Raw genomic sequence first — 72089 nt, 5'->3', positions numbered from 1 at the left:
ATAAGTTGATTTGAAAGACATGCGTCATCTCCCGTCTCCTGCGTCACTATGACACAGCGCTTCCCCCTCCTCCACACATCAAAATCTACTATCTACCATAACGTATGTGGAATTGATGCAAAGCTCTGCTTCTCCGCTTTCAGAAACCGTTGAAATTACGTTGCTAGCACAAATAGTTCCCGAGTTACGGTACTTTGAAGTTACTCCTCTCTATGACGCGTGACTTGCCCCTCCTCCACACATGACAATCGTGGTATCCACGTAAAGTGCCGCTTCTCTGCTTTCAGAAGCCGTTGGAATTAAGTTGCTAGCGCTAACTGTTCAGGAATTCCGGTGATTTGAAAAACAAGTTTGTTTTCCTTTCGAATTTGGAGGGTTAAAGTGTATTACAAAATCATTTTTTCCCCTGATTACTGTTTATTAACCAGTGATTGGTGGTTATTTCGTACTTCATATTCGTATAGTGATTTTAAAAAAGGGGTGATTGATGTTGTCCTATGTTACCGGTCATTGTTTTCCAACGTAAAAATTATGTTTACAAATGTCTTATTTTAATTAAAACACAGAATATAAAATGTCTGATTTCATGAAGGACTACAGAATTCAGTGAAAATTAACGTTGATATGCTGAAATCTGAGGATTTGGACAAATATCAATTACAAAATGGTGCCAAATGATTACTCAATTATTAAAATAGTTGTCAATTAATTTGATAATCGAATACTTGTCGATTAATTTTGCTCTACTAGCGGGAGTTTGTCGGAGCCATCAGCAGGAGTGGCTAACAAGAGTGGCTAGCGGGACAAGCTAGTAAAATAAAAAAGCTAGTAAAACCTTGCGAGAGCAAAGCAGAAGATGACAAGCGATGGAAGCCTGAATCACGGGACTCAGCGGCGACTACCTGCAGACCCCAGCTGTGGAAGGTAACTTACTGGGCGCGCTGCAAGCAGGGCTATGTTCGCGAAGTTGCCATGTGGGCATCTGTAGGAGGAGGATGGTGGCAAAACATGTCAGCCTCTTGAAAGGTGAGGCTCAAGCCATGTATTATAATTACCAATTTCAGGACTATGATTATATATATATTGATGTAATAGAATTGTTTGCTTATTATTGAAATCAATAGTGGTTTGTTAAAATTAATAAATTATTAGTTCACCACCAGTTGGTGCTAAAGATTACACACTGTCACTAAATGTATTGTATGTTCTCAATGACTATAGTTTTAATTATGTGGGTGGATATATCTGGTATTTTATTTGATAACATTGGTAAATAATAATGTAAAGTCATTTATTTTCTAATGACAACTTGTGATTCTCACAAACACCAGAATGTACAGAATGTACATCAATTTTGTTTCACGCTGTAAGACTGCAACATACAAGGAGCTGGGAAAGCCAGCAAACGCAGAAACAAAAGGTAGCTTGCGAAGGGTTTTTGGAACTACACCACATTTCTCTTTGAGTGACAGCCAGCAGTATTTTCAAGGCTTTGCTTCAGAGTGAAGCCTGGGCGACAAACTGCACATCACAAGGCGGCCAACATGGCATCCATCGCACAGCCTTGCCACTGATCTCCCCACCGTCGGCCGCCAATCAGACTCATCACATAGCTGCCTTCTGCTTGGTGACAGCAGCCAGGGCCAAAAAAGTTAACTATTCCCGCTCCGGCCGGGATTAAAATAGTACAATGGCTTTTCCGGAGTTACTCATTGTTTGCGGTCAGACTGTTAGCAATGAAGAGGACTCTCTTCAGGATCCGTTAAGCCTTCCCACTGTCAGCAGGCTACAGATGCAATAAGATCTTATGTTAGTTTCCATCCACTGGACTGCAGTAAATTACAGTGTGCATGTGTTTAGAGAACATTTCTTACTTAATTGGGAATATTGAATAGCAGATAATTAGATATTTGATGTGACGTGTGGCAACTAATGGGCTTGATGCAATGGACTCACATTGTTCCCATAGCGAGAGGGATTTTTGATATGTTGTCAGGTCCCAGTGTAAAAATAACTGAAGTGACAGCAGTGACTTGGTTGTCAGTGTTGTCGAGGCTGTTGCGGATTTTCACAGCCGCATCCATGTGAGTGTGTATCTTCCTGCATACGTGTGTATTAGCTTTGTAAGTGTGATTGTGCATTTGTGTATGTGTGTTTGTGCACCGCAATGTTGTGGGTGACAGTGCTGATCGCTGTGTGATGACAGCCTATCATTGTCGCTGTGCAAGAGTGAGAGTGGCAGGGGGGCCTTTTTGGCATGTGTTTTCTCCACGCCTTCATCTGTGTCGATGGAACTCGAGCTTGGATTAACAAAGGATAGGCAGGGTAGTAGGATGGTGTGTGTGTGCATACACACAGTTCAGTTACGGTGGACCACCGCTCTCCTACAAGAATTGCTGCAAATAATTGTTGCTCCCTGAAAGTGATTATAGTTACTGTACCTGTATTAATAGTTTTAACTTTAAACCTTAAATCAGTGGTTCTTAACCTTGTTGGGGGGACTGAACCCCACCAGTTTCCTGTGCACATTCAGTGAATCCTTCTTCATTGAAAAAATTTAAATGATTCTTTTTTTTTCAAATTCAAGACATACGGTTTACTGGTGAACAAAATGAACAGGCAGAGTAGCCTTTTCACCGAATATGGTTGTCTTGACTTTGAGGTCAAAAAGCATTGTGTTCTTGTATTCCCCATTTCCATGCAGCTTAAGGAAGTGTTCCTTTAGTTTTGCTAGGTATCAGTTTGTGATGGACTAGAATTGCAGAACTTGGCATTGCAGATCATGCAGTCAGGACACTGACTCTCATCACTCAACTCAACTCTATGTATTTATAGAGCACAAATAGGCAGGCTTCACAATCCTGGTCCTTGAGGGCTGGAGGCCTGCAGGTTTGAGATGTGGCTGTACTCCAACACCCCTGATTCCTATAATCAGCTGATCAGCAAGCTCTGCAAGCCGCGGGACGTGTCCCACCGGAACAGGCACAGAGGGCGGCTGCAACTCGTGCGGCGCCAGAACAGCAATAATAATAATAAATAATAATAATGCATTACAATGAAATGGATACATTATTCCTGCACTCACACGTTCACACTGTGGTGGTGGTAAGCTACTTAAGTAGCCACAGCTGCCCTGGGGCAGGCTGACGGAAGCGTGGTTGTCAGTGTGCGCCTACGACCACCTCCAATCATTCACACCTTCCATACACCAGTGTGAGTAGCATTGAAGGCAATGTGTATTAAGTGCCTTAAGTTAACGAGAGCCTGCAACTGCCGAAGAGCAGAAACGGGAGCCTGCGGAAGCTGAAGAGCAGAAACAGGAGTCTGCAGTTGCCATAGAGTAGGAATGGGAGCTTGCAGATGCCTAAGAGAAGGAAGGGGAGCCTGTAGCTGCCGAGTAGCAGGAATGAGAGCCTGCAACTGCCGAAGAGCAGGAACGGAAGCCTGCATAGGCTGTGGAGCAGGAACAGGAACCTTAGCCAGGTGCTGCCTAGGCGCGGGAACAGGAATCTGAGCCAGGCGCTGCCGAGGCATGGGAACAAGAGCAAGAGCCTGGTGTTGTTGAGGCGTGTGAACGGGAGTCTGGGCTTCATCAGCCTGCCGCCATAGAGGTTGAGGAGCACAACAGACACGATGGACTGAGAATACAGGAACTAAAGAATCGGTATTAGAAAAAACGTGATGAGATGATGATGATAGAGGAGAACGAGAAGAGGAAGATGGTTTAGGGATGAAGTGGCGTGGGGACAGACTTGGCAGGACGTGTCTTTGAAAATGAGTAACGAGGGGAACCAGAACCTTTTCTTGGGCGCCTACGTTGGCCACCCCAGCGGTTCTGGGCAGGTGGCCAACCAGGTGCCCAAGTAAAGGTCTGAGGTAAACGGTTTGCAGGAATCTTCAAAAGAAAAACGTGACAAAAACTGACTCAGTATAGGAAAACGATCTAATCTGTATTGGAATCAGAGTCAGAGAGGAGATTAGCTAAAAGGTCAGAATCTGAATCTAAGAACATGTGGAGAAGTAAATAATGTGGCATACTAGGAGGAATATGAGACATGGGTGCGGGGACCAAAGACAAGACAGAAAAAAACATAACCTACATGAAGAGGGTAGGAATGGTCAGCAGGCTGAAGGCGATAGGCACCAGACCTTCGGCGGACAGGGCAACACCGTGTTCTTTGTACTGGGTCCTGTTGTGGTCGGTTCATTCTGTCAGGTTGTGTTGGGGGTTGAGGACCCAAATGTAGGGAAGCAGGGAGGAGAGGCAGAAACGTGCTCAAACAAACTGTTTAATTCTAAAAATAACAAAAAGCCAAACAGGTACTTGGCTGTACGAAAACACAAAACCTAAAAGTCCAAAACAAAATACTAAAAAGTAACAAAGGAACACACAAGGAACGAAATGTGGCAAGGACGTGACATATGGAGCTTTTCCACCAGAGTCGGCCTTGGCTGGCCCCGGATGTTCGCATTTTCATTTGATTTTTTGAGGGGTCAAGCGGATATAATGGAACCCCCTTTTAGAACCATCTCGTAGGTGGTTCTGCAGCTCTGGTTGTCTGGGGCTGAGCGGAGCCGTGTCGTCACTGTCATCTGATTGGCCGACATACATCATACGTACAACAAGCAAGTCCATGGCACACGCCCATTTCCTGGTTTTACGCGAGCGAGGCAGATGCGCCCGCCGACGATCTCCAAAGTCATACAATAAACATAAAAGTGTTTTACAACAACGCTGAACTATATTTACAATTTAATGGCCTGGTTTCACAGAAAAGGCTTAGGACTAGTCTCAGACTAAAATGCTGTTTGTGCTGTCTTAATTTTAAGTCACTTGCACAGTGTATTTTAAAATGTCATAGAATAAGCCAGTTCTGGTTTAAGCTAAGCCAATTGCAAGAGTGCGGATTAGAGCTACTCTTAGACTAAATTGAAGATCAAATTAATCCTGCATGGATCCAAGCATGAATATCCTCCAGGAGAGCCTCTGAAATTTACTCACGGTGTGGCGCCAAATATTGGGTGAATGAAGAGTACGTGAGCCATGGCTCCTGTGCCGTGCATTGGTGAACAGAGAGGTAGTTGAAATGCGCAAATGGTGCGGTGCTGCTTGGCGGGTTTGGATTTCACTGTTAAAGTCGTTATTTACATCCAAATACTTTGTACAGTAATTTAAAAAAACATATTTGCACGACCCGTAAGAGCTGGAACCAATATTTTGTGTTTACGCACAGACATTCATTTCTGACGGATGGCATGGCGAAGCTAATTCAAATTTAAACATGGAAATGTGATATGCCTGATGGCAAGCTGACCTGCTTGACGGACGTCTGTTGCTGGAGGTAACAACAACACAACTTTGAAAAACTTTAAAATGGTGTGATTACTGTGGGAAATTAACCAAAAAGAAGGTGCTACGGACGAGGCACGGGTGCCGTAAAGTTTAAATGACATAGGTTGCGTGCGACGTCACTCAAGGACTCCCTGTAGTACAGTACTGTACCGTAACGTATGATGTGGTGCACACAAATAAAAATATTAAATTACGAGCGAAATATTGCATTTATGGACAGCAGTCAGCCGTTGTTCGTATCTGCGAATGTTCGTAAATCGGATATTCGTTACTAAGGGGCTACCTTTAAATGCAAACAATATGGCAATAGCAACCAAGTTTGCCTTGCCAGAATTAACACATGCAATCTTGATTTTATTTATGATTATACATAAATATAGTATCAGTCTACACTACGGACCCTGTAATTTATCTTGTATCCCCACTATGACAGATAAGAGTCAATTAGTTGAAGAAAGCATGTGGACAAAATTTCACAGTTGCAGTGAAACTGTAGTGACAGTATTGATTCCTGACAAAACAGGATTTTGTGTCAGAAACAAAACGCTGCACATAAAAAAAATATCAACAATTTTCCAGTATCAAGGCAACCCAAAATTAAAAAAGTACAAACTAAAACATTGGTTGCTCAAAATGACCAGATTGTATATAGTATAAACCCAAAAGTATGTGATATTTACACAGCTGTAACCTTGGGTGCATGTTATTACCCAAAAAAGGAGAAAACATAATTGGGCTTGCACAGGTTCTAGCATATGTAATCTTTTCTGTCTGACTAAATATCTACTAATTTAGAGCATCATAAGCCCACAGCTTTATTTTCTAAATTCCATTATCTTATCTCAGCAATGTACAGAAAAAAGTCTTGTCCTTTTGGAATGCTATTTATACACATAATTTACGGTCAAAATGATAAAAAGCATTTGACTTGTGAAATACTTTCATTCAGTTTAACCAGGCTTGTTTTCCCAAAACATAATTCTCACATGAATTTATTTGATCAAATAAGAAAGCAAATAGTTCAGGTTAGATAACTACAGCACTTGATTATGGTCATGTGAGAAAAAGACTGGCGTACGTTAACCTTTGGACTGTGACAATCTCATAAAGAGATACAAGGTAAATGGACATTTTGATTTTCATTTATTTTATTCATTTTTCAGACAATATTTTCTGCATTAACATCCAACATTATTTTTAGAGGTAAAAATGAAATAAATAAACAAATAAAATAATGTTTTACTATATGTTTTAAAAGATAATCCGTTGGTATGAGTTGTGTTAAGAGTGGATTTGTCCCATTAATAAGGTCCAAAAAGGGGAAGGGCTGGCAATCTTTACTATTAAATCTGCTCAATATGCACGGCCAAAAATCTTCATTAACACTTTTAGTGACATCACTGCTGAAACGAGGTCAGAGAAAACAAACGTATTACTGCAAAAGACACCATGTGACGCAACCTGGCCATTTGGGGGCCCTAAGAAAAATGTCATGGGGCCCATTTGTGCTGTAACCCATACATCCATATTTCATATATGTTAGCCAGAATTTGCTGCACTGAAGAAGGTAATTCAAACTTGTCATCCCAACTAACTGTCAGTACTTATAGTATAACCTCATTTGAAAATATGAAAAGAAAGAATTTGAGCTATAATTGTTTTAAGCTTAAGTAATTAAATATTGAGACTAACAAAATAAGTTGTTTTAAAGTCAAGCAAACTATAATTAAAAAATTAAGGTTCTAAATGAAGGTTTTTTTTTTTTTTTTTTTTCATCAAACAATGTGGCTGGTGACACTAAAATTTCCAGGAAAATAATTTCTACCAGCCTTTTTTTTAATGATTAATTAATGACTGTAGTGTGAAATATTAGCATTCGCACAGCCAATCGGTGTATTAAACATACGCAATATTATGGCACGGTCAATTGGGCTGATCGGATTAGTGGACCTCTTGCCCTTAGTTGGGGACGCCTGGTGTAGAACATGTAGAACATTGTTTGAATGTGAATGCATTCACCTGCACCATTCATCATTCGATAGGGCCACTGGCCACACCAACATTTTGAAAAATCATTGTTTCGCTTTACTAAACAGCTGTCTGCCCCCCACATCCCCAACTATATGGGATATGTATAAAAAATAAATAAATTATAGCTTCGCATATCTACATACAGTGATGAATTGGTTCAGTGATAAATTAAATTTTGCACACCCTGGTTTAAATAGAGATGCTAACCACTTATTTTTGGATGAACCAAACTCAACTTATCTAATTTATTTCTATTAAGGTTTCACTTTTTTGTTAGCTTTACTATGGATTTCTCACAGGGTTGTTTTTAACTGTGATTGAATTTATAAGTAATTTATTTTTTTATTTTCACAAGAGCTTTATTTTTGAAAACCTCAAGAAAATAAATTCACAAATGAGTGTAAATGAGTATACACAGCTCCCATGGGCTAACCTGCTGTGCACACAGACACAAGCTGAGCAATTTGGTAACTCTTTTAGATTAGCAGCAGTGTGTAGAGTTACTGTTTATAACGTGCTTGCTGTTGATACATCGTGTCGGTTAATGTTAGCTGCTTATTTAAAATTTGTGGTGACCCACCGTAGATGCGATGTTGGCAATAGACATATTTGTTAAACTCACCCAATTATGACTTTAAAGTTCAGTGCGCTGTTGGCTACAGCTTGAAGTGAGCGTCAAGCTCGTCAGACACACCACTGATCGACGCTGGGTGCACCCAGTGTGACGCGCACGTTTGTGCTTTTCTTTTTCATTGGTTTCATCAAGTAGTTCTTCCAGTCGGCGGACGAGGCTCTCAGGCGCCATAAAAAAAATGTAACTAAAAGGCAAACGATTCCAGGATAATCAGAATTTTAGTCCCAATTCCAATCGATTCTTAACAACAACATATAAAATGGGGTTGCCAGATAGGGGGCCCCCGAGTGGCATAGAGGCCCTAAGCAGGGCCGGCCCTGCAAGTAACTCAAAAGTTGAAACCATTTAGGACCATCAAATATCCTTTAGTCATAAAGGGATTAAACAGGCAAGAAAGACAAGTTCTAATAAACCCACCAGAGGCGGTGAAGTCTATATCTCTCATAAAGTCAGCAGAGTTCGACAACACTGTTATAGAAATGTGTACATTATGCAGTGAAGAAAAATCGACGTTTCTACGTGTGGATGTGAAAAAGTAATATTACATGTATCAATAAACTAACACTACATTTCCTAATTAAAAGGTGGAGTCTGCAGTTTTTTTGCTAAAACAAAAAACACAGCATAAAACACTAACTAATCCAAGATAAACGCCAGCAAATGTTGTGTTTACAGACTGTAACGAACAAACCTCCAAGCTCCTCATTTTAGGTTTGTGTGAAAACGAATTTAGTCTTGACATAAGTCAATTTATGTTTCGTTCAGGCTGGATACGGTAAAAAGTGCAAAAGTTGGTAGCATTAAAAAAAGAACTGTTTTACCTTGCTGAGGTTGAAAAACAAAAAATATTGAAAGAAGATTAATTAAAGAAGCATATTTGAAATAATTAAAGTAGTGCTCTGAATACTTGATAATCATCTAAACACTTATTTATTCTTTATTTGAGTGTGCAAAGCAGTCATTTACATTTAAAAAGGTGGTAAATCTAGTTTAAGTCAACTTTTGCATGTTATAGTCAGTTTTATTTAAATCATATTTAACATGACACATCACACACAAACGTCATGTGACCAAACTTGGAACACAGGTTAGAAGACTTCCTGTGTGTGCTGTGATAACTATAATAATTTAGGGCTGATGACATGATGATCTGAACTAGTGCTGTCTAAGTTAAAGCATTAACTCATTGATTAGTCACACAATTAATTTTGAACACACGTGATCCTTTAGTTTGACAGCGGATGGTTACATTAAAGGTAGCACAGGTTGTGTTTGAGCAATAAACGTAACTGCATGCATTAAAGCATTTAATAAATGTTTGCGTATGACATTCAAAATATTTGTACATGTCAAACTATTGGGGTAATTTTTTTAAATTATGTAAGTAATGAGTGTGTGCAGTGGATCAAAATATATGGAAGACATCCTCATAACATTAAATGTTGAAAGAATTAACACATAACAGGAAAAAATGTTGATTAAAAAAGCCTTTTTATTAAGTGATTATTAAACACGATTAATCAAAATTCTAAGATATGATTAATCTGATTAAAAATGTAATCGTTTGACAGCTCTAGTCTGAACACAAACTTGCTAAAATTGTGTTTTCTTTCAGGTTGATGTCTTTGGACAAAAGTTAAATACATGTACAGTATATCATTTGTAATACTAAAAGCTTAAACATTGGATATGTCATCTTTGGTAACTCTTGAAAACATCTTGTGCAAAACAAAATATATTTAATATTTTTGCATTTGCTTTTCTGCCGTAGGGTTCATTCAGACAGTCATCAGAAGGAATTGCTTCAACCTGCAACCTGTTTTATCAAATGCAGAATATGGTTGTGCATGAGCCCTGTTATCAAACAAAAACTGTGGCTAGTGAAAAGGTTGACAGGCTAGTAATTCTAGGTACCCACCACCAGTGGCTGGTGTGGGGGAAAAAAAAGTCCTGGAGCACAAAGCACAGTATGACTAAAACTGCCTGATTTTTTTTTTAATACTTTTTTTTTTAGACTGTAGCTGCTTTGCTTGAATAATTGACTGAATTCATCCACAAAGCCTCAATTGTTTCAACGGACCTCAAAATAATTACTTGATCAGCATAAACATATGTCATTAAATGTTTTTTCAGGAGATGAACAAGCAGCATGCCATTCAAAAAGCGCCATTCTTTCTGTTTGTTTTTTGAATCAACATTTAATAGCAAACAATTCAGAGGAAATGAGCATCATATCTCCATCAAGCGACCAGTCTCATAATAATAGTGGACAAGTGACCTACAGGCCTGTAGGACCTCCATATCTTTATCCATGCCTGCCCTGAATGTGGTCTGCCACCAAAAAAGGCCCGAGGGCCCGTACTCCACCTTAGAGCGATGTCTAATCTGGTTACCTCGGCAACAGTAGGGATTAGGAGAATGATGAGGGAGGGGCTTTTGTAACGAGACTGGTCATATGCATAATTCATGTAAACGAGCAAAGGAAGGAGGGGCGCAGGAGTAGCTGAGGGTTGATGAGCTTTTCTCCAATAGATGAGCGAGACACACAAACATGAGCGTGATTCACAACTATCACTAAAACCTAAACATAACCACTTCTCATTACAATGTTAATGACGTACCTAGACACACCCACATCCATTCACCATTTCCAATCAAACCTTGACTTTATGGTCATGCAAATTCAGAATTGTGTTTCTTCCTCAAGAGTGCGTTCAAAGAAAACATTACAGGCGCATACTCATATTTATTGTGAAATGCTTTATAGAATCAGTGGAGCAAGAATAATGTGAAGCGGTGGCAGCCGTGTGTTAATACTACACTGCGGCGTTGGAGAACAATAATCCAATAAAATGGCAGCGGGTCAGTTCGATAGTATTAGTCACTCACTCATGAGCAGACGTCTTGAATCACAATATTATGGCTGCATTTTCACTGTGACTCAACAGCGTGAATAAAGTGACTGTTAAAAAAAAAAAAGAGAAAAAAAAAAAGAGAAAAAAATGTCTGTCTGTATTAGTGTATTTGAATTCACTTGCTTATGTAGCTTCTCAGTGGACATGACAAACGTGTCGCCCCTTCAGTGTCTGCTACACCAAGACGCTCCTAGCGCCCCGGCTAAACATACACATACACACATATCCTGCCACCTCTTCACCCTCACCCTCCTCCTCGTGCCCCCACCCCACGCATAATCAGCACCCACCCACCCTGCTCTCCCTGCCAGAGCACCCATGTCCAAAGCAAGCACAACAGATCAACAACTCGGCATGCAGATCATGTCAGGGATAAATTATGCGCAGCGTGTCAGCCTCATACGTGGGCTCTCGGCTGGCTGTCCGTGACATGTGTCAGGGTGCCCCTGTGTCTCCGTCGCGCGACGCTAATGACGTGATGCTGGGTTAGCCTCCCATGCACCCCGCCCCATCTTCCCGCCTGCCCCAGCAACCCCGTCGCCCACTCCTCTAATATCCTCTACCCATCACCAGGCGACAAGACGGCGTGTCACCTCCAGAGGGGTCTGAAGGGGAAAAAAAATGTTTTATAGGAATCAAGATGGTCAATAATAATAGCTAGTCTGGTGTGTAAGACCACTGACTTTTTGGCTACAAATATATAGCAACTAGGTTCAAATATCTTTCAAGGCTCGAAATAAGCGGTTTCGCATCGCATTTCCAGGTCAAGATTTGGATTTTGCGCCTCATTAAACCACATTGAATAGCAAAACGGAGAATCACAGAACTGCAGAGATCCATCCATCCATCCATTTTCTGTACCGCTTGTCCTCACAAGGGTCGCGGGGGTTGCTGGAGCCTATCCCAGCTGGCTTCGGGCAGTAGGCGGGGTACACCCTGAACTGGTTGCCAGCCAATCGCAGGGCACACAGAGACGAACAACCATACTCACAATCACACCTATGGACAATTTGGAGTGTCCAATTCACCTGCCATGCATGTTTTTGGAATGTGGGAGGAAACCGGAGTACCCGGAGAAAACCCACGCAAGCACGGGGAGAACATGCAAACTCCACCCAGGAAGGCCAAAGCCCGGACTTGATCTCACAACCAGAACTGCAGAGAATTTCTCAAAAAGCTTTGCTAAACTGGACACATGCATATTAAGGTAGCCGCAATGCGCTTACATCACCTACAACTACAGTTGACCATCGAGGCAAACTCAGTGCTACTTACGCCACACCTAGCTAGCTAGCAAGCTACACCTGCTACTAGTGTGGCTAAACATCATGTAGATTCGCTCCTGAGTCAGTAATCTTCCCCTCCAAGGCGGTGAATAAAATACTTTTGTTCTGACAAGTATCATTCTCACAAAGGAGTGACAAGGACAAATGTCGAAGCCATGCTAATTGCTAACATGTTTAATGCTGAAATTGAGTGCTTGGGGTGATTGACTCCACTCCAGACATCTGGCTGGAACTGCGTTAAAGTGGAGAACATCCAACTTTGAACAGCAAAATAGGCAAATTAAGTGTTTGCACTTTGGAGAGAAAGCTTACTTGCTAAACAGAACCGGAAACATAAATATATTATGCTACGCTACGCCGTATGTCAGCCAGGAGAAATGGCCTAATCTTAAAAATCTATTAATAAGTGGTTTGGAAAATGAAGAATGGATGAATAATATACAGAGTCTCGAGTTTTTATTTTGTCTTTTGAGGTCTGAACGATTAATGTTCTCAAATTACACTACAGTACGTCTTCATTTTTATTTGATCAATTTAGCTTTGCTTCTAGACAAGAATATATAGTTTGCTGTTATGTACAATGTTAATTTGAGAAATACCAATATTTGTTATATTGTCATATTCTTATTGTTAAACCCTTGCCTCAGGTCCCTGTGATTAATGTGCAGAAAAATAAAAATACAAATGTAAAATTATTAAGATGCTCCTCAAATGAAGTCATTGAGTCACAAAACTGTTCTTCAAACGAAAAAAATAACTATTTTAAGCCTTGTCTTTTAATATCTATGTCTGCAAATATTAGCTCTGTGTAGCATATAAAACATCCTATTTGAGATCTTTTTTTAACGCAATTTACTTGGTTCCCCTTTTTCTATCACTATCCCCTGCCCTTAAAAATCTCACTTTTTTCCCTCCTCAAGATGGTGCGTTATTTATTTATTTACTTCATGTAGTCTTTGTATGCAAATCCTGTCTGACTTGTCTGAATTATGTGTGTCTGTCCGGGAGCCTCTGTGATTCGGAGTGACTGAGGATTGCACACACGGTGATTGCATCCACTGGGCCTACTCTGAGCCTTGCATAAGTAATTGAGATGTCAGTATGTGTTCTCATATTCCCGCAACAAAACTGTAGGAAAACATGCACTGTTGAAGGTCATTTGAATAATTCCTTAATGGAAGGCAGGCTTTGTTTTTCTGAATGCATGAAAAAGCAAATGTCAATGATCAAAATCAAGCTGTGTCATATCTCATAGAGGCAGCACTGATTCCTGGAGCACTTCACCCTCCATCTCCTTCTCTTTTGCTGAGAAAAGATAGATAAGGGAGAAGTGTCTTTGTGCATATCAAACACAACACAAGCCACTATTTCTCTAGGGCCTTTTTGAAACACAAATTGGTTTGGAGACATTTTCCATGTTGACCTCTTTGATTTGAAATAGGAAATGACAGGGAAATGGTAGTTCTCATATTCAAATATAATCCTGAGAGGTCAGTGATGGAAAAGCACATTCAGTATACATGCTGAATAATACAAAAGCTTATGAATCTTTGAAATAAAGATGATTGCAAGCTATAGACATCTCCTCAGATCAAGTACTTCCACTTGTATACACAATGTTTGTTACGTTAATTTTACACAGCATGTTGTGTACATAGTACATTTTGTAGAGTAAATTTTACTCTATACACAGTCTATGTGGTCCCACTCTAAACAGAGTAAAATGTACACTTGGAAGAGAGTAAACCATTTTTTAAGTCACTCAAGGCAGGAACAAACCCACAACCCTTTGGATAGAAACGAACAGTAGGAGTGGCATAGCTCAGGTGAGTTGTTTTTTTTTTTTTTTTACAAACGAGTAAAATTCCATCAAAATCTTTCTTAGCAAAACTTGCTTAGAATTTCTGAAACATTTTAAATTTTTTCATGGGATAGGCAATTTCTCTCGTACACACTAAAAATACTTTAAATAAAATTTACTCTGAATATTTTACTCTCTTCCAAGTGTAAATTTTACTCTGTTAAGAGTGGGGACATATAGACTCTGTTTAGAGTAAAATTTACTCTACAGAATTGATTGTTTTTATTTGTTAATTTTTCCATTCGGGCAATCATAAAGACAATGCACAACATTCACTTTTCACATACAATTATACCCGGGGAAAAAAAGGGCTGACGGGAGGAAGCCGAAGCTTTTTACTATACTTTTTACTTACTATAATTCCGATAATACACACTACAATTTACACCATGTTTGTCCAACCTTGGATGGCAATATGCACCTCAATTCTCACCCACGACCTGATCAGAACTAATGCCGCTTAAATGATCTCTGACATCCATAAGCCTGAAAAACATTACTCAGTCAAAACAGCCCTCCCACTCAAACATCACACCATCCAGAAAAACTGCAGCCTGTCCATCAAATAAATAAAAAATGTCATCACACAGGCTGCTGTTATTGTTACATCAGCCTTAGCATCACATAATTACGTGATAGTTATTATTAAAATAAACTGTTCAATATTAATCAAATTGCTTGGGTCTTGCAGTTGTTTTAATTGCCCTACAACAACTTATGTAGGCAATCGTTAAGCACAGTGGATGAATGGCAGCAGAACAGCAGCGGCCTGGAGAAAGACAGAAGAATAGATTGTAGCCAGGTAGGAGGACTGTTACTTTAGAATGATATAAAGTCCTGCAAATAAATACTCGAGTAAGAGTGTGGAAGTACCGTAAGTTAACTTATGATTGATTGCTTTATAAACATGAACGTCAAATAAAATAGATCAAACATGAATGCGCAAATTTGAAATATTGTGGATTTTGTGTAGAATGGGGTACTCAACTAAACTTTATTTATAAAGCACTTTAAAACAACCATCGTTGCATACCAAGTGCTGTAAATGGAATAAAAAATCAGTTATTCAGTAAAGACAGGTACAACAAAATAACACAAAATAAATAAAGTAATAAGTATCAAAAGTAGATAAGGAAATAAGTAAATCAAATGAATATTAAATTATTAATAAATGAATAATTATAAATATAAATAATTAATTAATAATAAACTTGAACCTAAGGTTGCGTTAATTATAGTGACGCAGCATATTAGGTTGAAGATTGTTATTGGGCAGGCAGAAGAGCTAAAGCTGGTCACCATTTTGGACCGTTTTGTTGGATACTGAAGTTGAAGTAAATTGTATGTAACATTTTGAGAAAACTGTGCCAAACTTATCATGCGAGTGACTTGCTGTGGCGACCCCTGACAGGCAATAGCAATAGCAATAGCAATAGCAATAGCAATAGCAATAGCAATAGCAATAGCAATAGCAATAGCAATAGCAATAGCATTGCTTTAAAAAGAAAAGCTTTACTGATAACCTAATAGCCCATTTCTAGGTAGCTTTAACACATTAGTGTGGGTACTTTTTTTTTAACCACTGGATAGATCAAAATCTTGACCCATATGCTGTGTCAAATCTTCAAATCATTGCACTGGGTTAGTTATTTCAGCCAGTTTGGGTTACTTTTAATCCAGCGGTTTTAAGAGTGTACAATGGTGTCATAATTAAATAAAGCTAAAAAGTATTTAACGGTTTTTGACACACTTTCTCCTTCAATGAATATTGTATTACTGCTTGTTCTGGTATGTGTGTCTTGGCTATTTGAGGGCAAAATCAGATAGATATATGGATACAGTGTACTGCAGACTGAGCTTCTTTCTCAACCTCTCAGTACGGCATTAGCATTTATTGTTTATTGTAGAGTAAATATATGCCTGTGAGTAGGGATGTCCCGATCCAATCACGTGATCGGAAATCAGGTCCGATCACGTGGTTACTGACTCAATCGGAATCGGACGTTTTCGGATAAATGTATGAGGTTATTTTTTTGTATAACTTTTTTATTAGATCTGGAGTTGCGCGGTGGCACAGAGTGAGTCTTCATTTTCCCCACATTAGCGTGGCATGGCGTCACTTTGCTACAGTGACATTATTTGCATAATGCCATCGAGCGGCGGGGCTAAACAAGGAAATTTCGCCAAGGTATTTGAAAGTAGATGATAATAAGCTATTATCATCTTAAATGTGTAAAGCGGAGATGGTGCGACTTGCACTGTGTGCAATGTGAGCATTTCGTGTGGCGGAAAGGAAATACGGCAGATGCGTTGCACGCTTCTCCGCTGCTGTGCTGCACTTCACTGCCGGGCAGTCCCGCCGCCATCAGGCGCTGGCGACTCTGGACGTGCTTCGGGTCATCCCCGCGGATCCGGCTGCGGACGTGTTTCGTTTCCTCCCCTTTGATGCAGCTGGGGTGCCTGCGGGGACTTTGCAGTAGCGTCGAAGGGACCCCGGCGCCTAGCTTAGCCTAGCGTGAATCTGGAGGGTCCAACGTCCTTCGCAGGGTCGACAAAGCCTGGTGTGAATCCAGACCAGTCAGGATATGGTAAGATTAAATAGATTTTGTTTGCTTGCTCTTCAAATGCAGCCTTGTGTTTGTTGTGAAGTTGGCTTGTTTCACGCTTTAAAACTGCTAGTCGGTTCTCAAAAATAAAGCTCTTGAAAAGCTCTTGAAAAATGAATATGCCGGTTAATAATAGACCTTTGAGTAACTCATAGTGTGCCAAAAAAGGGGGTTTAAATGTTTTACATAGTTTAATTAACCACTGCTCCACTTACCATATAAAAGGTTTGTGGTAGTTTTCTAAAATTAATTAATTAATTAATTTTCAAAATGCCGAGGTATTGGCTCGGAACTCGGAATCGGACGATCTCAAAATGAGGTGACTCTGACTCGGGTCCAAAAAAGTGTGATCAGGACATCCCTACCTGTGAGTATTAGTTAATAATAATAATAATCTGTCTATATGTATTGCTGCACCGTTTGTGTTAAATATCCATTGTTGCCAGCAGTGATTCTTAATAATAATAATAAACAAATAAAAAAATTGCCATTCAATTCATGCTAAATTAAGGAAAATAGATATATTGGCTTTAACTTTAGAAGCATTCAGCTGTGGCGGTTCCATTTTGTGGTATTAGAATAAGCATTATTAAAACAAATGTACAGTTTTCAATGCAATTTAAATTCTATAATTAATAACGCCTCTTACAGTATTGAATGTTAACTCTCAAATAAGGATCTGTTGTGGTGAAACTTGAAGAGTATTATGATTTCAGTGTTTTAATGGTAGACGTTTTTGGAAGCTTTTATTACAAAAATGAAAACATTAATTGAAACACTGTTAAAACAAGTGCGGTAGATCTAAAGACACTATTTTTTATTATTATTTTTGCCTCCAAAACAGCGACGCGCCCCTCTCTAGTGTCTCCTGCACATTTTACAGAGCGAGGCCTGGCAACATAATTTAATCAAGTCCACAAGCTGACTTAAATCAACACAAATATAGACTGAGGCAGGTAGAACATGTGAATACTGATAACTTCTCCCAGAATGCAATTTCCACAATGAAGCATATCACGAGCCAAACAGATTTCCCAGACTTGAGTTTCCGATCCAGAACAAAGTCTCTTAGCCGTTGTTGCGTTCTTTGTTGATTCTCTGTCAGACATTGTTTGTTTGGTTTGAAGCATTTTGGAAGGGTATTAAACTGTATCGGGGTTCTGTGCAAAGTTGGAGGTTTTACAGACTGCACACATGCAGCGAGATGCTCAGTGGGAGCTTTTTTCATTGTTTCATCAGGACAATGATCATCACGCCGTTATCATATGCACGCCAGAAGCAAGAGCATATGAAACCAAAGGAAAATACTTTGAAAAACAGAAGGGCGTATGTCTGTTTCTTAGAGCAAAAGTACGCTGACGATAATGCGCACCTTGAAGCTTCAGAGCCTCGGAGAAAAGAGCCGGCACGGATTAACATGCCCTCTGTGGTTCACCTTCACATTTGAGTGACACTTCTTGTGCATTATCTTGACCAGATTACATGGCTCTTTGGGTCCAATAACATTCTGAATAGTAGCGTTGAATCCTACCTGGATTCTTTCTAGGAAGAGTCACACCTAAGGGGACTACATCTCCCTCCACGTGTTCTCACCACACTCGCTAGTTTTGTTATTGTGTTTGTGCCCTCTGTCCCCACCCAGCGCTGTCTGCGGTACATAATGCTCACGGCCCTGTGAGGAAGCCGGCATTTACTTCAACAAAACCTTGAGGAAAGCCCCAGCAATCCTCAGGGCTCACGTTCAGCAGCGCCTAAAACACAAAAGCTATGCAAATCTTCCCAGGCTGCGTTATCTACTCGCCGTTTCCGCTAGCACCGCGGGAACCTGCATTGTGCCACGTACGGCGATTATCGCGTGTAATTTACATAGAATACGCATAGGAAACACTGCGCTGATCTCAAACAAAGCAAAGAAGAGCAGCTATCTGACGCTACAGCAAAATGATAGCTTTAGCTGTGGTGCATTAAACCTGCAAAGGTTTTGCAGTCAACACTATCTCCTACAAATGTTGCTTGTTTATCTGTCTTATTTGTTTTAGAACCCAACTGAAGCGGCGCTTTTTTTAGGAAGCGGAATCCTTCAGCCAGGCTAATCTGCCCTCTGCCTGTGTTTCCTTTGTCACGGAATCCATGTATCAACACAGTAAGGTGAAGCCCCATCGTGGAGGTGTGCACAAAGACCCTCCCGCTAAAACAGCTGGAGTAGTTAGTGTATGTATGTGTGTGACTGCGCCAACGTGAGACAAGTTGTGAATGTGAGAAATGGAAGTCATAACACAGCAGGTTACTTTCAATCATATAAAGGCTGCCAACTGTAAGCACTCTATCAGAAACCAGAGACATGAGGGTGAGATGAGAGATCAAATTCCTGATCCAGACGCTTTACCTTACGAGCATGCTGCTAGAAGAAAACCTCAAAACTTACACTAGGTCACTGGGAGGTCAGTGTTCCGAATAATTCCTGTTCCGCTCTCTCTAAAGCTGAATGCTGAAGTCACTGCTATATATAAAAAACAGCAACAACCACGTACATCAAAAGGTGAATGCAAGATAGATGCTTATATAAGAGGGATATTGCATTGTTGATAGGGGTGACAGGCGATTACATTTTTTCATCGTAATTAATCGCATGACTTAAATAGTTAAATCACGATTAATCAGAAATGTTACATCTGTTCTAAATGTACATTAAAATGTACAATAGTTTTCATACTCTTGTTAATATGAAAGTGGGGAACTAATAGAAATATGGCTTTTATCTTTTAGTCATTGAAAGTCATTTCATAATAATTCATAAAATTGAGTTAAAACTAAAAAGATGTACACTGTACTGTAAAAAAACAAGTGTGATATTGATTTGTGTTGAGGTCGTTTTTCTGCCATTAGATGGCATAATTGCATTTGTAAGACATTGGCGACAGCTCAGTGCATTTTCTTTTCATATTAAGAGCTATCTAATCTTTAACATGAAGTAACTTGTGCACATTTTAAAAATGGTAAAATACAACTTGACTCCAGTCTCCACAAATATTTGCATTATTATTACATTTATTACTGCTAAATTTTGACATGGACGTGTCTGCTGTGTTGCGACTGGAATTCCCCCAGTACAGGCTTTCCAAGTAAGGGGCGGTCATCAATTGCGCATACATTTTTTTTGTTTAAAGGAACTTTAAATGAACTAAAAATTAACGCATTCATTTTGACACCCTTAATTGCAGATGTTATACTGTAGATGTTTGTTTCATGATAAAGGTGGCATGAGAAACGTGTGTACAGCTGCGCATATTTTAGACTTTGTCTCAAAACTCACTTATTTAAAACTGACTCATTCACTTGTTTATTCTGCAACTGTTTTTGTATTTTACTCACTTTGACCAACACATCAGATGTTGAGTTTAAGATGTATTTCAATATCATGTGAATTTTGATCTTATTTTGAACAGGACTGCTTGTCCTTATTGAGGGTCATCCTAACTGACAATGGGTTTGAGATGTGGCACACCTTGGACTTGTCATCAGTCAATCGCAGGGCACAAACAACCATTCACACTCATATTCACATCTATGGACAGTTTCGAGTTTTTCTCGCATTCCGATTTACGTTATTGTAAATAAACTGCCAAATGCACAATTTTACCCTATTTGATCAGAATAGATTCATAAGAATGCCTACTTATTTAAACAGAATTCGGATTGATACACCAAAAAAACAAAAACAAAACAAGTTGCATAAAAACAAACAAATGTAACACCCACAGTAAGTCTTTGGTAGTAACCCTATTCATTATCTCTTAAACGTATAAGTAGTTATGTATCTGATTCTTAATTTTATGACTGCCACAAAACCATATTAAAGTGAGCAAAAAACAAACAAAAACAGTGTTTTCTGTCTCATAAAAAATATATATATTTGTTGTTTAATAGTTGGTTCCGCGTCACCAGTCAATATGTTGACAATGTCAAGCAAAGCTCATCTGATGGGATCTTAGGCTAAAGTACACTGCTGTCATTAATAAATAAAACAGTGGCTCTTCTGAGCAGGCCCTCCGAAAGGCCAGTCACAAGCCGAGCATGAGTTTCTGCACACAATTGGCACTCTGACTAGCTTATCATTTCTTTCATCTTCATCATTATTACAATCATTGGTGGTATGATGCAGCTCTGTCATCAGTTATTTTTCTCTTAAACGCTGTAAAGAGAAAAATAGATGTGTTGCACAAAAAATAGCAAGAGCATTTGGAAAGAATTGAACATGTGAAAAAGCGGATGGAAAAATTTATTACGCTGGGCTCGGACTGCATTTTGCTGTGATTGCTTTAATGTGCAGCAAAGAGGATGCTACTGAGCATTTTAAAATACATATGGAACTTGACGCACCATTACGGCAAATAAATACACAACCACAAATGTATGACTGTTAACAACTGCTTTGGGGTTTATTTTACAATTGAGAAAGAAAAGAAACAATCTAACCGGCGCTAAAAACATTTCTTTGTTGTTTTTTTACAATATTGTTGATAAAACATTGAAATGTATAGTCATTGTGCATCGCTTATTTGTTTTCCACACCATTTCATGCATCAAACCGGATGCAAGTATAATTAAAATCATTTCTGTAAACCAAGCCAAAGAAGCTGAATTTGTATTTTCTTTAAAAAAAGGACTTTGTAACTCTACAGCATATATCTATGTACACAATCTTTTTTTTCTTTTTTCTTTTTTTAAATCATTTTAGTATATAAAATGACAATATAAAAGTTAGAGAATGCACACACCTTAAGATACAAAGACTGCAGAGTCATTTCAAATGATGAGATATGTCTTATGGGAGTACTGACATTTCACTGGTAATCATTTACAACTGTTCTCTTGACAGCTGAAAGCAACACCGGTAAAAAGAGGAAAAGTGAAAAAAGAAACAATCATAGTAAGTAAATTTAACAATAGGTGATACTTCACAACAAGGAAAGGTTTTTTTGTTTTGTTTTTTTGAGCAAACTTGCATAAAATGGCCACTTTTGACTCACTCACTGGAAGCAGCATTTCAGTTGTTCCAAATGTTCATATAATCTTTTTAATACAATAAAGCAGGCCATTCTTCTTCAAAACGTTTCAATAAAGAAACCCATAATTATTGTTCTTTTTACAAACGCAAAATTCAAAAGTCTAAGGTGCTACTTCAGTCTTTCGGGGTATCTTTAATCATTTTTGGTGTATACATTTAATTTTCTTCTTCACATCAAGTATAGTACATAATTCCATTCTTCCAATGCATTTTTACTTTTATCATTGACACAGTAGTTGTGTTTTTGCCATGAGAATATTAAAATCATAGTTTAACCTTGATTCACTAAAATACATGCACAGATAAGACAAACAGCATATAAATATCTTACGAAATAAGTATTTAAAAAAAAAAAAGAAAAAAAGAAGAAGAAAAGTTTGGCAAAACAAATATCAACATGGTCCAGTCAGGCATTCATTACAACAGAAAATATTTTTTTTCCTTTCTTTTTCTGTTGGCTCAGTTCGGCCCAGTGCAGTAACTGTGAACAATTTTGTTTTAGTGCAATGAAATTCTAGTCAGTCAATGTCTCTTCTCAATGACACCCTCCTTAAACGGACTCCATTTTGTCTAGTTTCTCCAAAGCTGTAACAAACACCAGGTGGTCCTCAGGAGACTTGCCATGGGTTTTACTGAGGTGCAACTTGACTGCGTGTTTGCTGACGAATGTCCGATTGCAAAGTCTACACTGGTACACGGAGCCAATGTCGTCCTCTGACGTAGTCAGGGCTGACAAGGAACTGCCGAATGTTATTTTGTCCGTGATCACCTTTGAGGCAGCCTGCTGCTCCCGTAGGTGTTCAGCTGACAGTTTGGACAGGTCCTTCAAGCTGAATCCCAAGTGAGACTCCAGGTGGCTGATATAGGAGGAGGGAGTCCTGAACTGGGAAGCGCAGTCACCACAGAGGAACACGGGCTGGCACGAGTCCAAGTTTTTTAGAAACTTGGTGCTACCAGTCCGTCTCAGCTGGTACTTGACATTAGCTAGCCAGTGGGATATGGTGGTCATGGAGAGGCCTGTGAATTTACAGATGTGAACCCTTTCCTGAGGGCCCAGGTCAGTCATAGCGTAGCGGCCTTCCGGGGTCTCCCGTAAACTGGAGGCAAACTGTGCCTGCAAGATAAGGAGGTGTTGGGGATTCCAGTTGGATTGCCTGCCTTTTCTCTTTTGCACTGGGGAGAGATCCTCGAGCGCATCCTCAAATGCGCTGCCATCAGCATCTGATTTCTCTGAGATCGAGGAGGGCGTTGACGATTTGGGAGTCAGTCTCCCAGTGAGGTTTTTTACCATATCAGAGATGTCCATTAGAGCATTCTCTCTCAAAGGAGAGGAAACTGTCTCAGGCATGCTAATAATAGGATTGTTACCATTTACAATATTGTTGACCACACTACTGCTGCTGTTATTGTTACTATTACTGTTATTGGTAGTGCTAGACTTGTTTTTACTCAGGTCTATGGGCTGGTCATTGTTTTCATACAAAGGAAAGCGGTTGATGGGCTCAGCGGTTTTGCCCTGAGGTGTTGGGTTGAAGGCTGGCTTATCCATCATGCTGTTACTGATTTTGTAAAGCATGGACAGCGGGTCTGCTGCTGGGCTGACTGCTTTGGAGGCCTTACCCAGGTGTGTGTTCATGATTGACTGGAGTGCACTGAGAGGACTGATAAAAGGACTTTCTGGTGAGTGATCAGTAATGATGCCGAGACTGTTGCCGTTAGTCACTGGCGATTGGCACACCTCGGGTCCATTCTTTGAACTGTTGTTGTAGGCATCCACAAGACTTTCTTTAGGCTCTTTCTTGCAGATAAGCTCAGATTCTACACTTCTCATACCAGATGCTTTATCTGCAATCAGGTCATTTGGAGAAGGTAGCTCTCTCTGCTCCCTCAGTGCGGGAGAAGGGGACTTCACCGACGAAGGCGGTCGGATTCGCTCCACGCTTACCATCTTCTCCTCCTTTTCTTTCTTTACAGCAGCAGCTTTCCCTGTCACTTTCTCTACCAGCTCCTCCATGGCAGTGACATTGCTCCTGAGCGGAGTAGGAGAAGAAGGGCTCCGAGGCGAGTGGATGACTGAATTGCAGTCACTCACAAGCCCTCGAAGCCCACTGTTAAACATTGGCTGCATCTGGACACTCTGGACGGTCGGGGGCAGAACAGTAGTCGAGCTCTTTATAGCACCATGCAGCTGATAAGCCGCATGAATGCTTGGATATCCACCCCAAGTGGGAGTGCCTGTCTGAGCCTTGCTAATGGCGCTTGACACTGTGTTTTCAAGGGATTTAAGGATATCTAGACCTTCTTTAGGAGTTTCCTCCAGATCTTCTTCTCTAAGATATTTATACGATGTGGTGTCAGTCTCAACTTTCTCACCGGAGTCATCTCTCTCTTCCTTAATTTTTTTCTCCACTGGATCCCCACTCTCAACTTTCTCATCCTCACTCACTTCCCTCTTTTCCTCTGAGCCTGAGGAGAGGGCAGGGGACACTGGCTGAGACTTAATACTACCAGGTACAGGGAGTCTGGTGGTAGTAGGCGGCAGTGGGATAGACTGAATCTTCTCTTCCACCACATGATCAAACACCAGTTGTTTCCCTTTCTTGGATGCAGAATTTGTGACCTTCAAAAAGTGGCCTGTGACCATCATGTGGGCAGTAAGCTGTTGCAGCGTATCATGAGAGCTTCCACACTCCATGCATTTCAGGATCTGAGCTTTTCTTGCTTCAAACTGCCATGTGTAGCTGGCACCATTCTGGTAGCCATACCGGTTGTTTGCTGTTACATAGGGATTAGCTGCTGATTTTGCATCTTTGCTAATATCACCAAGTGATAAATTGCCTCCCCCGCCACCAGTATGGACAGACTCTGGAGAGCAAGGGGAAATGATAGTATCTTGCATTGCTCGTTTTTTAGTGGATGAGGGTACCAATTTAGTGGCCAAGGCTGGCACTGGTTCTTTGAGAGGCACTTTCTGGTAATGCTTGGTCTTGATCATATGAACACTGAGATCCTGCAGAGATTCAAACGAGTGGCCACAGTACATGCACTTCAGCACCTTCTGAGCGTCCTCTTTGCCTTCCATCTCCATCAGGGAGCGTTTGCGGGGTTTGGACCAGCGCTTTCCCCGATCCTCCTCTTTGTCCTTATTGTCATCTCGATAGTGGCCGGTCTCATTCATATGGACTGTCAAACCAACCAGCGTGTCATAGGCAGCGCTGCAATCTTTACAGCGGAATTTGCTTGCACCAGTGAAGACAGAGCCATACAGCTTATTGTTTTGACGGTAGAGCTGCACTGTGCTGAAAAGGCTAGGTTCTGGTAAAAGATGGTAGGGGGTCTGCTGAAAAGTCTTTGCAAGTGCTGCCTGGTGCCAGTCATAGGCCACACCACTGCCGTTATTAGTCCCGCCACTATTGCTCCCGCTGCTGCTGGTTGCATTCTGGATGCTACCAGAGCTAGCTGCTGTGCCATTCGTGTTAACAGTTGTGGTTCCTGTGTGGCTGACAGCGGTGCTGGAGCCCCTGCCGTTGTGATGACTGGTGACTATGTTGACCCCGTTGCTCTTGTTTGTGGTTGTCGTTGTTGCTGTAGAAACCGGAGCAGAGGAGGCAGCTTCTGAAGTGATGAGGGTACTGTTTACACTGCTAGCTGCAGCAGACTTGGATTTCATGATATCCATTGTAATGCTGGACCAAGAGGCATCTGAAATGAGGTTTGCATAGACGGCTTTCATCTGAGCCAAGCTGTCTTGGAAAGATAGGCCATTGTTGGGTGAGAAGGGCAAGGGTGTACCTTCCTTCTCGTGACCGTCTCGAGAGGAGGTACTTTTGAAGTCTGTAAGTCTGTCACTGGCGTCGCTAAGCGGGGACCCGTAGCCAGCATCAGGGTTGGTGCCATTGCTGAGGGGAGAGTCTCTGTAACTAAGTGCTTGGCCTCCCTCTACATCCTCCTCTTCCTCGTTGCACAGAAATTCAGTGTCCTGGCCGTCTAATGAGAGGCCGTCATCCTGGAGGTGCTCTTCCTCCTCTTGAGTTGGCGCCTTAAGTTCATCTTCAGGCATGTACGCTGTAGCACAGACAGAAGACACAGATTGGAGAAAGGAAATTAGATAAGCAAAGTGAAATGGAATATTCATAGTACATTGAGACTGCATCAAACGTCTGCGAATGTTTGTAATGGCATGGCTGCGTGGTAAAGGGTTTGATCCCGGGCCGTTGTGACCATGTTGAAGTGACCTTGAGCAAGATACTGAACCCTCAGTTCCTCCTGTTGCTGCACTGTCAAGGTGAATGTGAAGTCAGTGCGAAGCTCTTTGAGTGCCTTAATAGGTGCAAAAGCGCTATACAAGTGAAAGACCATTTATGAAGGTAACCAAAGTTTATTTCTCGTCAGGGTTAATTCAAGGCCGCAAAGACGTTCACTAACAGTGTTTCTTGTTGCAAGGACATGTGAACATGAATGAACCCTAATGAAAAATCAATATCCGCTACACCCGCTAACGCTCGTAAACATTTGGGGTACGGGCTTTACCTATAACTGTGACAAAAATACACAAATCTAACACTCAAGAGAAATTGTAGCCCTTTCATTATGAGCAACTGCAATTGTACGTCCATGTCTCCATGTATGGCATGCATGACTTTGTATTTTACACACATGTGGTTCTGAAAGCGTGTGGTGAAAAAAGCCTCATAGGGGAAATATAAATCACCGCGCTTCTGACAGTTGTCCTTTTCCTACCAAACTCCCTATTCCTTCACACATGCCTCATGTTTCCCGGGAAATGACTGGCTGTTTGACCTTGTTAGTCAGCTGCATGCTTGGATGTCCAACTCCCTTTTTTACTCTTTGTTTTTCTATTCTCTAAACTTTATTGCCTCTCAATCATCCAGTCCGTGAAGTTCAACTCCTCAAATGTTAAGATTATGCAACTGATCTGGTGAGAGGAGAAAAAAACACTAATTGGAAGGTATTGCAGCTTTTCCTAACCCAGTCAACCAAGCTAAAGGTCACTCCCATTTGAGATAATAAGCGCAGAAACTGACAAAACAATGTTATTTGGAATCAGACTGCTGCTAGTGATTGTTAAGAAGAGTATGGGGCAGACAGGCAATACATTGTAAAAATGAGCAAATATTGAAGTACATGAGCTAGCGGGCAGGGGCAAAAAGCACACTGCAAGCAACGTCAAGAATGATATTAAATGGTTTGCGGAAAACGTGAATAAAAAAGTAGACATGGGGCACGGAGAAGTAGTAAGCATGAGGTGTTGGGTTTTCTATTCGAGAAGGGGGGAGTAAGTAGAAATGGGAGAAAGAAAAAAGAGAGAGGGTGAGAGCGGCAGGGAGACAGGAAAGACAGCCCCCTAGCTTCTTCCTTTATCTCCTTCCTGCATGGTGAGATGTGTGTCCTAGATGCCAGTATCAATCTTTCCTGATGAAACAGATGTGCTGTCAGCTTCAAACGGCACGCTAACCTGTCATATCATAATCTAAGTGGACATAATACCTGATATATATACACTGGCACCATTTACTGCTGCCTGAAAGGAGATGGGTGGATGAGGTGGGGGTAGTGAGCAGCTGCACCATGCTCTGTGACTATGTGATGATGTGCATTTGAGCGCATCAGTTTGGGAATGCACGTTAGCCCGCACGCTCACCTTCACAATGCAGCGCATACTGAGCTGCTCTTACAGTGCAAACCAGACTCCAACCATAATATTGTCTATAAATCGAGAATGTTCTGTGCACTGCTGATACACCCTTCTCCAAATGAGCAACTTACCTCCCCCCTCTCCTCACCCCAATGTCTGACAGGATTTCAGTGAAATGAGAGCACTACAGGAGAACCTGGCTGCGCTTCAATCCCACTGACAGACTGAGACTGAGACAGTTTCTAAAACTCCTGAAAATCCCTAACACAGCAGATTAGCATTATGTGATGTACTCTCTACAACACATCTGCAGAGTGTCTCCTGTTCGGGTGCCTTCCCTCACCGACCTGCTTCCAGAGCATGAGGATGTCAATGCATATCAGCCATTTAATATACAATGCCTCCTGCAGAATAGCTAGCCATTCATCACCAGTCCCATTGTACAGTAGGAATAACCTAGCTGAGTCATTCATGCCAGCTGCAGTCCCAAAATAGCTAAAAACCCAATAGTTGGAAATATAAAAATCATATTGTGGGAAAGAGAAAGAGAAAAATATGTGGATGAGTGACAAAACGCAGACTGCAATAAGGAGGGGCTTCAAGCGATGAGCAGGTCGCCAGGAAACCCTTTGACGATCCCTGTCAATCAATTTCTGTCCTGCCATGTTGTCATGGAAACAACAAAGAGGGAGCTATCAAAAGCACAGAGACAAAAGAGTGGCAGAGAGAGACATCTGTAAAAATCATAGGCAGTATCCAGATTGTTTTGCAAACCATAAATGTACATTAGTGATGAAACACTGTTAAAGTTAGCCTGAAATAAATGATCTCTGCCTTGTCTTTGAAATGCTCGTCTGACAGGACGCTAAAATCTGAATTGGCAATGAGGAGGTAAAAATATTAAGAGCTACACGTCAAACATGTCGCTTCAATAACTGCTACTTGAAGATGTGTGATTGTAACTTGCAATCATATTAACCCCCTTCTTTTGCCCACAACTCCTCCACCGATGCACATAAGCAATGTTACAGCAGTAGGAAGGGGCTGGCTACGGGTGGGCTGGGGCTGGCATCCCTGGCGGTTTGGATTGCAGCGAGGGTGATGGCTGTGAGCAGGGCCATCTGCATGGGCACCAAAGCGCTTGTCACTTTTGCTTGGGAACGTGCCGCCATCAAGGAGACAGGCGGCAGCGTGGCCAGGAGAGTGCCACGACTCACTGTCACAAACTGCAGCGATCAAGCCCCGCCACCAGCCACTCTCGCAACAACAGCAACATATTAGCATCTCACTGTATCACTCATCTACTGTCTTTGCATATGGTTCATAGGCGCTTACTAAAGCGAGGTATCAAGTATGCTGAGTAGTAGTGGTGTAACGGATCACAAAAGTCACAGTTCGGATCACGGATTTGAGTCACGGATCGGATAATTTTTCGGATCAGCAAAAAAAAAGAAGAAAAAAAAGATAAATAGTACTTTGTCTTTTTGTAAAACAATTTTCCCCATTACATAAAAAAAACAATTCAAAATGTCTAATATAGCCGTTTAGTATTTAGGAAAACAACTTTAAGTGCAATATGGGGGAAAAACATTCTTATTTTATACATGATCCATGTGTAAAATAAGGTTTTAATGGCTTAAAGTTGTGTTCCTAAAATCTATGGTTGACATTTTGAGTAGAATGTTTTTCTTTTTTTAATGGGCAAAAGTGTTTTATAAAATAAATGAAGACATGGTTATATATATATATATATATATATATATATATATATATTGAAAAGACCTCAAAGAGCAATTTAAGGCACATTCCTTTCCTTTAAACATGGAGAGTAAATTACAAATTAGCCTTGGTCCAGAGTATTGAAAATGAATTAAAGTAAGCCAGGTACCAGCTGTCAAACTCACAACTACCAGCCAATCACTCATTGGTAATGCTAACAGCTAGTTATACAATGACGGCATAATTAATTAGCAGTTTCTTAGCACCCTAGATTAGAAACTGAATATGAGTTCAGGATAGCGTTGTGTTGCTGTTGGTTGCAACTTTAATGTCAATCAAAACTGCATTAAATAACTCCTAAACGGCTAAAAGGCAAGTCAAGCTAGCCATCAAAGTAAAAGTCTACTAAGGCTACTTGCATTGTCGTCAATGTATTATTTGGTAAACTTTATTTTAAAGTTAGCTTTAGCATAGGCTGTGTTGCGTTGAGTATGTTTCAGCTACCTTGATATGTCTGAATGGTGTCGACTGTGAATGTGCATTTACCAGTTTTTGCCTTGTTAGAAATGGATGATAACATAAAAATTGGAAGGACAGACTCATAAGTTAAGCAGAGTAAAAGCACCAGAAGCAATTATGGCTTTGAAAGCAGAACTTATGAATCATGACTGGCAAGAAGTTTATAAAGAGGACACGAATGACTCATACAATGCATTTTTAGAAACGTTTGTTACCATGTATGACACTGACCAATCAAGGAATTGGGAGAGGGGGGGAGAAACCATGGTGAACAAGCTTGGAAAAAGAAAAATAGGCTATACTGTATAAGGAATTTATGAAATATCGAACTATGGAAAAATAATATAGGTATAAGAAATATAAATACAGATTGACATCTATTCTGAAAAAGCAAAAGATTATGACCAGTTATTGCAAAGAAGAAAAAAAAGCCATCAGGGCTACTTTGAGAGCTCTAAATGAGCCGATTAAAAATGGTCAAAATCAAGACTTGCCAACATATATTGTTAAACATGATAACTCTGTTTGATATGGAGAAGATTGTTAACTAATTCAATGTTTTTGTTTGTTGTTTGTTAATGTAGGCCCAAATTTGGCAAGAGGGATTGACCTGCCAAGAGATGAAGTAAAAAAGTTTGATTGTACTTTGAATAATTGCAATTGCAGGAAAAAAAAAATCTATTGTTTCTAATAATCTTGATATGTCACTCATAAAAGAGGTAACTCATTGTTTTATTGGACTACTTAAGTATGCAACAAATCTTTTTCAACAGGTATTTTTTCTGATGAAATGAAAATAGCAAAAGTGCTCCAGTTTATAAAAATTATGAAAAGAATATTGTGTCAAATTATAGACCGGTTTACTTGCTAACCCAATTTTCTAGAAACTTCTTTTTTTTGTAGAAAGACGCTTGATGCTTTTGTTGAAAAATATGGTTTATTAAATGAGCACAAGTATGGCTTCAGAAACAAGAGATCAACAGCATTGTCAGTGATTGAATTTGTAGAAAAATATTGCTACAGCAATAGATAAAAATAAAAATAAACACTGTGGCTGTATTTATTGACTTTATGTAACGCATTTGATACCATTGATCACTCATTACTCCTGGAGAAATGTGAACAATAAGGCATGAGAGGTGTTGCATTTAAATGGTTAACTATATATTTAAATAATAGGTTTCAATATGTAAAAATTAATAATACTGAATCACAAGTGAGAAGTGTAACCTGTGGTATTACACAATGTTCGTATTGGGACCTTTATAATTTATTTAAATGATGATACAAATTTAGTATGTTCAGGAGCAAACATTCAACTAATAAAACTGTGTTGGAAGCCATAAGTAGAAAATACTAAACATACCAGTAAATTAGCTAAATCAGTGTTCTTTATAAAGTAAAGTATTTCCTAAATAAGAACGGTCTTGTTATATTTTGCTTTTCTCTTGTGTTACCTCACATGTCATATTTTGCTGAAATTTGGAGAAATGTATATAAAACAAATATAGTCCAAATTAATAAAAACAGAAAAAGGTGATTAGAATAATGAAAATAGTTGGCTATAAAGAATCAACTAATCAGTTATTTATGGTATTTTAAAATGTATGGATATTGTGAATTTGAAAACACTGGAAATACTTTTTCGTGCAGCAAACAATAGCCTACTTGTTTTTATTGAGAATTTCTTTAAATTAAGAGAAGGAAATTATCATTTAAGAGGTTTATTCATGTTTGAAACATGTAAAGTAAGGACCAACATAAAATACAGATGTGTTTCAGTTTTGGGTGTAAAATTGGGCAATGGACTTGATGATGCGTTGAAGCTGTGTACTTCTCTGTTGCGGTTTAAGAAAAAAATAAAATAATTCATGCTTACAGTGACTTTGATAATTTGAGTGTAGTAGATTATTATTATTATTTTTTTAATTGTATGTGACTCATGGGACTGTAAGGGTAGGCATTAAAAAGCCTGGGGCCTTTTTTGGTGAACTGATTTGTTAGAAGGGATGTTTGTGTTTTCTGTGTTTTGAGCTGAAATAAACTACTCATTCATTCATTCAAACTAACTTTCATGACTAGGCGTAAATTACGTGAAGTTCCGGCCACGCACATTCAGCCAATCACAGATGCAACAAGCAGGCTGGCGTGATGAAACGAGATGTTTGTCGTTTTTGAAGAATTGATATTTCAATGGCCGTCAATTATACATGAATTTTTGCTATGGCAAAAGATGACAGTAGAGTAAATATAAAAGTTGTGTAAAAGAAATATAATGCTCCGTCTTCTGATCAGTTGGTGATCGGGTATCGTTTTTTTTTCAAACTTGCTGATCAACCCTATATATCTTGATCACGTAAAGCCTAACGTTAAGTACTAAAATGATTTAGTAACACCATTGGATGTTATAGAAGACCCCTTGAAAAACATAATGCACAAATGGATTGACACACTATAAAGCTTTAAAGTAGGTTCTCATGTCCCATGCGATACAATATTGAACAAAAACCTAAATGGCTGTAAGAGGCTAGAAAAATAAAGTGGCTTTTCTCAACTGCCTCATTTTATTATTATGATTATTACTAAAAAAAAAAGAAGTTCTTAAAAAGAGCAGAACAGGGAAGAGAGCATGCAGTCCAGCCGTGCAAGGACAGACAGTTGATTATATTTGGCAGTGAACGCCCTTCATCCTGTGTCAATAGAATTGGGCTTCAAAGTGTGACATGGTTGACCAAAGTAGAGATCATCTTTAAAACATTCTCCCCCGTACACAGTGACTTTTTTATAATGTGATTTCTGTAAATGATACCACATTGAATCCAAGTAGAGAACACATCTGCATTTTGGCATGTAGTGGAGCAGCAACACATCACTCCTTTTCAAAACTTTGCTATCTCTTTCCCACACATCAGTTTTTTTCCCCCCTGTTTTCACCCTTCTTTGCAAAGAGTCTGCTTGGTTGTTAAATCAATAACACTCTCTGTCAGACTCGCAGAGCTTCACCATTTGGCCGCTGTCAAAGCCAAACAAACCAGATAAGAAAGGCAAAAAGGCGTTGAAACAAGAGTGAAAAGACAGAGATGAAACCAGTCATCCTCTCCTCACCAGCCCATTTTCTCCAACACCCCATCTTCTATTTATTTGCACACATTTCTTTATTTATTTGATGTGCGTTTGGGAAGAGGGGGCAATCACAGCAGTCATTTGCAGCACTAATGTCCAATCACAGGCCCCTTCACTCATGTGATTTAGGCAGTGCAAGAGTGGCTTTGCGGAGAAGAAGGCTGGTGGAGGTGGTTGTTGTATAGCGGGATGAGGGGGGGCGGTTGCAGGCCGGGGCCGTTTAGGCCGGCCCCTAATAGGAAACTGGCAGTCTTATTCCTTCCCCAGATTCTGTTTGTCACCCTGCTCTCCATTACGTGCCTCTCAACACTGATGGCTTTGGACAGGAGCTGATCAAAAAGCCATCGCTTGACCTACACGCTGTGGCAGAATGAGACGCACACTGCACGGAGAGAACCGGGGAGAGAGGGTGAGACTGAGATGAGATAAAAAAAAAAAAAAGTTTTGTATGGCAGATAGAAGAGAGCGTGCAGCAGCGAGGAGGACTGGAGGGGAGGGGTGATTTCTCTCGGACTGGGACAAGAGGGCTGTAAATAAAATGACATTATTATTTCCTCTGTCCCGTCATGTAGAAAAGCCAATTATGGTAATGCTGCTGCCGGCGTGTCAGAGGGAATGTTGGGATGTGCATCCCATGAAACGGCTAACATGAGAGCCATGGCCTGCTGAGGAACACAGGCCTAATTTTGACAGGAGATCGCAAAGAAAAGGCAGAGGACAGAGAGACAAGGAGACCGGGATACGCAGAACATAACAAAGACGTATCTGAGCTTTGCTCCCTGAAGCAGTTGTCCACTGTTCCGTGGAACATTCATGTGCCATGAGAGATGATCAGGTGTGCTACAACTAGTTATCCGATTTTAAGTTTTTCTTTATATATTACAAACAATGTACCTTTGTTATATATCTATGCCAGTGACATATAGTTGACAGGCAGAACTATTAATTAAATGCTCTTTTGCTAGTACAATTAGGGTACAATTAAGAGATGTATCAACTTGTCATTTGTACACCAGAAAGAGTCAGTACATTTGTTGAGGAAATTGAGACATGATTAATTATTTGTGTTGTAAATGTAAAATACAGCATATGCCTCAGCTCATAAACGGTTGGGAAATGCTGTCCTAAAGTGACCCAATATTTGCAGTGTTCAAATTCTGAATTGGAAAAACTCTACCGGAGAATTTCATGATGATTTTTTTACTGCTACATATTGACTGCATTATCCATGACAATAAATTGTGTAATGGAAAGAATCAAGGAGGTGCAAATATGTCACAGACTCTAACAGAGTGCACTTTAATTATATGGATGTGATTGAACTACACCAACCTCAGACAAAATTTCAAACTAAAAGTTCAGCAGTTCAGGAGTGATACTCTGTCACACCTAAACACTTGATGAGCTGAATTATGCAAAGATGACAGTGAAAGAGCCAGATATTGAGGGCTACTAATACGTTCTCATCTGATTGCAGCCGTCGACTTGTATCTAGGGATGGGTACCGTTAAGATTTTACGATACTACTACTCTTAACTACGGAAGATACGGAAAAGGATTAAGGCTAGTGAAGTAAAAAAGTTGGCAGGATTCTCACTTTTATCTCAGAATTCTTCCTTTTAAGTCAGAATTCTGAGAATAAAGTCAGAATTCTGGTTATTATCTATATTCTTATATATTAGCTATATTCTTATCAGTCCTTTTTGTTGTTGTTTAGAAACACACTAGAACAAAAAATATTAGAATTAACACTGTTACCCAGATCGCCATAATTTCTTTCTTAGTTAATGATTTAGCTTCCATCATTCCTATACAAGTATGTATATTAATGGTATCCATTTTTTAAAAGCACGCTTTGCTTAAAAATCTGCTTATTCAATTCCAACATGAGCAGGAACTCAAATAAATCTGACGTTTACCAAAAGTGTGACAATCGTGGTACTTCAACCATTAACATTTCTGATCCTAAACAATATCCTCAATAGTTCACGTAAGAACTTTCTTTATCATAAATTAAACAATTCAATGCTGAGACTAAGACCAAGCATATAATGACTCTTGATGGTTTAACAGTTAACCTATTCTATCCAGTGCTGAGTATACTGACAAGTAATCTGTTAACCTTTCTACCTGCTTTATTTCAAATTTTGGGTTTATAAATTGACAATGTAATTGCTCTATCTCTCTCCAGGCATGACTACTCAAACCAATTTTACATTAGGATAACATTGGATTGAGTGTACAGTAAATCAAATAAACATGCCAAGAGAGTGAAACGCTACAATGCTAGGTTAGCATAGCAGCAGAGCTAATTCAATCTAAAGGACGGAAGCTTGCGCTGCGGTCCCAAGCCGGTGGCAAGATGGCTTTGAGGACAGAGTAATAACTAGGGCCTGGATGGCGCTCGAGTCACCACCATGACACAAATACCGGGGGGGCTCTCCTCCGACTGTGAACGTGCATCTTAGACAAACTATGAACATACAGTATTACTATTTTGATTTATTTATTGTTTATATCGCCTAAATCAGTAGTTTCTGCAAAACTGTTAAGTGTGTCGAATATCAATAGTCCAGTTGTGAAAAATTCAGCCCCGGGCCAGTTTAGTACCGAGGCTTGGTACACATCCCTATTTGTATCCTGTGTTGTAGTTGATGTTGGTTTTTTTGGGTGGGGGGGGTGGGGTATGTTGTCGTTTCCTTTTAATTCCTCCAGTGTGCCATAGGGGGGCTCACCTTCAAGTAACACCTCTGGTACATTTCCCCTTTGACTCCAAACACCCCCTCCTTTCTCGTTTAATACCATCAAACTCTTCCACTCCCCCAGACGTGCTCACATGAGCTTCCCCCAAGTGGAATAATGGGAGCATATGGCCTAGGCAGCACCTACAGGGCCTTAAATAACTGCTGCAGCATTCCAACTCGATGTACCAATTTATCTCTTTCCCCTCTCTCCAGTCCATTTCAAAACACCTCTAGCCTGAGTTGAGCTCAGCAGATAGCAGCAGATGGGACATGGTTTTCTGCAGATACATAGGGCTGCATAATGGACCTAAGTAGAAAGTGGTGTGTGAATGTGAATAAGCACTGTGCAAATAGGATTACTGCAGAAATTCTGCATTACTTGCAGATATTTAGCCAAGCACCGGTAACAACAGTTTGCTAATAGAACTGTGTAAAGTCTGTTTTAGAAAGCAAAAAAAAAAGCATAAATAAAAATATCTCCCTGGGTGGCTCGGGTTCAATGACTTCATCACCTGCCATAATAGTGTTATGGGAAAGTCCTCCATCAGCTACTTGCTCACCTTGAATAAAAGCATCAAGCCTAAATGTATCCAATGGGGCTTAATCTTGGGAATACATGACTGTAGGTCAAGCAGAAGGGGTCAGAGGTCAGACAGGTAGTCAGTGCTAAGCTTGTAGAGGTCACGCTCTCATGTAAATACATCAATATGTCCCACAGACATCCTTCCACCTGACCTCTAAAAAGTGAGCTATGGATTAACAGAAGCTCTGTCTTTGTACAGTATGATCGTGTGTATATTCAGGTGTGGAATCCGTGTCAGCCTGGTTATCATGCGTGTGTGTGTGCGTGTGCGTGTGTGTGTGTGCATGCGTGTGTGCGTGCGTGTGAGAGAGCAGGAGAGATAGTCAAAGAGAAAATAAGTGTGAAAGGTAGTGCTGTTTTATTTATAGTGTAAGCACTATTTATACCCAACTCAAAGATCGGTTCAGAGAATCAGCTTGTGGGCCAAAGCCAAGATCACTCTCAATTACAGCGGGCGCGTGCACACGAAAAACATGTACACACACAAGCATGCATGCATGGAGTTGAATGACTAAAGGTATTTTATTTTAAAGCTGATTCATTGATATCCAGTCTCCAACCTTTGTTGTGCCACGGGCTGGTATCACAAAGACAAAAACACATTTTGACGGACAGGCATAGAAACAAATTAAAACAAATGATTAAAAATACAACTAACCAAAATGCTAAATTTAGTTATAATTAGTGGGAACCATGTGTGTTTCCCTTCAAAGAGCCAGTAAAAATCCCCCCAAAATTCAGCATTTCTCTGCTTGACTCTTTGTATTTATTGATGCTTTTATTGTATTTGAGGAGAAATTTGCATATTTTGCAAGTGGCCATGCTACTAGTCTCATTTTTGGGCAAACATTTCCACACGCTTGTAAAACATGACCATATCGTGTAGTGATGTTGTTGGTGCACATTATGAACGTGATATGGATACTTATTTTCATGCATTATTGGACATAACTAGCGGCAAGAATTCCAGAATGCAATCATACATCGTTTGGGTTACGAGTCTAGCCCGACCATTAATTACTTCCGGCCCAGAATACATTTTGAAATCGGTAAATATAGAGCGTCCATCACATTCTAATCCAACAGTCTTACTTTCATACAATCGTGATATCAATGCTTCAAACATCGACCAATATATTATATACAGCACTGACTGCCTCCCTTTGTTACTAAAGGTCTCACCAAGTCATTATAATTTAATATCAAAAGTAGCAACAAAAATAAAAAACACAAATACAAACAATAACACGTTAAAGCGGCATAACACAATCACAAGTGTTACCAGTAACGGCAACAAAGCATGATGGGAAAGCTGCCTATGATTACTGGTGCTGTCTTCAAGTTAGCGTCAGTCAGCTAAGTAGTGCACCAGAAGTGGTGAGAATAGATTTCACAATGGGGTAGATGCCACGCACTTCCGACTTCCGGGTTGTACATATCAGCGTCGTTTCCGGCCACTGCTGGCCGCGTTCCAACACTCGCACCCCCACCCCTGCGCCCCCCAACCACGCGCTCCCGCTCATCGGCGGGAGGGCGTTTCGGCTATCTGAAATGCGGGCGTTTCGGCTATCTGAAATGCTTTGGACACTACACACTCGCAGCCTCGCACCCATCGACGGGAACGCGCAACCGATGGGCACAAAGGCGAAAGCGCAAGTACAGGGACGCGGCCTACACGTCGCAAACCGGAAACGGAAATAAGTTGATGAGTGAAAACCCGGAAGAAGAGGTTGTGAGCATGCGCACGACGAAAATCAATGCTCCGTTCATCCGAGGTATTCCGAATGCGTTTATATGAACCAGTATTCCAGTTATGAAAGGGGTAACTCAGGCGTCTTATTCGGGTTTAGCATATTTGTGTTATTACGCGTGTTTACATGGCATTTCAAAACCCGAATATTGCCAATATTCAGGTTTTAAAAGGGTTATTGCCTGCATGTAAATGTAGTCTATGTAGACGTATGGAGATTGTGTCAACTTTTTGACTGGACATTTTGTTTCTCCACAGAGCGTGATAGTCCACTAACGACAGCAGACGGGAAATGTTCACTGTAAACTGGTCGATTGAAAGACAAAATGCCAAAAACAAAAAACACACGATTACTGATTAGTCAACTTTAAGCTTTAAATGATGATGCTATCAACAAATCTAGTTGACTAATCGGTTCACCCCTAACATACGTGAGGCTGCAAGCAACATTGGTTCTCCTTTTTTTTTTGCAAGCATACATTAACAACACAAGGAGATATTGACAATATATACAGCTGCTCAGTTGTGCAAGAGTTTTTTATTTATTTTATTTTTTTTTTTTTTTTTGCTCAACAACACAGTGTTCTTCACGGAGTACAGGAGGGTTTAACATGCTGAGGATCAATACCGTGAACCAGCAGCAATCAATAGTAATTCATCTGGCTTTTTTTTTTTTACATGTTCATTCTCACTCACTCTCGCCACAGCAGTGCAATTCATAAATAAACACACAGGCATACCCATAACCACAGAAATGCAGTAACACACACCTGAATACCTAAAACGATTGCAGTCTCTATGTGAATGCGAGTTCAATAACCCCGTGAGGAATTTATTTATTTTTATTGAGCATATCAGCCCATCCTGGTCTTCTCTGCATAACAAGGCTTGTATAATTAAACCATAAATTTAAGGGCGCTCCTTTAATTACCACAGACAATGTCAGGAGGCAGCAGAGTAACAAATGGCTTTGAAGTGAACTAAGAAAAAAAAACACTGACCAATGGGGAGATTCGATTTGGTGGGCTTGTTGTTGCACTTTAAAATAATAAAATGAGTATATGTGTAAAGGGAATATTATATGTATGCCCTCCTTCCTTTTCCAAGAAAAGTTTTGAGTACGGTAATGCGGGCTTTCTGCAAAGTGAAAGGAGGAATAATCAGTGTAAGTTTATCACTGGGAACATTGACTCTGCGCAAATCTTTATATCTGCATGAAGAGAGTGAGAGAATGTGTCAATGTGCCTTTAAGTATTTGTCTCTCTTATGGGTTATACAGTTAGTGTACTGTGCTGTGTATCGGTGCATGAATGGATGGATGTGCGTGAGTGCGTGCATGAGTGAGTGAGTGAGTGTGTGCATGCACACACACGCACATTTCAGGTCAATGTCAACATGCAGGCCTGCTTCCCAGCAGCTCAGCTAATTACACAAGAGCCCCGAAGGCCACTTAGAACAGGTTAGCTAATTAACAAACAGACTGATTGCAGATTAATTGAGAGGTGTTCCTAATCTCCCCCCCTAAACACAATGACAAATGCTAACTGGTGCTAATTAGGTCGGTATGGAAGAGTGGATGTTGTATTTACAGTTGGAGTCGCTCATATGACTTGTAGCTTTAATACAGATGTCTTTCACATCCATCAATCCATGCTCTGTCCAGCTCATTCTCACCAGGGTTGCGGGTGTGCTGCAGCTTACTTCAGGGTCAGATGCAATGTACACCCAGAACTGGTCACCATCTAACTACAGGGCACAAATAGACAAACAACCATTCGCACTAATAATCACACTTAAAGACAATTTGGAGTTTTTAATTAAAATACCATGCATGTTTTGGGAATATGGGAGGAAACCGGAGTACCTTGGAGAAAACCCGTAATGGGACGGGGAGAACATGCAAAGGCCAGGATTTGAACCGACTCACATCCGTGAGGTGGATATTCTAACGAGTCATCAACAATGCCACCTTCCTTTTGCATTTTTTAATAAATTATGACAATTACATAATAATACAAATATATAATAGTGTAAACTATTAACTTCAACACAACACAAAAACTTCCTTGCTCACTATGGTTTTACAGTATGTGTGCCTGTGACCTTTTGATGGCCTATATGCTTGAGTTCATGTCTGCTTACTTGTATAGGTCATGAAACCTGAAACCGCGTCAACACAATGGGCTATGGTGGATTACCTCAGCAAATGGAAGCATGAGGTCCCTCAGGGGACCTGGTCCAGCACCCATCTGTGTGACGACCGACACACTTCTTTATCCCTGACATATACTCTCTCACTCTTATTTATCACAAAAACTCCATATTTGTAGGGACACATCATTAGGAGCAGACCCAGAAACGAATGTGATTTAATAAAAAAAATTATTAACTGTCTCGCTGAGTCTGCGAAAAGGATAATGGTCAGTTTTAAGATTAATATGTTGATTTCTTTCAGAATTGAAAGCTCATAGTTGGGCATCTATAGACTGCACATGTTTACTAAAATGGCCAGTGATTGTAAAGCTCGTATGTCTTTCTATACAGCTTCACCTAAAAGTTGCATATTTTCTTCATTGATTGATTTCGCTCTCATACCGCAACGCACACACAAAGGCGCACACCTGTGTATTTTAGACTGCCCCCACTAAATACAAACAAAATGCACTCATATTTCAGCTTTCAGCCTCTGACCTCCATCCTAGCCTAAATCTCCCTCCTTTCAATCTCACACTTAGTCTATGCACTCCTTTCTCCACTACCACCTGCACCTTTTTAAATCCTGCATCACCTGATTACACACAGACAACGAATACACCCTCAAGCACACCCAAATCTCACAGTACAAACACATTCATTAAGTACACACACAAACGCACAAACACCCCCCCCCCCCTCCCTCACACACACACACACACACACACACACAATCCATGACAAGACAACAGCCAGGAGCAGCTGCTTCCATCTCCTAGCAACGGCCAGCCTGATACATGACCCAACGATGGATAATTACCGTAAATCACCACAGCTCACACACTAACAGGGAGCTAGAGGTAGGAGAGCTGGGGAAAGAATGGAAAACAAGGACATAGAAGGGAGGGAGGAGAGCAAAGGGGCGGAGGGAGATCAGAAATAGTGGGCCTGGACTGGTCATGTGTGCACTAATGCACCTTGAATAGCTCAAATTCATTTGCCTTTTGAAGCTCACATTCATTCTGCCTTTGGTGTGCAAATGATCTCTGTCATATACAGTATTAACACACACTCAAGCAAAGGGGCACACAAAATAAATCCATGTAAGACCACTATTGAAAATACATCACTGTGTTTCAATAGTGAGCAAAACACAGGAAAAAGGTCCACCTGCAGCACCACTGGGGGTATTATCACTGTAATCTGAAACTGTAGGCCACGCCTCATACTGAAGCTGTGTCAGACGATTCAGCTCTTTCATAAGCAGGCGCCAATCAAAGGGCAGACGGTGTTGAAGGCTGGCTCGTGATGACAAGAGAAACAGCTGCACTAGTTAAATAAATAAAATAAAAACATAAAAATGGTATGTTTCATTTATCAGTATCATTGATCTACATTTTACAAGATTTATTTGGTTTGTTTGAAACTTCAGATTTCCTCTAAGTGTCATTGCATTTATTTTATGTCCTGCCTTTTTCTTTTGTAAATAATGGGACTCTAAGTTGCGAAGCTTAATTAAAAGAAATTGCACATGTAATAGTGTTGTTTACTTCATTATCTGTCTTTCCCTCAATCCTACGTCACTGTCCCTCCCTTTTCTTTTCCTTCCCTGTGTGAGTCCTGGCTTCTGCAGACATTTGATCTGGCTGCCTTGTGATAGATTGACAGGTAATGAGGAGGTTGAAGGGGCGACAGAGACAGGAGCAGGTGTTCAGCACAGTCTTTTTGGCCAGCGCTAAGCTGCCATGTCCTTCACTGCTACACCTCACCGCGCCACTCTTCTTCCTTCCTCCTCACTTACTGAATTATTCTTCTCCTTTCCTACTTTCTCCTCTCTTTCACCATCCCCCGTTCTCTTCCTGAATGAAGAGGACTATGCAATCCATCACACTATGACACGCTCGGACATGGACTGTCTTTATATGACGGGAAAAAAGAACAGCATTCTGGAAATAAATAGATAAATGAACACTGAGTCCCACAACAGAGGGAAACTAGGACTTAAACTAGTTCATTCAGACTGTTTCAAGAAGACGATGAGACTGATTTGTAGCATCCAATGTAGAGGAAACTTTTTTTTAAAAGTGCATTGTGTAGTTTAACATGTTATTAAGGCTTTTTCTACATGATGTATGCGCCACCAATGCCCAAATGAGTACAAAGAGCCCCAACTTTTTAACTGTGACTGTGCCTGTCATCTTGTATCTTCCGTTCAGTGTGGAGTTTTCGGGGGTGAACACTCTACAGTTTCTTGGGGGTGGGGAGTTGTGGAATAGTGGAGTGTGATGTTGTGCTCGTACCCGCAGACATTTATTGTTCGCGTTCGACACAATTGGGATGAAAAATGAAAAACTAAACAAGACGCCCGCTTCGAGCACAACCCAAACTCCAGCTTAGACTCCAAGAAAACTGAAAAAAAAAATTGAGCACTCACAGCCGCACCATGTACAAGCTTGACACGGACACTGCAGTTACAGCTTAGGCCAGCGGTGGCCGTCGCGAGTAAAATAGTGACAAACTCCACAAAAATCCGTATTTAAAAAAAACTATTACATATGCGTAATATCGCAGAAGAAATGGATAGTTCTCCACCATTGCAATATGCAAGCAAAAAAAAAAAGCCATGTTTCACTCAATATCTAAATCCCTAAACACTCAAATGTGCAACTAGGGTCAGCAACGTGACATTCGGTTTCACCTTTCAATATACGAGCTGGTGGGCAACTGGTGGCCTGAGGGCCCATCTGAGTGGCCCCTTGATACATAAAAAAAAAATTAAAATAATATACACTTTTTTTTTTTTTTTTACAAACTCCCAAAATTACTTAAAAAGTGCTGATTAGCACTACAGAGTGGCCCCTTACTTAATTTTCAAAAAAGAAAAACAAACAAAAAACAATTATGTTGTTAACTTCAAATTTCAAAAAATGCTGATGAAAATTCAATATACATTGTGAATATACAGTGAAAAGACCTGGAAAAAATGGGGAAAATATAATATGTAAAAAAATATATTGAAAAAAAAAAAGAAACAAATCCACAAATATGCAAATCCGGGTGTGCCAAACTGCTAATAGGGGTCGAGTGTAGTTTTTAATTACCAATCTCTACTAGATGGCAGACAGGGCCTAGTACACACTGGGTCTTATATTGCCCTATAATTTTTTTTTTTTGCTTATTTGGAATGATATGCGAACAAACGTAGTACCTCAATAATATAACAATTCTGAGTTTGCTGATTTTTGTGGGAAAAAAAAATACAAATATGTTCTTGCACTTAATGTTGGTTTCTTGATCAACAGTTATGTGCCATCCTTGAATGGTAATTTTCATGTACAAGAGCCCTTTGGCACTGGAAAAGAAAAAGACAGTATGCGGCTATTTTGTTGTTTATTTAAAACTCTTTGTTTTTGGGTTAGGAAAATTGAACTTTTATACATGCATCAAGCAATGAATTATTTAAAAAAAATATAACATTGAGACTAAGAGCATGTAATTCGCACATATGCTCGTATTTTGTCTATATCTGATAGCATTTTTCTCATACATCTAATTAGGAAGTGCATAGTCCTATGTGGTCCCCCAGTAGTACAATTTCTGGACTACAAGACGCACCTGACTATAAGCCGCACTAGCTAAATTTGGGGAATATTACACATATAAGCCGCACCCGACTGTAAGCCGCAAGTATTTTTAATGTTACCGCACCAGGTTCCCGCTACCTAATTTTCCATAATTTTCCATTGGTATAAACTGGACAGAGATTCATTACATACAATACATGCTGATTCCAACGTACTGCATCAAAATGAAAAACAGCTTACTTTGATACTGACTATGATGCAGTGCAGTTCTACATCAGTGCAAACTACATGTAGAAGAATACATACGTATGTTCTTAAATATGTTTCTGGCAATATGAATCAAAACGAAGCATTAATATCTTTGTATTTATCTTGACAATTTTTGCATATACTGAAGCTCTTTTCTTGGATCTCAATCGATTGTGCAGCTGTACATAATCAAGTGTTGTCTCAGTTGGAGCCCCTCTACTACTGACCTGTTTCCTGCTCTCGTCCTGCTGACTCTGCACTGCTGAGTGTCATAGCTCACCAACTAAGCATGCAGGTGGAGTACAGAAGACGATTTAGTGAGAGCAGATTTCTGACAAGAATGAAAAGGAAGGATAGATGGCATAGTAAAGGTCACTCAAGGGAAATAGTGTTTTCCAAGAGTAATTCCACTTTAAGTTTGCTGTTCTGTATTTAAGTTTGCTTTAGTCCAAGCATAAAGCCTAACTAACCACTGGAGCATGAATATAACTTGAAGGCTGTCAAAAGTGCAGAGACAGTGGAGGAAAAAAACAAGGCCTAGGCCTATAAATCCATCTCTCTGGTTTACAACCAACACTAAAGGGCAAGTCACCCTTCTAAATCAGCAGGTCAGAGGAGACACACTGGCTCAAATGGGAAGCATTTGCATGTTTCTTCAAGCATTCCTGAGAGGTGAACAAAGTAAGCAGTTATATCAACACTGTCGTTCAATCACTTCCATTTGATGAAGAATGTTGATTACACTCAACATGAAGGATGCCTTGGACTCACTGTCATAAAGACCTTTTAGACAGTAAGGTGGGAGTTTGTATCCAAACAAAGATTGTATCAACATTTCCTTTTAATCGGCATACCCACAAATGGATTGAATGTTGAAATCCAGCACCTGAGCAGCTTTCTTTCTTATTCATAGTTACATAAATGTTGCATCACCTGGACAGTCTTACAGGCACTTTAATTATTAAAAAGAAAGCCAGATAAGAGTGTGTAGACTTAAAGAGGAAGCCACCAAGCTTAAAATGAGCCTTCCCTGATTGTCAGCGGTCTCAAAGAGAACCTGCCAAGTGGGGGGAAAAAGTAAAAAATTTCACTGATGCACAATCACATTCAAACACACTTTCCCGTCATTTAATAATTCTCATCACCACACATATGTGCATAAACTAGCACGCGGGCACACACACAGACCAAACACACAAACAGACACCCACGTATACGCACTTTTTAAGCCCTCGCTTGGCATCAGCTGTCACGCAACCTGTCTCGGAAAACTAAGCAGAGACAGACGCTGTCAACTTAGAGTGCCTCAAATGCCCACATTGAGAAAAGCAGAGGAGAAATCAGGCCTGTCTCCCGGTATAATTTGCACTAATCCTTCATGGGAGATAGTAAAGTCTATGGCATATCTGCCTAATAGCATCAGTCACCGGCAGGTTCTAATCTCATATTTAGACCCGTTTCCATCATGGACTGACGACAAAAGCACCAGCACAGTGTGATTACCTTCTTCTTCTTTTACATTTCTGCATGACTTGACGTCTGATAATGGTGGAGGTTTGAAAAAATATAAGAAGCAAAACTTCATCTCTTAGTGGAGGTGGAAAGAAAGTCATTCCAGGCAACTATAAAACAGGTAGATTGAGGGAAAAGGAATAAAGTAGCTGTGTATGCAGTCAAACTGCAAACCTGCTGAAGCCTGCACACACACACACACACACACAATTGTGCATGTGTACATTTGGATTCACAAAAACACATATTTGCGTGCAACCGTCAAAAAACACACACACGCACACACACCTTTTCACAGCATTTACAACCTGTGGTGTTTGTCCTGCTCTGCTGGCTGCCTTACCACGTGCATTTGAATGTGGACTGGAGTGCATCCCTCTCTTTCAGATAGCACCATAAAAGAAGACACACACAATGAGGGCTCTTTTCAGTCGAGTGGGGCTGCCTGGGGGTAGGGAAGCACCTCCAAAACTGCCACAGTGCTTTAACTTGCGTCACAATGAGGCGCTAAGCCTTTCTGAATAATACGAGATTACTCATAAAGATGACAAACAGAACAGAAACAAACTACACACATGTCCTTTAGTAGCAGGTTTTTCCTACAAACCGCGTGTGGGTGTGCGTCTGTTGTTTGTGTGTCTGTCGAAAGAAGGCAGACAAAACAGTAGGGGCAGCAGTGCAAGGATCCTAATGAAGCCGTAAATCAGAGTCCGATGAGAACAGACTCTGAAGGGAGATCACATCACTGGAGATCAATGCAGACAGCCGTACACACACACACACACACACACACACACACACACACACACACACACACACACACACACACACACACGAATAAAAATGAGAAACAGCCAGACGCAAACATGCCAGAATTCCCAAGCGAGGCCAACTTATGGACGTACAAGCGAGTACGTGTGCATAAACGCAAGGAGACCAAAGCGTACGTTGTCATCTCCAAGCTATTAAACGATGTCTATGCTGTCCCACTAGAACCCACCCATGGGTTGAGGAGTCCCACCTATTTTGTTCAATCCAGCTCGTCGGAATCACATCGGCGGTGATGTATGGTGCCATAACTCTGATAGCCACAATCAATCTCTGCTTTAAAGACACATCCATCTTCTGAAATGCTGATGGTGGGGTGAGGGGTAGAAGAAGCAGGAGGAAAGGGGTGGTGGTCTGATGTCGTTGTGGGAGGGTGAGATGCGTTTGGGCTTTTTGGTTCTTATAGGTGATGTGGACCTGTCAGCTCACATTTGGCTTCAAGAATAAGGTTCATGATGATAAATCACAATGGTCTCTTTTAAAACCCAAACTGTTACACCGACATAACCAGAGATGGGCAGTCCGTAGGCGGTGGCGAACTTTCCGTCGGTCCGTCGCCGACAGACCCCCATTTCGGTGGTTTCAAATATTAGTGAGGGGTAGAGCAAGAATCTGGTAGGGGGTTGAGCTGCACTTTAACTGTTATGGCCAATTAACACTAGGGATAGACCGACAGGCCGATTATCTGTGCCGATATTTGGCATTTTGACAAATATTGGCATCAGCCTTTTTACAAATCCGAAGGCTGATAAAGATGGCATCTCACTGAGTGGTGAATGCTTGTGAACATAGTGTATTCGGGGTTTTCATCAGGATTTATAAGAAGTTCACAGACCGTTTTTACTTGTTGCAAAGACATTTTGAACATGTTCAGAAAATGTTTCACTGTCTGCGAAGATCATTTGAAACCTTTTACGAACCCTGACAAAAAAAAAAATCATTACGTTCGCATGCAGTTGCTCAATGAGATACAGGGAATTTTTTAATTTTACATTTCCACTTTATATAAGATGATGCTGACACACTACACTTTATTTATTTATTTATTTATTCATTTATTTAAATTGTTAAAATTAAGAAATTACGTTGAAATTTTGTAAAACTTTAGGGAGTTATTTACTTGCTTAGTTTTTTTATTTAGTTTAACACATGGTTATGACCTGGGTAGCTCTTTGCAAATTTTTTTTCAGTTTTAAACAAAGCTGTTTATTCTTAATTCAAAATTAGAAGAAAAATCTTCAAAGTGTTGAAAATTTGAGAAGTTGTTTTAACAAGACACTTAATGGCATTTCAACAAAGTTATTAATTTTTTTTTACATTTTGACACAAATATTTTCTTTTTTACTGCAAATGAATATCGGTTTGAAATATCGGTTATCAACCTCCTGGGCTACTAATAATCGGTATCGTCATCGGCCCTTTCCATAATATCTACATATAAATCAGTCAACTACAGTATACCGAGTTTTGTAAACGGTCTCAAAAACTTAAAGTCTCTAGTTTCACTATTGAACGCAACACTTTGCACTGGACCAAAAGCTTTTCTTGGCCATTGTATGACTGAAACACTCAGCATTGGAACTCCCCTCCCACACGGCACACTACCTTGGGCTGTGTGTACAGAGGAGGGGGCGGGAAGGCTTTACTAGACTGAGACGGGAGAGTTTAAAGGAATGAACTATTCATGACCTCTAGGAGGGGTCACCACTCAGTAATACTGCCGCTGAATATTCGCCTCAGTGACATATAACAGCTTTTAACCCCGTAGACAAAGAAGGGAAACATTTAGACTGTCAAGAAGGCTCCCTCATGTTTTCTTCATTTTGGGTTTTGCTTCCCCTTACTGACTCCTTTTCTATCTACTCACCACCTCATGCTGCCCAAGGCTGGATTTTTAATTATTGAACAATAATCTCTTCAGGTTTTCTGTGCTGTCTGTCAGAGATCAACTATTAGAAGAGTTACTGTTGCATTCTGTTATATGTATAGAATTTAAAAAAAAATGTGATTTCTACATAAACCTACTGTAATTTCTCAAGTATAACACACATTTAAAAAAAAAATGTCAATCATAAATCACAGAAACATTTTTTATGGAAATTTACTGGTACCTGGGGCTTGTGAAAAAGATGTACTTTCATTCAAATATATTTAATATAAGATAGGTTACAAATGTATATATATATATATATATATATATATATCCATCCATCCATCCATTTTCTTAACCGCTTGTCCAAGGGTCGCGGGGGGCGCTGGAGCCTATCCCAGCTGGCTTCGGGCAGTAGGCGGGGTACACCCTGAACTGGTTGCCAGTCAATCGCAGGGCACACAGAGACAAACAACCATCCACACTCACAATCACACCTATGAACAATTTGGAGTGTTCAATTAGCCTGCCATGCATGTCTTTTGAATGTGGGAGGAAACCGGAGCACCCGGACAAAACCCACGCAAGCACGGGGAGAACATGCAAACTCCACCCAGGAAGGCTGAAGCCCGGACTCGATCTAACGTCCTCTGCACTGGGAGGCGGACGTGCTAACCAGTCAGAAATGCTCACCCGTGAATTTGATCGATCAGATTTGTCTGTAAATGAAAAGAGTTCAGCATGTTGCTTGTCCTGTAAAGAGCACTGACTGCAAGAGCACTGACAGAATTCTCCATGAAAAGGAATTATATTTTTCTAATGTCTGCATAAGACTTATTGAAATCTCTATCAAATGTTAAAATCTCTGTTGACAAACCTATATGACAAGCAAGACATTAAACAAGAATTGATGTTGTGGCAGGACACTATGGAGGACGCCATTGCTGTCCAAAAATGTTGCTACAGTTTGGAAGTTTGCGTAAGAGCACACTGCTCCACAGTGCTATTGGAAAACTATTTTGTGAAGAGATGAAACCAAAGTTAAGTTGTTTGGAAGGAACATGCAATGCTATATGCAGAGAAAGAAAAAAGGTCCAGCACACTACCATTAATACCTTATGCCAAATGTTAAGTATGGTGGAGGGGGCATCATTGTTTGGGACTGATTTGCTATCTCAGGGCCTGCATGAATTACTGATGTTGGAAAAATCAAGTCCTATGTTTATCATGACAATTTGCTGTCTGCCAAATGGTCCTCAAAATGCAACAGGGCAACAACCAAAGCACAGAAGTAAATCAACGGGACAATGGCAACAACCGAAAAAAATACACCTTCTCGAGTAGTCAGTGTCCAGACCTGAACCCGATTGAGATGCTGTAGCATGACCTCAGGAGAGTGATTCAGGCCGGAAAACCCAAGAATATTGCTGCACTGAAACAGCTTTGTGAAGGGGAATGGCCCACATTGCAAAACTCCAAATTCCTTTTCACAATTGTGCAGGTTTGATCTGCAACTATAGGAAACGTTGAGGTTATTGCTGTTATTGGAGGCTCAATCAGTAATTAAATCCAAAAGGTTCACATACTGTACTTTTTTCACCATGCACTGTGATGTTTGCATCATGTGTTCAATAAAAACACAAAAACGTAATTTTTGTGTGTGTAATTTGTCTATTGTTGTAACTTATATAAAGAAAGAATAGATCCAATTATTTCATGGAAAAATTATGCAGCAACCCTGATCATTTACAAAGCATTAACATATAGTTGCAAGAAAAACAAAGAATGTATTAAGTGGGAAACAATGAGCAACAAAGCAACCAAAGCATTTTCAGGACAGTACAAAAAGGAAGGGCATCCAGGTGAGATGCTTTAATGATTCTGGAACTGGCTTGGATGAATTAACCCTGGCAAGGACTGACAATGTGGATGGATGAAGGGTGCAGATGAAAGGTGAGCCGGTGATGGATGAGTGGAAGCCAGAAGAGGTGCAAATGCACGATGCTAAGACATTACCTCAAAAAAGTTGAAGAAAGCATTCTGTGACTTGACTGACATAACTTGCTATTGTAATCGTTGGTTATAACAGGTGTTCCTGTATGCAAGACGTTTTGCAATCTCATGAGTTCTTTAATGGGCCATCGAGTGCTCAAGTGTTTCATGGCCCCTACGACCTCCAACAGAGGCCCGACCAACCAGGTAAGCAGTAATCTCCTTGTCAAATGACACTTTTGTGGCAGGTATGCAGAATGTCAATGCAAGCTAAGAATGTTATAGGGAGAGAGGAACCAGAAGGCTGCCAATAAAAATGTCTTCAAGCAGACGTGCTGATTTAACTCCAACAATAAAGTGATGTGTGTTATTGCGAGTAAATTATCTAATTGCTGCTGAAAAATATGGTGGTTTCAAAAGTTAAATTACTCCCAATATTGTTTGGGTTGGACTGACAAGCAACTTCTTATATAATTGTGAGCTCACACAGTAGTCACTCACTAAGTACACCAGGTACACACAGTTGTAGTGACTGTAGAGAAGACGGACGGGCCTTTTTTTTTTTCGGCACCAGGCAAAGTGAACAGGGAGGGTCGAGGTAGACGTTGGAAAGGGGGATTGTAGCGAAAGAAAATGAGGAGAGTGAACGGCGGGGGCGGGTTGAGGCTGAAGAGATGAGGGAGGAAGGGAACAAGGGAGAGAGGGAGGGTTGAGTGTTGGAATGAACTCTCTCAGGCTTTGTGGTGCGCGTTTCCCAAGGCCCCCGCCTGGCCCCTTTGATAAATGACACATGTCATTCTGTCAGCTTGTGACACTGCAGCTGGGAGGCCCTGTGATGTATGGCTCTGCTGAAAAAGGAAATCAACTTTTTTTCCCCCCTCTCTCTCCTTATCCCAATGTCTGTCTGCCTCGCTTGTCCCTTCTCCCTCTGCGCTCTCCCTCCTCCCCTCAGCCCGGGTTGAGTGCATGGCCTTTTTATATGAGGATTTAGGTTTCCCCTGGTCTAGTGGGCTCCCACCTTCTCTCTCTTTCGATAGCAATAGAGAGACATGCACACAGCCAGGTTGAAGCTAGTTCATTCTCACAGGCTTGCATGCACACATGCTGCTATTATCAACCCTGTACAAGGCTGAAACTTCAGGAAAGGGGTCAACACTGCATTGGAGTTGAACCCCCAGGATTTATGACTAAAACAGAGGAAGTAAACAAAGTATACACAGTTTCTTTTTAAGCCAAGAGGTGAATAGGAAAGGAGGACGAGGAGGGGGGGCAAAATTCCAGTTAAGCAGGATGACTGGTGTCTCCCACTGGGTCATCTGTCATCCATGTGTTTGACTGGAGGATGAGCACATGCAGCTTAACTGTACACACACACACACACACACACACACACACACACACACACACACACACACACACACACACACACACACACACACACACACACACACACACACGCACACACACACACGCACACAGTCCCACAGGAACTAGGATTGAACTTCGAAAAGTAAGCCACGCACACATACATGCAAGTATAAACATAAGCACTTGAAAAGCAAGAAAAAGCAAGAAGCCTGCACCATCAATCTTCAAACGGTGCAAACACTTATGATGTAGAGATGTTATTTTGTATTGCAAAAGGATCCAGCCAATGAACCGTTCCCAGGAGGCCAACCCTCAGCCGCCTTCCTGGCGGACAGCCTATCACAGCATCCAACTGACCCCTCCTCTGCATGCACCGCCCACGCAATGGGTGGTCTTTAGTAAGAGCAATCTCTGTCTTTCCTTTTCTTGTGTATATACTTTTTTTATTCATTCTCTGATCAGACACTCCCTCTGCCCTGACACACACAGAGACGCACATAATTTCTCTCAACGGCTGACCTGTCATTGGTGCTGTGGGGATTTAACAGCCAAAAAAGGAAATATGTCAGGAATCAATGAGTCAGGCATGATGGGTATGTTTCTCGGTATGATACACAAAAGACAAAATTTGGAGTTGGACATGTATGGACAAAAATGATGACTGTCAGTCACTCCGGCCCATCATCATAATCAATTAGGGAGCAAGATACGTTAAAAAATTCCGTTAAAATTAGGGATGGGCGAGTACCGTTACCAGGTATCGGTATCAGGCCAATACCCTGCCTTTGTTCAAAGTATCGGTACTCACGACGGCCACCAGTTTAGAATCAGGAACTAGAAATTAGAAATAAGAAGAAATGAAATGGCCATTAATTTTATGCATTTTCAAGGAAAAATGCTATATGAGTCATTCTGTCATTGTTTTTTGGAGGAAGTTTTGCATATCCAGTAGGGCTGGGTATCGATTCAAATTCCTCAATCGATTCAATTTCAGTTCACAAGAGTTCAGTTCGATTCGATTTAGATTTTTTTCCCGATTCGATTTGATTCATTACGGAACGTCAATTCTTAAATATCAAGAACATGATTAAAAAAAAACTCCAGAAACATTAAATTCCCATAAAGTGCAATAAGTCAGGTCTTTCATAAATGTGAGAATATACTTTTAAATTAATGTGAACAGTAAATTTCAAGAAAACAGTAATATACAAAAAAAATCTGGTCTTTAAAATTCTATATTCTTGTTAATTTAGGGGGGGGGGGGGTATTAAAATAATAAATTCATGGTTTTATGAATCGATATCACGCTTGAAAAGTAAAATTGATTCAATATAAAAAATAAAAAAATTAAACCCAGCCCTAATCAAAAGTACTAGTGGTATCTGTACTTGGTATTGTACCAGTGACTAGTCAATAGTTGAGTACTCATACTGGTATCGGTATGAAAAAAGTGGTATGGAACATCCCTAGTTAAAATGTGACAGATTAAAAAAGGTCTGTCAAAAATAACTTTATTCCTAAATCTACCTGTTATTATCCTCTCTGTTATACATTTCCTCCCAACTATACTGAACAAATCCATATTATTTAGTTAGCAATTAGCATATACAATAACACTTCATAAACTCTAAACTTGTCTCTATGTAAACATGCACTACGTAAAGTCCACCCACCCAGATAGACTTTTTGTGGGTTGCTAGCAAGGGGATAGGACATAGAGCATTATCGGTGGAATAGCAGATAATTATGAAGGCTTTTTTTTTTATTAAAAATCACCTCATAGCTATTTATGTGTCATACAGTGTACAAACATACATACAAAGTCAGCTGATGAGGAGGATGAAACTTAAGCCAAAGGGAGAAAGAGAGAGCAAACAAAACTCTACAAAGAATTCACAGATTGTCCGGACTGCGGCCACCTGGAGGTCATGCCCTCCTCACGACCCCATCAGATGTCTTCCCTGGCTGGGGTAAAGTTGTGTGCATGGGGGGTAGGTGGGGGGTGGGAAAACAAGGCATCATTAGGACTGAGTGATGAGTGGTGCCGATGTCAGACGACTGCAGGGTAGAGCAGTACCAACACTGCATTTATAGATGCCAGAAGGCCCTCACAATGCTGTCGACAGCAGTGTGTGCGTGTGCGAGTGTATTTAGTAGAGAGGTGGTTTCACCACAACTGGTATGCACCCCCTGTTAACAAACTGCCTCTGTGATCCACGGGATGCAGTGTCATACACATGGAGACAACAAATACTTTGAATATGCACATGGTCACTGTTACCATTAATATCCGTCTACATACATTACATAGTGAAACCACTATGGCTTTTTTATTGTTGCTGAATCTGATTTTGATTTTGTCTTACAATTACAGCGGGAAGAAAGCAATATAAGTAAATGAGGGAAGTAGTGTCAATTTGATCAGCCATTTTTTAATTGAGTCTCAGTTTTAGTCCAGTTTTAATCACGCTTGTTAGTTTTTAACATAGTCAACCCCATCCCGTTTTATTGTCCATTTTTAGTCAACTATAAATCTAGCATTTTAGTCTTTCAGTTCAAGAAAACATTGTTTTATTTGTCTAGATTTAGTTTTAGTCTAGTTCTAGTCAGGACAATCATTTTATCCCTGTATATATATTTTTTTCAGCAGATAAAGTTGGACATTTCGGACCTAAAACTATTTCACATAAAATTTTCTCTCATCTTTTTGATGAAAAACAACTTGACACACAATTACAATATATCAAAAAGTGGCTACTATGGCTCCATGCGCTGAGCTAGTAAATTATCCAGCATTAGTCAGCGGTCGGATTAACATTATGTTGGAACGTTATAGCCATTCGATTAATGTTACGTTAAAACTATAATTTACTACTTCTTTTTTTTTTAACCGTGAATCCACCTCCAGTCTGTCCCATGTGTTTGTGCATGTTGCACATGCTAGCTGCAGATTTGAATAGGAGTGTGTCACTGTGTGTCACATGACAGTGTCACAGACGTGACAGATTAGCAGAGACAAGATTTGACAAAATCATATAATGTTTGTCTCGTTTTTGTTCAAGAAGTGCAATGTCCATAGATTTTAGTCCAGTTTTTAATAAGTGAAGTATATTTTCATCTCGTCTTCATTACTCGACAAAAATGCATACTGATTTAGTCCCAGTTATTGTTTATTAATGAGGGTTTTAGTCCCGTCTAGTCAAAATTATTTTTGTTTAGTTTTCGTTGATGAAATTAACACTAGAGGGAAGTGACTTGACAAGAGGGGCAATGTGCGGTTGTTTGTCAGGCCAAAGGCACCCATGTTGGACCTCAAGGTCAGCTGATAAACAACACATTCACAAGCAAAATGCAGTGAAGGCGGAGAACTTGCTACATCGAGTCTGCCCCATTCCTACGCTCCAAGTTGCGCACATGCACCTCAATTAATCACTGCAATCGTTACACCATGGTAATACCAAAAACAATCTTGATGATCACAGGCACAAACAAAATTTCAAATTGCTATCATCCATCTCACCTGCCCCTACAGGATGAGGAGAGGGGTTCGAGGTGGATGAGTGATCCGCTCATTGGCCTCCCTTTCTGTTTTCTAAAAGCCTAGCCAGCACCATGATAGTGAAAAATTAACAGCAGGCAGCCAAATGGGTAAAGGCGCCAGGGAGATGGAATCAATGCGCGGCATCTGCGGCAAGAGCAGCTATGTAAAACACTTGCCTTAAGTCAGCCGCATCCGGTTAATATTTAATCCCTCCATCCATCTCCACAAAGAGCATTTCCCTTTTAGCTTTAGCTGCCGTTTACTTTGATTACACACAAGCGTTTAGGGTGAGCGGGGGCAAAGCAAGAATGATAAGAGAGCATGTATGCAAGTGATTTGCATGGGGATGAGAATATTTTCAGGTCTGATAATCACTACGAACAGGCCATTTCCAGTTTCAGACGCAAGAGAAGATATAGGCCAGAAGAAATAAGAAAAAAAAAGAAAAAAAACAACTGAGTTTGATTTGTATTGAGGAGGGGAAAAAAGTGATCCATAATAATGTAACTCTAAAAACAGCCTGAATTTTGCTCAAAGGGCTTCTCTTATTATAATACGTGATATGCAATTAGAGCAGGAGTCGGAAAAAAAACAGCAATATTATCTTATCTATGTGTAGAAAATTATTTCCAGGGAGTAAATCCAAAACTCACAACATGAACATGCAAACCCATGTGCGTATTTCTGGAGAACCCTCTGTATGGCGTGTTTTTTTTGCTTCCTGCTTCTACAAAGCAGCCTCATGCTTATTCTGTAATGAAAGTGGAAAGTGCATTAATTACAGAACCTAACAGTGTGAGCAGTGTGCCAAAAGGTCAATCAAATTTTAAAATACACCAAACACATGTGATATGCTCTATAATTAGAAAATTGGTGTTTGACAGAAAGGGTTACTTAAATAAACTCATTTGTATCTGTTGCACACACACTGAAACCACTACGGTCTGCCGGTCTTTTACTCACTGCACTTTGATGAAGCATAACATCATAAAACCCTGTGCCACAGCAGAAATAAAGTTAGAAAATGTAGAATGGCATATGGAGAATGGAGAATAATGGCGGCCATGTGTTAAACCAACATGATGGGTAACTAGATCGAGGCAAGCGACATCTCAGTTAGTATGAAGCTGCAAATCGAACTCTTTAACATATTACATGACAACGATACAACCGCTGATGGAAATTAAAGTCTCAGTATGATGCAGAACAATTCTTCTGCATTTCCATATTTTTGAAATTATGTCAGCAATATAACTGCACATGAGACAGTGCAAGACCAACCTTACTAAAGCCATCATTGCAATTGCAAAAGTTAATATTAAGAATAAAATGTATATTAATACTGCAATGAATAAATAAATGACAAAATTATTCTAATACACTGATATTCCAACAATGCACACACGCACGTGTTGCGGTCCCTAACATTTTAGTGACATTTTCATGTGAAGACATATTTTCAAGGACCGACATAGAAACAGATAAATACAAATGATTCAAAGTCTGATGCTTCTGCTAGCTTCCACTGCACGAGTGAGCAGTACTTTACTGACAGTACCGAAAAACTACGTTGCATCTACCATGGAATGTTGTCAAACAGATTACAGATTACAATTATCTACCAAGTAATTTTTCTCATTTACAAACTGATTTTGCAATGTGACACGTAATTTTTTCCTCTTCTTTTCATAGCTTTTCAAGTGTTTATGGGCATAACGAGCTAGCATTCAATGATTCCTGTAACAACCTACGGACAATCTGTAACAGTTGGCAGGTTTGAAGAGTGCAGGTGGTCAAAATGTTGTGTTTGGGTTATGTCACTGTACATGCCTGCATATACAGTAAAGGAGCAATGGTTGAGCCTTGAACCCCAACCCCCCTCCACGTTATTGTTTTCTCATCCAAGAAACTCGAGGCGCTAATAGCGACCCGCCGGGCTTCCGGTTCTGTGTGTGTGGGGGGGGGGGGGGGGGCGCGTGTCTGCCAGGGGTGGAGCTGGGATGAATGGAACTAAATGTGTATATGTGTGTGGGAAAGAAAATAGTGGGGGAAGGGGCATTTGGCCTGCAATAATTCTTAATTGACACCTGTCAGGATAATGGCGGCGGTCACAGCTGTTGGGGGAGAATTTGTCCATCGTCTCATTCATCTGTCAGCTCTAATCCCCATCCTAAAAGCTGCACCTCCACCCTTTTGACTGCTTGCCAATCCTATAGAGCCCGACTTGATGCTTCTGGTGCCCACCTAAACCTGCATCCATTTTAAAGGCTAAAAACAATCAGCTAAATTCACCATATTGTTGAGAAGATGCAGTATTTCATGACGACATGCAAAGAAACACCCAATAAGAGCCTAACTGATAAAGCAAAAGAGTGCTATTATCTATCTATACATACACGCGCACACATATTCACTTGATGCTTTGGAGTGTCAGAGAGCAATTATTTATCCAGCATGGTAAGAGGATAAACATGCAGGAGAGTGTAAAAGTGCAAGGAATGGGAAGTGCAGGGGTAAAAGGAGAGATGAGAGGTGCGTGAAAGAGTTGTGAGCACGAGAAAGAGAGAGGCATTAGATGATGCAGAGGCGGAGGAGCATGCAGGGTTTGGGTGTCCCTGGATAGGATCCTCGTGTAGTGGGCCCATCTTGTTTGTTTGTTGGCATCAAAGCTCTGATTCTCATTCCCCCTGTTTAATGATGTAATGAGTGGGTAAGCTACATGTTGTTGTTGTTTTTTGCTTGCACTGAGGAATTCAAATACTTATTAGACAAAATATTCTGTAATTGCTCATCTTTTATTGATAGAAGCAACATGTTAAATTTGGCTCTAGCAGACTTACACGTAGCCTCTTGAGGGGCCAAGGCACTGATCAGAGAGCAAATGTACCCTGGCTGCAAAAATGTAATACTTTAGTTAAGAAAATTTTAGATGTCAATTTGTGCATCTTAAATCTTGCATGACTACTCTCGAACGATTCCCCTCTTGTCTTCCTCAAGTCTTTAAAGAATGTGCCAAAGGAAAATGTTGATGATGTAGTTGCCTTTAAATCTCACATATCCTCTATGAAAACAAATTGTACAAAGCCAGTCTTAACAAAGCACTGATAACAGCAAGCGTGCAGCATTTATCATACATTTCCATCCAATCTTAATTTTACCAAAGCAAAAAAATAAAAATAAAGTGCTCAGTTCTGCTACTACAACATTGTAAAATCAAGCACCAAAAAAAAAAAACTTTATTCAGGGGGAAATTGTTTTTCTATGCAAATCAGGAATAAGGCTGCTTGTCAGCTCAGTCCCAGAGGGCAGCTTTCTATCTGTTTTAAACTTGACTCTCTCAGCCTTTTTTTTTTCCATTCTTTTTTGGATCCCATGACTTGTTGCTGTTTTTATGCGCTGCAAGGCAGGCAACAAAGCACATCTGGCTACTTTAATGATATGATTTCCCATCATACTAAGCCACCTCCATTCTGACCTCCCATGGAGTCTTGCCGGCTCCACTTTAACCATTAGGTAGAGGTGTGTGCGTGTGTGTGCGCGTGTGTGTGTGCGCATCCTTTTCTGTTTGTGTAAAGTGCAGTAAGGACAACACAACCGCTTGTGGCAGAGTGCCCTGGGGGCATGTCTGGTTAAGAACAGCCTCAAACAAGGAGGGGGGAGAGGGGGTCTGCATATCATGCATTTTATTTCCTTAGCTATGAGAGAACACAATGTTTAAACCTCACTAATAGCTGCTATTAGTTACTAGTAATCAATACCACCAACAGTTTTAGAGAACACTCATTTCTAAGCGAGAACAGACGAGATGCAGGCCAGCAGACCAGCAGTCCCGGTGACGTGAACGTAACACATGGTTTAACCTTTCAATGGCCCGAATCCCACATGCAAATTTAACAATTTGTTTGTGTGATGCTCCAGGAGGAAAAATGGCTATCGATGAGGCCAATCAATGCCACCTGCTATTAGAAATGCTGCTCCAACGATAGTAACCTCAAGCCGAGTCTGAGTACCACACACAGCCACGCACGCGCGCGCACATACACAGACTATGAGGGAATGCCTAGAACACACACAGTACAACTAAATCAGGGAAATAAAATGGCTTGTTGTGGATCAATGAGATTTCCAGCTCCATTTTTGATTGCGGGGAGTGAAAAGATTTGACAGTCGAACGTAGGGCTGGGCGATATGGCCAAAAATGTAAGTCTCGATTTTTGCAGTAATTTGGGACGATTCCGATTTTAATCGATTTTAATCTAATAAACCCAACAAACATTTATTTAAAGGTTTCATTTATTCAAAAATTATGTATACTAATTCTAAATATGATTTAACATTCATAGTTTGTTTTTAAATGCCACAATTAAGTAGTTAGTAGCTATTGTAAACATGTCTTAAAAAACACCCATCCAGCATTCTGCTACATGTGCAAAATTACAACTCACAGAAACATTTGAATGTAACAGAACATAAGAACAACAGCTTTTAATAAGCCAGAAGACAAAATTTGATTTCACAATGAAGCAAATTTTTAATGATTTGATTTTTAAAATGACGATGTATCAAATTAATTTGATTTATTGCCTAGTCCGACTCGGACCTGATGAATATGTGGAGCTGCTCTTCTGAGGTTGTTTTTGTGCTCCGGTGGGGGAACGAAAAATTGAGAAGAGGTCCTGCACGTCCTCCTGCAGAGGATGACTAACATGGTGTGGTTACCATTACACCCGTTGAAGTTATTCATTCCATGAAAACTAACACCAGTCCGTGCTAAGATACACTCTCTCTAACACTGTTACAACACTCTTGGAATGGATTCGTTTACACTCTCTATTTCATATACAAACCATTTTTACCTTTGATTTAAACACACTTTTCTCTTAAATTGTGGACTTATCATTACAATCTTACATCACAAGTGAATTTTAGAAGGACAAAAAAAAAAGTGCAATTCCTTTGCTAAAACAAACGTTTAAGGAAACCTCTTTTAATAAAGGGAACAAAGCACACCTATAGACGAAACAATCCTCGGGACAGTGGTGCAGACATATAAGTGGGTAGGGGGACATAAATCTGTGCATACTGTTGATTTCGGGGTGAGACTATCACCTAACAGTATCATCAAGTAAGAGCACAAAGGTCGCTGTGTAATCTTAGCTACCCCGAGCATGCAAAATCATTAATCCCTGGGCACAGCGAGCCTCCAGCTGGGAATAAACTGGAAGCCTTCAGCAAGGCAGCGACAGAACTGAGTCGGGACGCCGCTTTTTTTTTTCTTTTTCTTTTTATACATTCACACAGCCAAAATGTTATGATGTGGTTGTGATTTAGTCCAAGGAGCACGATGTGCAAAAGTGTAAACATGTCTACGGAATTCCTTATTTTAAAAAGCGTTCACGGGAAGCTTCTACATCATTACGCTGGAAGTGGTCATTAATACAAAACTGAAAACTTCTGCAACAGTTGGAAATGCTCCGCCCGTTCACTTTTTTTTAAGGAAAACATGTCATTCCGCTTTTACTTTGAAAAATGCCTTTGAAATAAAATAATTTGAAGCAAAACAAGTAGAAAAAGGATGGGGTGCGCTGTAGCCGGTTCGACTTGCTTATTACAAGGTTATATGAGGGGTGGCGGTGAGGGTGGCGAGGGCTTACTAAAGGTCATTAACTGGCATTGTCTCCTGACGTGATTAGTCAGGTAGCAAAGTCCATTTGTCACCTGCACAGGCAAATTGAGTTGGTGCTGCACTAGGGGCTATAGGGACTGTATAATATCAGCTTGATTACATCAAGGCAGCTGCGGACTTGACACCTTACTGAATTTGTCAGCATTAATCGTTAGGGCCTGTCACAAATCCATCAGCTGCACAGATAATTAGGGCTCTCTCTAATGAAGCCGACGGGTATAGCAACCTTACCCCCTTCGCTCACTCCTCTGAATGTACACACACTTGCGCGCGCGCGCATACACACGCCCACACACACACACACGCACACACACACACACACACAGTCTCTCTGTCACACTCACACATACACATTATTACCATTATGGGCCACAGAAATAAACAATTAAATGTGTTCCTCCTACTTATCTTCCTCCTTTTAACCTGAATGTTACACTTAGTAAAAAACAGCATCAATCTTGTTTTTTGTTTTTTCATTTTGCCTTTTCATCAATAATGTTGTTCAATGATACAAGTTTGTGCATTTGTGAAAATGTGAATAAATGAATAGACACCTTTTTTGGTCTACAGACATTGATCCACTTGCACTTTTTTTAAACAAGCGTTTTATATTATTTAAAAGCAAAACAAAAAAACGAAACAAAAATAATAATGAGCGTAGGATCATCTATTTATGCCCATTTTAATTGATTTACAAAAATGTCACATCAAAAAAAATAATGTTTCAGAAATTTTTTGGGGGAAAAGTAACACAAAATATTAACTAGAAATTAAGATGAGCATTAGGGATTCCCCATACACTATTTTTACTTATTGACATGACCGGCAGAATTTGATCACCTTGCAACCATATTAATGATTTTTAAATAAGAAAATAATACCGGCAATATTAAAGAATTCAGAAATTCAAAAAAATAACAATTAAGAGTTCTTACATTGCTATATATACACACCAATATTTGTTTCCAACTTTTTAGCTTTGATTTACGTCTAACTTAAGCATTGTTCTTGCTGTACTCGTAGGTAGCCACAGGTTACTATTTGCTCCCATTGGAGACTCACGTTAGTCTGGTGTGTTTATGGGTGTGTATGTGTGTGTGTGTGTATTAGTGATTTGGTGCGATTTGGATCACGGCAGAGTGAGAGGCTGGTATTATGTACGACGGTAGTGCTGAAGAGAGAATAGAAAACATCCTGAGCGGCAAGTTGTGATGGACCATTACAACAGATGATGGCACTCATGGACAATGTGATGGATCAATGGGGTGTGTGATATGGGAGGGAGGGAGCGTGGGGAATGGAGGGGTCAAAGAGATGTCATGTTTTCATGCAGTGGGCTAATGAGAGTCACTCTGATTCCAACAAGGGTGACCTTTTCCAGAGGTTTTTTTTTTTTTTTTTTAAATAACCAAACCCCCAACGCGCACACAATACACTCAAGGGAAGTAAAGTCTGCCTGAAAATCTAAAGCTGAATCTTTTTCTCACAGTCTGGGCCTGAATTCACATAAACACAGCTTTGCTAGAAAGGCAGACAGAAATAAGTCGAATGTGAGCACCGGTTGCACGTTCTCTACTCCTCCACATCATCAACATCCTCTTCCTCCTCCTCCTCCTCCTCCTCCTCAACATCACCAGCAGCAGCTCTACGCTTAAAAAGATAAAACCTGCCGAGTTCAAAGTCTTCGCCGGCTGGCCCTCCTCTTCGACCCGCTTTGCACCTCATATTTCAAAATCTCTTTAAAATTCTGTAACTGTCTTTTGTTCACTCGAGTTGTTAATGCCTAACTTCAAAGAGTCGGCCTCATTAGCACAGAGGTAGAAACCCCTGTCACTCATTTACATTTGTTTAAAGGCTGCAGGGAGACGAGAGGGGGAAAGGGGGGAGTCCAGATCCAAACCACTAGAAGTCAATGGTATCAGCCCTCTGCCAACACCTGGGTTTATCAGCTGGCCACACAGTAAATATTAGACTCCCCTTCAGCACTAGATATCGATTCTGATACTACACCGAGTCTAGTTGGAGAGGATGTAAGGTGAATTGGGATGGGAGTACAAAAATAAAATGTCAACATTTAGTGAGGGAAATGACTGAAACCTCTGATGTGACAAATGTTTGGATGCATTTTTTTTTTACAATTAACCACTCAGCACGCACACCATCCTTTCTTTTAATTTTACTTTGCTCCCTCAAAATCCATTTTCCAGTTGTAATTCAAAACTTTTTCTGATCCTTGCTGAGACAACAGAGGGGTGGAGTGTTAAACCTGACAAAGCATGCCTGCCTTTGCAGAGGGAATTTATTGAAGTTTATCAGGAATGAACAGATCAGAGAGAGCCATGTGACAGGCGATCAATCACCAGTCAAATCAAGGATGGCAATCCTCTAATAAAATAACAAAAAAGAGAAAAGAATCCTCTCTCACTAGTTCCCCCCTTTCATTCTCATCATTACTCACTCTTGGGTCTCAAAAGCTTCTTTTAGCCCCCCGAAACGGGAACATTCAGTTAAATTTTCCATCAAGACGGTAGATACCAATCGAGATGGATTAATTTACAGAAACGTGTGTAATTTCTGCAAGTGGGGAGTGAGGTAGCAAAAATAAATGTAATTCAATAGTTAAATCGTGTGATTTTAGCATGCAGCACAAGCAAAATAATACAATGTTAAATAGAGCGCATGAGTGAATAAAACAAGTAGAGTATTTGGCTAGAGGGTAAGAAATGGTTGTGGCGAAGGGGCGGGTTATACCTGCTGATCGGCGCGGTTCTTGCTGCTTTCTCCTCGGCATAGTGACCGTCAGCCTCCACAGTGTTTCTCATGCAGAAATTACAAAGAACTCAAGACTGTCAGTGGTGAAGAATCATCCCTTTTTCGTGGGAGAGTGTTTTGATCTCGGAGCTGAAAATGTCAGTCTTCTTTTTCACACTGGATATTTTTAGACGTAATAGCTGGATCGGCTCCAGCGACGTGGAGCTCAAAAATTACGAACGGACTGGAGCAACTCGGGAGACCTTCATGTCCATCAAATATCATCTTCCTTCATCTCCCTCGTGGTCGGGTTGGAAAGAGGAGCAAAAAGCTCCAAACCCAAAGTTTGCAGTTCACCTGATTGAAGAATATAAAAAAATCTTCATATAGTCTTTGAATGGAGCGATAGTTTGCTGCACTTTTTACACGCGGCAAAACTAAAGCAATAAATAAACAAAACAAATAAGTCCGACGTTAACGGCACGCACACTTCTTGGTAAGAAACGAGTCCCTTCAGTTTCTTTCGAAGCCAGAACCCTGAAAGAGAAGAACATAAAAGACATACAGGCATTAGATGGGTTAATGTAATTTCCGTCACCACTACGCCACCTCAACCCGCCCGGATCCAGCCTCACTCGTCCGGCGGAGACTTTTCCTCCCTCCCGTTCAACCCACTTTCTTTCGGCGTGAAAAAAAAAATAAACACAACGATTGTCTTGCTCTCTTACCTACGCTCGAATAGTGGCGCAAATGATCATCTCATCGCATCTCGAGGACAGAGTCGCATTTTGAGGGGTGGCTTGACTGTTTGATGCGGTGAGAAGGAAGGGATCACTTGAGAGGCGAACAAGACGCATCCAAAGCTTTCGCCAACAACACATCAGATCGACATGGACTACTAACACGTTTGTCTCTTAAAAGAGGGGACAAACGAAGGAGGGGGCTACTCCGGCGACAGATCCGAGCTCTTTTCCCCTCCTAAAAAAGTAAAAAATTGAAACACGGCGGATCCAGAAGCTGTTTCAGACAGTCTCAACTGATAGACAGACGCACCGAGTGGCTTTTCCTGCTACATTTTTACTCCTCCCCTTCTCCACAAGCGTCACCCCTGACAGAGGAGGCTACCTGTCAATCTTTTTAATTGTCTTGTCCCTTTACCCAACCAACTCCCCCCTCTCTCACTGGCTCTCTCTCTCTCTCTCTTTCTCTCTCGCTCTACCTCCCTCCCTCTCCCCAGCTTTGCTGTAAAAAGATACCCGACAATAGCAGCCCATCAGATTCTCATGTAGCCATTAAAAGCGCACAAACAAGAATCTTGAGTCACATTGAAATATTATCACCACGTCCACTTCATACTTGCAGAAAATAAAAGTACAGCACCGACAAAGCCCGAGTTGGCAGGTCAGTGTGTGAAACGTGTTACACGACTGTCATTAAACCGTGGTTAAAATACAGACAACACCCCACAAAAAGCTCACATATGCCTATTCAATTAGCAATACAAGCTAAGCTTACAGGTGTACATGTGACCGCGAATGCAACACAGCTCTTTACACACGTCGCTAGACGTTTAAACGCTATACGTTTAATATTATTCGACTGCTGAATGAGAACACGTGAGTCACGCTGTTGTTATTTTTGTGTGGGAACGGAGGTGTGGATGTGTTGGGAACCGAGGATTGATTTGTTTCACCTTACTAGGAAGTGAGTGTCGTGTCCGGGAAGAAGAGGAAAGGGGAGGGACTCCAACGACGCCGACGAGTTGGCTTGTGTGGGTCGCTGGCTCGCTGCTGTGCTTCTCTTCTCCGAGGCTTCGCCACAACCAAACGTTTTGTGTTAAATACTCCACGTAAGGACGGATGCAAAACGGGAGTCGCACTACGCGGTACCTTGATGTTTGTTTTCGGTTAGAAGCAACGTTAGAGCGGAGCTGGGCCTGTATGTTGTACGCGCGAAGGGTGAGCCTCTAGCAGGCTAACGCCACCTCAAGTTGCCCGTGAACTTTGTCACATTTCGGGGGCAATGTCCGGTTCGATGTGGGCGAAAAGTGCTGTGAAGCCGTTTTTGTTTTCACTCGTCGCTTCAAGACGGAGAGGCACCGACTCACTTTCTGGACTTCTTCCGGTTCCGAGGCGCCCCATCATCGATATGTCCTACTCGGCGCACTTCATTGATTTTAAAGGATCCTCCATAGCGAGCAGCATGAAAAAGGTGGTCATAAACAAGCTGAGCTCCAGTTTTAGAGAGGCCGCCTCGGTGCAAACTGTTCCGGTTCCGACACCCGCAGACGCGGACTTGCTTGTCAGAAATCGGTAAGTTCTCATTTCTGCACGTTTTAAATACAGACCCACAAGCGTGTTATCTCACTATGTGTACTGTATGTTATGTGTTTACAAGTTGTAAATAAAAGAAGCGGGCTTAGTCTTACTTGCCTCGTTTCAGCCATGTCCACCAGAAGCAGCAATCATCCACATCACAAGATGGCAAAATACGTGAGGAATAAGAGCTGTACTGTAATTCCAAGTTCCGCCCTCTCTGCATTTGTCTATCAATCCATCTCGGCATCTCCCTCGCTCCCTCTCTCTCCCTCTCTCTGTCTTCATGTCTGTCTACGTCACCAACCTGCAAACACAAAGTCATGGGGGGTCCACTGGTACCAGCAGATGTGATGATGGAGGAAATGCAGCACTGTCTTTTCACCTATTTGAAGGAGCACAATACTGGTCACTGCGCCTCCACAATTTAAACGCATTTCCTCACAATCCAGTTGCAAGGCGGTTAGGACTAAACATAACAGACTTTTTAAAGTTATAAATCCAGCTGAAAGTAATATTTTACCAATGTTATTTTATTAGATATACATGCTTGACCTGAGGTTTTATGTTAAATATGTCTTACACAGTCCGCTTGGTTTTTATATTGTGGCATTTACGGCCCAATAAAATGTAGTTTTGCACCAGTCTAAGTGAAGATTACATTATAGCCTACAGGATCGTGATTATTTGCTTGTAAATGAAGACCTTTGACCATCAGGGACTTTGCGGTGGTTGGTCGCGGCGATCTCACAGTTATGTATCTCGGATGTTTTATTTCGGATGTTTTAAGTCAGCATAAGGGGTGAAAACCACATTTACTTTTTCAGCCAATATTAATAAAATGGCACTATCTTTCACAAATAAAAATCCAGTCATATCTTCTCACAGAAATATTGACAAGTCTATGACTTGTCTGATAATTACATACAACAAAATATTTAGACTTAAACGAAAGCGTACATAACAGCAATCTGAGGCAATAATGGCAGTGTATCATTTCTCTTCTTTTTTTTTTTTTTTTACATTCCCACCTTTGTCAGCTGACGATGATCTACAATTCCGCATTAGATTAAATGTTGCAAAACACCTCCAAAATGAACTGATGGCATCATTGCGATGGCATCTTTTGCTTTTTAAATAAAATGAGCCAATTAATTTTACTTTCAGATGTAGTATGTTCATGTATAAATATGTTTCAAAAATAATATTTAATTATAGGTGAGGATGTAACCATGGAACATCATTAAAGCTGTATAATTAAGCTTATTTTTAAATCGATTGGAATGTCAGTATCACATCTGTTTATTTGACCCCGCGTTCCCTCTGTTTTGTCTGTGGTAATAGTTTTATTTTTTAATTTGCAATCAAGTTATTCAATCACCTTGACCCCTCTCTAGCCTGCAGAAGCATTATCTTCATGCACAATAATGAGACCCAAATGCTGATCTAAAAGACTATTAATAAAGTCAGTTTATTTATTCACTTCCTCATCTCACATGTTTCTTCACTCCATCATGTTGCCAAAGATGAAAATAGTCATCTTTGTGTTGAAGCAACTATGTATGGTTTTCAAAGTGCAGTCTGTTACGCGTATCTGAAGGCAATGAATCATGATATCATGCATTGCGTTGTGTGATATAAGCATTTTCTGTCAGTGCAGTTTGCGGATCATTTCCAGAACAAATCCAAGTGCAGATGTATCTCAAGATGGATCATTGTGTTAACTGTTTTATGTCTCATCTTTCATCCCCAAATGTATGTTTGTTTGTTTTTATTGTCTTTCAGTTTTGTGGGGATCAACGCCTCTGATATTAATTATTCAGCAGGCCGTTATGACCCGACGGTGCAACCTCCCTTCGACGCTGGATTTGAGGGTATCGGTGAGGTTGTCGGCCTCGGCCTCAGCGCCAGCTCCCGCTACACCGTCGGGGACACTGTGGCCTATTTTGGCAGTGGCGCCTTTGCTGAGTACACTGTGGTTCCCGCCAAGGAAAGTGTGCCTGTCCCTTCGGTCAAGCCCGAGTTTCTCACCCTGCTGGTCAGCGGCGCGACCGCCTTCATCGCCTTGAAGCGTCTAGGTGACCTGGCCAAAGGAGAGACTGTTCTTGTCACAGCGGCTGCAGGAGGAACGGGACAGTTTGCGGTGCAGTTTGCCAAACAGGCCGGCTGTCACGTGATCGGGACCTGCTCATCCAATGAGAAAGCGGGTTTTCTTAAGTCTATCGGGTGCGACAGGCCAATTAACTACAAAGCAGAGGATTTGGCTGAGACCCTAAAGACAGAGTACCCAAAAGGCATTGACGTGGTTTATGAATCAGTTGGGGGTAGCACTTTAGAACTGGCAGTTAACTGTTTGGCGAAAAAAGGCAGACTAATAGTCATTGGCTTCATCTCAGGTTACCAGTCTGCATCGGGAATCCCACAGTTCAGAGGGGCAACTTTACCCGTAAAGCTTCTCCAGAAGTCAGCAAGCATTCGAGGTTTCTTCCTTCCTCACTTCATAAGCGACTACAGGGAGGCTCTGACTCGTATGATGCAGATGTTTGCCACGGGCAAACTTGTGTGCGAGGTGGATTATGGGGATTTGGCCCAAGAAGGGAGGTTTGTTGGCCTGGAGTCAGTCTTCCGAGCTGTGGACTACATGTATGCAGGAAAGAACCTTGGCAAGGTTGTCGTCGAAGTGGCACCTCCCTCTAATTCAAATAGTAAACTGTAAATGTCTGCGCCAAAAAAAACAAATTCTACATGCACTTTAAAATCCGCAACAATGCAAATATGGCATGTAATGAAGTAAACTGGCAATGGCTATTTTACAAATTAATAGGTCAGCGATGCAAAATGTTTGTGATACACATTGCACTACTTTGTAAGCGCAAATAATAATAATAAATAAAAAAAAACTGTTTTTGAGTGTTTGATCAGTTTGAGGATTTTACTTTCACTTTGCACAATCATAACAGTGGGCTGCATTTTTTTTAAATCATGTAAACAAAGTAGGCAACAACATTTTCTAAAGTAGTTTTGGATGTCAAAAAAAAAAATTCTTTATATGGTCTGGGTTTGTCTTGTTTTTTGTTTTTTTGCAATTTGATGTTTAGAAAAGTATAATACCTGATTATTTTGTCGCAGCAAAGCTGAAAAAAGAATGTACCTTTCCAATAACTGTAATTTAAACCAAGAATGCTTGAAGCTACCAACTAAACCTCAATAAGTCTGTCTATGATGCATATAACACAGTGTACACTGAGCCTTAAGCAAAAAAAATAAATACAAATACCCTTGCTGAAAGTGAGGCAAAATCTCTTTCCGTGGTCTGATAGAGTAATCCCTTGGCAGTTCAGGTAGGTTCTTGGAACCTAGCTTAAAAGTCAGTAGAGTGTGCAGTGTTCCCTTGAGGCTGCGTGGCTGGGCTAGTGTGCTATCTAGTTGCTTACCAAAAGCAAAAGACAACCACATAGCGTGTAACACAAAAGCATATGGGGCAAATTGAATGGAACCACTGTCTTGAGTACAAAAAAAAAACATCTAGAAAATGTGTGTCATTCTTGTTACTTTTTTTTTTATGCGGACCAGTGTAATTAAGATCAGAAAAATGAATAAACTATGCATTTAAAGGGGAAGTCAACCCAAATATTTTCATATGTTGTATGTGACCCCACTAATCTAAATTTAGCATTCTGATTGATAATGCGTTTGTGGAATATGAATTAAGCAGCAAAAGACATGCATTATTTATTCATCTCTAAGGGTGGCCATTTCACTTGCAGTCAACTGAAAATGATGTTGCAGTTGCTCAGGGTTCAGGTAACGACCAATCACGGCTCAGCCTGCGAATGTCACATGACCAAACTCAGAAAACAGGTGATCTGAGATTAGTTATTACCTGAGCAACAGTGGTGTCATTTTCAGTCAACAGAAAGTGGCAAAATGGCCGCCCCCTGAGATGGATAAAAACGGCTGATTTTGCTTTGTAGTTAATTTTCCACAAACACAATATTAATCAGAATACCACATTTAGATGATTGGGGCTGCATAGAGCGTACAATATTATTGTTAAGAAATTTTTGGTGTTGACTTCCCCTTTAAAAATCTTGCATAAATGTATATCTAACCTCTATTACATTTAGCGCTGCAAAATTATTTCAGTGTTTAATGTTCATACCCACTTTTACTCATTTCAGACCAGATGCCTCACTCTGCTAGCTTTTAGCGCTCTCCGGCACTTCATCTACCATAAATGTTTTATAGACTTCATTGTTTGTCTTTTAGGGGCTTATGTGGATATGCCAAAAGTGAATACTGCTCCAGGTGTGCTTGATATTTTATTGCCTGTGTGTTAGCTGGCAGAAACACAATCCAAGCAATCAATCTTTGCCTTCACTTGCCCCAAAGCTGCACATAATAAAAATGTGTCCAGTTAACTAGCAGTCAGACTTAAAATTGCTACTGCACAAAGAAAACCCAAAAAAAAAAAAATTTGATTTACTGTACCCTACTTGCCCTTTGACGTTTATTTTCATTCCCATGCTTTATATCAGTAAACCATTCAAACTTTCTTGGGACTAACTAATTCTGCATATTTTCAAATTTAATTGGGTTACACCTGGACAATTTTAAAAAGCCTCCCAAAAAGTTTTCTAGTCTTAAAAAAAAAAAGAGAGAGAGAGTATCAAAGTAAGTAGGAAATAAAACTGGCAGAGATGGCTTTAGCCTTAATATACTGTGGACATGTTATTTCCTCATCCAGGTGGCCGCTCACAGTACAACCCAGTGTGATATACTTTACAGGTGTGACGCAGCATGCACAGTGGTTAACTTGACCAGATGGGACAGGAAATCACAAACACACCTGGCCAAATTTGCTTCAACACTACATGTGGAGCAAATCAGGGGGAAACAGGTAAATTCAAATTAGGCATCGCTATTGCCGTTTCCTCGAGGTCTACAGCTACCATAATTATCCATTCAAAGTTGTCCTTTTCTGACTCGGGTAAAGGGTATAAATAAGGTGGAAATGAAATAGGATAAGTTGATCAAAAGCACAAACAGGTGATCATTTAATTATCGCAATCACCTCTGGAAACACCCCTGTGGCTTCAACATTATGGAATGGAGAAATAAACCCGTGACAAAAAAGGTGAGAGGGGAGATGATGCACATGGATGTTTAGATAAATTTAGCATGCTTGACTACTGTTTGCATCTACGTTGCATGGCAATGAGGAGGCCACGTTTAGCATCTCTTCAATTAACAGGAGAAGCCTTGTCTATGCGTTCTCCAGGGCCCACCTGTACCTTGGCTGATTAGTGAGCAGTCACAGCCCCAATTAGAGAACACAGCAACCTGGAGAGACAACACTCTTTATTTAATTGGATTGTGTTGCAGACAGAGGCTCCTTACCTGCTACATAGGAAAGCAACCTGGAACTGTTGGGAGTAAACGAGACATTAAAGACTACAAAAGTCTTTTCGAGGGACTTTTTGTACTATGGCATTATGTGTTTATTGATACCAGGAGTTCATCGATTTCTCCACTTAAATACAGTGCAGTATATTGTAGTACTGACCATAAAAGAGTTACTTCACAACATATAGTTAATGAAAACTAATGACATAACAAAAACTACATAAAAAAAAAATGTTTCATGGAATAAATGAACAAGTGAGAACAAGTGTTTGTTTGAACGATAGCTACATTTTACATTTACATACAGATAACTATAATTATAGCAACACTCTCCTTCATTTGTATCCTTGTCAATATTGTACCTGAGCATATATACAGTGTTCAGCATGTATCAGTACACCCACTTGGAAAAATTTAAAGATTTTTATTCAATATCTCAATGAACAATTTCCAACATTTTGACAAAATGTTTTCTGTAGAATATGCTCTTCTCAACATGACATGGTTGTTAATAGAATGCATAGATTAAAAAATCTTCACTTTAATCAAATTAACTAATGCAAAAAATTAATGCATCGCACAACAAAACCGGCTACATCTAATATATTCTATGACCTCCATGACTTATGGATAGCAACATGTCTGCTAGGCCTGGAATTTGTCAGTCTTTTTCTCAGGGTCTACTTATTAAGAAAACTAATTTTTTTGTGTGTGTATACTAATTAAGAAATCTTGTTTGCTATCAATGGCCAACATTTGTGGGAGTATTTTGTGGTATAGTATCCCAAAGAAAATCTTAATTCTGAAAGGAAACTAAAGGTGTTCTTACAAATCTGTTCAGTGTACTCATTTATGTACTGTATATATACATACATACGGTATATCACATTTTGGCACCCCGGGCTGAGTCTAAAGTCTTTGATTTTAAGAGTTAAGTTAAGAGTCC

At 40.4% G+C, this 72089-nt stretch overlaps 2 protein-coding genes across 4 annotated transcripts; one reads left to right on the top strand and one right to left on the bottom strand.

The window, feature by feature from the left end:
* Positions 1-21100: 21100 nt before the first annotated feature.
* Positions 21101-66040, bottom strand: tshz1 (teashirt zinc finger homeobox 1). Of its 3 annotated transcripts, none has more exons than XM_086078562.1 (3): positions 65851-66040; positions 63423-63959; positions 21101-25819 (listed from the first exon to the last, which is right to left on the bottom strand). In XM_086078562.1, exons 2-3 carry the CDS (start codon positions 63460-63462, stop codon positions 22305-22307), a joined length of 3555 nt encoding a protein of 1184 aa, XP_085934688.1. In that variant the 5' UTR covers positions 63463-63959; positions 65851-66040; the 3' UTR covers positions 21101-22304. The 3 variants fall into 3 exon arrangements, with proteins under 3 accessions (XP_085934688.1, XP_085934687.1, XP_085934686.1); XM_086078561.1 differs by having other exon boundaries at positions 65855-66040; XM_086078560.1 differs by lacking the exon at positions 65851-66040 and adding an exon at positions 64151-64514.
* Positions 65081-68642, top strand: LOC147171859 (prostaglandin reductase 3-like). Its single transcript, XM_086078563.1, has 2 exons — positions 65081-65734; positions 67523-68642. Exons 1-2 carry the CDS (start codon positions 65445-65447, stop codon positions 68451-68453), a joined length of 1221 nt encoding a protein of 406 aa, XP_085934689.1. The 5' UTR covers positions 65081-65444; the 3' UTR covers positions 68454-68642.
* The last annotated feature ends 3447 nt before the right edge of the window (positions 68643-72089 follow it).

The sequence above is a fragment of the Leptonotus elevatus genome, chromosome 6 (assembly GCF_054856555.1).
Source record: "Leptonotus elevatus isolate MCC_2025b chromosome 6, RoL_Lele_1.0, whole genome shotgun sequence".
NCBI lineage: Eukaryota > Metazoa > Chordata > Actinopteri > Syngnathiformes > Syngnathidae > Leptonotus > Leptonotus elevatus.
The sequence above is the reverse complement of the archived record's forward strand: the minus strand, read 5'-3'. Positions and strand labels throughout refer to the sequence as shown.

Excerpts from the sequence above, each read along its gene's own strand:
- tshz1 (XM_086078562.1), bottom strand. The coding sequence starts at position 63,462 with ATGCCGAGGAGAAAGCAGCAAGAACCGCGCCGATCAGCAG. Across the intron at positions 25,820-63,422 it reads AGAACCGCGCCGATCAGCAG|CGTACATGCCTGAAGATGAA; the intron begins GTATAACCCGCC and ends TCTGTGCTACAG.
- LOC147171859 (XM_086078563.1), top strand. The coding sequence starts at position 65,445 with ATGTCCGGTTCGATGTGGGCGAAAAGTGCTGTGAAGCCGTTTTTGTTT. Across the intron at positions 65,735-67,522 it reads GACTTGCTTGTCAGAAATCG|TTTTGTGGGGATCAACGCCT; the intron begins GTAAGTTCTCAT and ends ATTGTCTTTCAG.